Source organism: Leucoraja erinacea, chromosome 11, assembly GCF_028641065.1.
Source record: "Leucoraja erinacea ecotype New England chromosome 11, Leri_hhj_1, whole genome shotgun sequence".
Lineage (NCBI taxonomy): Eukaryota > Metazoa > Chordata > Chondrichthyes > Rajiformes > Rajidae > Leucoraja > Leucoraja erinaceus.
Window position 1 is genome coordinate 15,809,078 of NC_073387.1, and position 72,089 is coordinate 15,881,166.

General features: G+C 43.2%; 2 protein-coding genes across 3 annotated transcripts; both read right to left on the reverse strand.

The window, feature by feature from the left end:
• Positions 1-13,080: 13,080 nt before the first annotated feature.
• LOC129701495 (uncharacterized) lies at positions 13,081-32,413 on the reverse strand. Of its 2 annotated transcripts, XM_055642719.1 has the most exons (12): positions 29,083-32,412; positions 27,132-27,231; positions 25,985-26,302; positions 25,028-25,297; positions 23,752-24,090; positions 23,413-23,673; positions 22,356-22,700; positions 21,343-21,615; positions 20,301-20,639; positions 19,223-19,492; positions 17,568-17,671; positions 13,081-16,989 (listed from the first exon to the last, which is right to left on the reverse strand). In XM_055642719.1, the coding sequence occupies exons 2-12, from the start codon at positions 27,226-27,228 to the stop codon at positions 16,906-16,908; spliced, it is 2,700 nt and encodes an 899-aa protein (XP_055498694.1). In that variant the 5' UTR covers positions 27,229-27,231; positions 29,083-32,412; the 3' UTR covers positions 13,081-16,905. The 2 variants fall into 2 exon arrangements, with proteins under 2 accessions (XP_055498694.1, XP_055498695.1); XM_055642720.1 differs by lacking the exons at positions 13,081-16,989; positions 17,568-17,671; positions 19,223-19,492 and adding an exon at positions 19,529-20,070 and having other exon boundaries at positions 29,083-32,413.
• A 6,849-nt stretch (positions 32,414-39,262) lies between these two features.
• On the reverse strand, positions 39,263-40,356 carry LOC129701348 (paraneoplastic antigen Ma1 homolog). Its single transcript, XM_055642483.1, has one exon. The coding sequence runs from the start codon at positions 40,203-40,205 to the stop codon at positions 39,399-39,401; it is 807 nt and encodes a 268-aa protein (XP_055498458.1). The 5' UTR covers positions 40,206-40,356; the 3' UTR covers positions 39,263-39,398.
• Between the last annotated feature and the right edge of the window lie 31,733 nt (positions 40,357-72,089).

Consider the following 72,089-nt stretch of genomic DNA (forward strand, 5'->3'; position numbering starts at 1 on the left):
AACATCTGTGGGTGCAGGCCCAATTGCGTCCCTCTCGCTCAAGATATGGAGTCAACTCAGGAAAAACTTTGGTTTACAAGGCCCTTCCATCTTGACCACAGTGCTTAAAAACCACATCTTTAAATCTTCAAGTACATACCCCGCATTCAAAACCTGGCATAGCAACGGTATCAGTAGTATCAAAAACCTATACAAGGATGGCATCTTTTCGTCCTTTGCGGAGCTCTCGTCCAACTACAGCCTCCCAAACTCCCACCTTTTTCGTTTTTTCCAGATTAGGGATTTTGTGAAGAAGACATTCCCCCATTTCCCAAATCGCCCCCCTGAAACCCTGACCGATACCATCTTAGCTCTAGATCCCAACCGGAAGAAATGCATCTCTGTTTTGTATAGCTCGTTAGGGTCGGTTATATTGAAGCCTCATACCTCATTAAAAGCTGCGTGGGAGGGTGAGCTGAATACGAAACTAACAGACCAGCAATGGGACTCTGCCTTGGATTTGATCCATTCTTCATCCATATGTGCCCATCATGACCTAATCCAATGCAAAGTCCTTCACAAAGTCCACTACACAAATGCAAGATTATCTAGAATTTACCCCGCTGTTAGGGACACCTACAACAGATGTAATCAATCCCCTGCCAACCATAGCCATATGTTTTGGTCTTGCCCTAAGCTAGCAGCCTTTTGGAGGAGTGCTTTCGACTTGATAAGCAGAGCCTACGGCCAGACTATTCCTCCAAACCCACTGTCAGCCATTTTTGGTACCCCTCCCAACACCAACCTCTCTGTTGCGGTGAAACGGGTCCTAGCTTTTACAACCTTGTTTGCCCGGAGACTGATTTTGCTTAACTGGAGGCTCCCCTGTCCCCTGACACACGCCCGCTGGATTAAGGAGGTGCTTTACAATTTAAAGCTTGAAAAACTTAAGTTCTCTCACAAAGGCTCTACCAAGACATTCCTAGATACATGGAACCCTTTCTTTGAACTTGTTAACTCTCTCAACTTGTCCCCGGACTCGGAAGAGGACTGAACGCTTTCCACCATTGTCCTGCTCTACTGCAGCTGCTCTCCCCTTAACACCCCCCCCCCCCCCCACACTGATTTATTTAATTGCCTACTTATTTACTTATTAGTGCCCTTTTTTTTTTTTTTTTTAGTACTTTTTGTTTCGTTTATCTTACCATATTTGTGTGGTTGTGTATGTATGTGAGTGTTGTTTGTCCCCGTTTGGTTCCGACCTGATTCGGGTGGGTTGAAGGTGGGTAAGGGTAAGGGCGTTGAGAGTCGCTTACATACTGTTGCACGATTATGCCGACTGTCACTGTCTGTTATCATTGTATGTATGCAAATTGCTGTGAAATTCAAATAAAAAGATTTAAATGTGAAATGAGGAAAAAAAAGTTTTTTGGAGGATAAAAAATGTCAACAGCAATGGGAAATGAGAGAATCTATTGGTTTGTAATGATGATTATATGTCAATCTTCTTGCATCCGTAGTGATCTGATTTAGTTTGGTTTTGAGATACAGCATGGAAACAGGCCCTTCAACCCTCCGTCCACGCCGACCACTGATCACCCGTTCACGCTAGTTCTGTTATCTCACTTTCCCGTCCACTCCCTACACACTCCAGACAAATTATGGAGGTCAAGTAACCTGCAACCCCGCTCATTCGTACGATGTGGTAGGAAATCAGAGCACCTGAAGGAAATCCACGTGGCCACAGGGAGCGTGCTATCTCCACCCAGAGAGCACCCGAGGTCAGGATTGAACCCTATATTTTGTCCCTTCATGTTCAATTCAGTGTCAAGTTTCTGAGGTAAAGAGAAAAGCTGAGTGCTAACCAGCCTGGGCAAAGGCAAGTATCATTAATGCTATTCACAACTGAACTTAGAATTGTTTCTTGTAACACATGTTCAAGCAAATGACTGCGTGATGTTTGAAATGTCTATGATAATGGCACAAACAGAATCGCTTGTTTTGTAATAAAGGGAACGATCATTATTCTTGCCTGTTCATGCTGTAGCTGGTCCGATAGTTCAAACCTATATTCAATTGCATCAGATCATGGTGGAGGTTGGACTGAGGAGGTCACAAATGAGCTGCATATGATAATCAAGCTATTACAATTTTACAAAGGATGTCCAATATTAAGAGCAATCTTCTCCTGAGTTCTCAATTTCACTCAAGGTAGAACCTTCAGCAAACATTTTCACAATTATAAGTTTTTCCCTATGTCATTTGGTGTTCTCCAAGCCTAACGTCACAGAGTTGCACCAAGATCTTCACAGCCTGGAGATACAGACATGAGAGATACATTGTGTACCAGGCATACACTGGTCCTATCCCCGAACTCTATCCCCATTACATTGACGACTGCATCGGTGCTAGAAAATATATCCACAATATTCAAGCACAATTCATACACAGAATTGTTGGATGGCAGGTCACTGACTCTAGGGGATAGATTTATTTGACATAAAATGCATCAAGATTTAACGGGAGAGAATTGGAATATGAGATTGTTTTGAATGATGGAACAGGCTCAAAGTGACAAATAATGCTCCCCCATTCTCTTTTGCATGTTTCAATAGGTTTGGGGATGATTTGATGTTTTCTTTGTTCTTCACACTTCTGAAGTTTATTTACACATTGTGAAATTTAGTTGAGATAAACAACAGGAAGTGAAACAGCACAGAGCTCAGAATAGACAAATCATTGTGGTTAAATTGCAAGACCGCTCTTCATGCAGCTTTGAACATTTCTCTGAATTTCAAGCCTCACATTTTTAATATTCAAAAATAAACTTTATTTCAGAATAAAACATATATACGAAACTAGTCTGAAGGGTCCCAACTCGAAACTCTCCTTGTTCTCCAGGAGTGCTGCCTGACACACTGAGTTACTCCAGTATTTCATGTCTTTCCTTGGTAAAATAGCATCTGCAGTTCCATATTTCTATACAAAACTAACACAAACGCTCTTTGTGTCTATACATTCAATAGTGTCACACTCAGTAGTGTTTCCACCTATCTTTACACAATACACCCATGACTGTCATTTGCACCCCCCCCCCCACCCCCCGGGGTGATATCCCTTCCATTGTATGAGGGGTGACCCACCAGACTCAGTCCTCAATGTCTGCAGTGGGTCAATCAGCCTCATTCCTAGATGGACCTCTCTTTGTCACATAGTTGTTTTATTCCTCAGCACAGTAACAGTGTGTGGGACATGGGGCAATGTTCCTGTCCACATTGTCCAGCCTTTGACCCACAGTGGGCAGCACCAGAACAAAAATAATGCATTTGAAGATTTGTCTTTAGAAACAAGTAAACAGAATGCTGTCTCCGTATCACCAGCGTCCTCAAGGAGAGCCAACCTGCGATCCTTATACAGTGTGTTCTGTACATGACCATGGGGCACAATAATGTGGGTGACTCTGGAGTGGCTCACAACTGGGTCAGTTGAAGGATAATTCAGGATGGCATGAAAATGTCCACATTTAATGGAAACATTAAAAATGAGAAATGTTCAACTTTTTTTCTTTACCAGTCCTCTGGAGTAGCATCATGACCTCCTGACTCTGATGTTCAATGGCCTTAGCATTGAAGGCAAGCATACCATACCCATTCTTTTCTACCCCATCTACTTGTGCTGCCACCTTCAGTGTCCAATCAACTTGTAGTCCAAATGTGCTGAAGATATGTGTCTCAGATCGGCTCAGTCTAAAACTGCACTTTATTTCTCACAGGGAATCCACAAAATGAGGCTGAAGTTTCTGTTTTATTGGCTATACTCAATAAAACATTTGGCAACTATCAATTTACTGATCAAAGCCTAAAACTGCACATTATTTCCAAACAGAGAATGCACAAAATGAAGCCGAGGTTTATCTGCAGAAGTTTGCCAATTGGTTTGATGCTCGGTTACTTTGTTTTCCTGCTTCGACCTGTTTCAACTCAGAGTAAGTGCTTTCTCTTTACCGGTCACAATCACCATGCTTTAATTTAATATTATCCGTGTAAACCCGCACCCTTTTGTCAATCTTGCTTTCAGCCGTGTGGGTGGGGGGGGGGGGAGAAGACTGGACCAGCTCTCATCTGGATAACCGCGTCTCGTTTGCAGCCAGGATTGAACCCGTACCCCCGCAACCACCAACGCTGCCGAACCGCAAGCGCTGCATAACCGCTAATGGACCGTCCATGGTTTCCCACCCCCCCCACCCACACGGCTGAAAGTCCAAGGCCGCACCGCCAGCTCAAGGCCACCCCGGACATCTCCGGACACGGATGGGACACCGTGGATGGGACGGCCCAGCAGCAACAAGAGCACTCCGACCCCGACCACGGACGAAACACAAGTCTGCACACAATGCAGCACCACTGTTGCCGAAACTTTATAGCTAGTGACCTATGACCTGGGCATGGGCAGGCGTAATACTGAACTCCCTTATCCAACCTCCAACAATCTATTTCTCAGACAATGATTCACAGGAATGAAAAAAAACAAAGTGCTGTAGTAACTCAGCAGGTCGGACAACACCTCTGGTGAATATGGATAAGTGACATTTCAGGTAAGGAACCTTCTTCGGATTCACAGTTGTCTGATGAAGGGTTCTGACACAAATTGTAACCTATCCATGTTCCCTGGAGATGCTGCCTGACCCGCTGATTACTCCAGCACTTTATGTCTTTCAGAGGAAGGTCAAAACGTTCTGGAAATAAATGGAATTCAAAATCTTAAATTGCTGACATGGGGTGGAGGAAATGTGTTCTAAATTCCTTCATTGCTCCTCTTTCCAACAGAAAAGAGAAATCGGATTTATTTTGTGGATAATGGAGGCAGCATTAAGTTAAAAGGACCGGAAAATCCTGGAGCAACGTCATTGTTTGGGAATGGGAACCACACTCAGGGCAGGGAATCCAGACAGTGTTAACTGGCAGCAGAGCGGACAAGCATTGGGCCATCCAGTGGGGCGATGGCTGGAGAGACAGAGACAAGAACCAGGAGGTGGATGTGGATGCCACTACTTGTAAACTGACATTAAAAAATAAGCATTTAAATGGGCGGGATTCTTCACTTTGACTAAAACACAGCCGAGGAAGCAAATCCTGAAACAATATCAAATATTTGGGATCAAAGGTGAGTGGGTGAGACATGGATCTATAATGAGTTTCTCTGTTAATAATGTCACGTGTAAACCTGTGTGTTGATGTGAATACTCCAGTCAGTCAGGGCTATGTGTAATAATGGGGCTACAGTTAGTGTCTTCACTTTTCTTTGATCACAGACAATCGCAGTACAAGGTAACTCAACATGTCCACCAGGGAACTTTTATATATTCCACATAATAAATCCCCAATACAACAGTAGGAACCAAAATCAATGGGAGAAGACTAACTCAGAAATATCTTATACAATAATTATAATATGATTCGTAGCCTTATAATGACAACAATAGAAATAATTATAATATCATTAGTTGCCATATAATGACTTCAATAGAAATAATATATTGTATAATATTATCATTGATATAATAAACATTTCAAAAATAAATGCAATACAATACAACTAAGATTACAATCTTCCCTTGGTGCAAAAAGAAATGTCCTCATTTAAACAGTGACCAACAAGCCACAGCACTGGCAAATGACACAAAAAGCTGGAGTAACTCAACGGGACAGGCTGCATCTCTGGAGAGAAGGAATGAGTGACGTTTCGGGTTGACATCCTTCTTCAGACTGGTTAGGAATAAGGGAAATGAGAGATATAGACAGTGATGTGGAGAGATAAAGAACAATGAATGATAAATATACAAAAAAGTGATGATGATAAAGGAAACAGGCCATTGTAAGCTGTTTGTAGGGTGAAAATGAGAAGACAATGTGATTTGGGTGGGGGAGGGATGGAGAGCGAGGGAATGAGGGGCTACCTGAAGTGAGAGAAATCAATATTCATGCCACTGGGCTGTAAGCTGCCCAAGTGAAATATGAGATGCTGTTCCTCCAATTTGCATTTACCCTCACTCTAACAATAGAGGGGAACGAGAACGAGGAGAAAGGTCTGTGTAGGAATGGGTAGGACAATTGAAGTGTGCAGCAACCGGGAGGTCAGGTTGGTTCACGTGGGCTGAACAAAGGTGTTCCGTGAAACGATCGCCCAGTCTGCCTTTGGTCTCGCCAATGTAAAAGAGTCTACATCTTGAACAACAGATACAGTAGTTGAGGTTGGAGGAGGTGCAAGTAAACCTCTACCTCACCTGAATGACTGTCGGGGTCCCTGGACAGAGTCAAGGAAGGAGGTATAACGACTGGTGTTGCGTCTTCTGCGGTTGCAGGGTAAGTTATTTGGGGAGGGGGTGGTTTGGGTGGGAAGGGATGAGTTAACCAGGGAGTAGTGGAGGGAACGTTCTCTGCAGAAGGTGGAAAGTTGTGGAGCTGGGGAAATGTGGCTAGTGGTGGGATCCAGTTGTAGGTGGTGGAACTGTAGGAGGATTATGTGTTGTATACGATGGCTGATGGGGTGTAAGGTAAGGACTGGGGGGATTCTGTCTCTGTTGTCACTAGGAGGAGGGGGAGCAAGGGCGGAGGTGCCGGGTACCAAGAAGGCATGAGTGAAGGCCTCATGAATGATGGGAGAAGGGAACCTCCATTGCCTATAGAATGAGGCCATCTTGGATTATGTAGCATGAAATAACTCATCTTTGCGGCAGGTGCAGACTAGATGGAGGAATTGTGAGTAGGAGATAGAGTCTTTGCAGGAAGCAGGGTGGGAAGAAGTGTAGTTGAGATAGTTGTGGGAGTCAGTGGGTTTGTAATTGACGTCAGTTAATAGTCTATTTCTTCTGATGGAGGCTGTGATCTCAAGAAAGGGGAGGGAGGCTTCGGAGAAAATTTGAATACCACTGAAAATTGGCGATGATGGTCCATGAGTTCTGCATGGGTGCAGGAGGTAGCACCGACGCAGTCACCAATGTAATGGAGATAGAGTTTGGGTATATGGCCAGTGTATGCCTGGAACAGGGATTGTTCAACGTACCAAACAAAGATACAGGCATAGCTGTCAATATGGATGCCCATAGCTACGCCTGGAGCATGGAGGAAGTGGGATGAGTCAAAGGAGAAGTTGTTGAGGGTGAGGACCAGCTCCGCTAACACCATTATTGATTTCATCACTTCTGACTGTCTGCCTTCCACAACCTGCAACCCAATCGTTTCCCTGCACCGCATAGCCCGTTTTTACCTTCTCTCCAGGACCAGGCCAAGCTGGCCATCCGCAAGTCAAGAGTCAAGTCAAGAGAGTTTATTGTCATGTGTCCCAGATGGGACAATGAAATTCTTGCTTTGCTTCAGCACAATATAATAGGCATGAGTACAGAACATATCAGTGAGTCCATATACCATTATAGAAATAAATACACGCATCAACAAATAAGCAGATAAAGTGCAAATAAACAGATAATGGTCTATTAACGTTCAGAGATTTGTTCCAGTTGAGTTTAATAGCGTGATGGCTATGGGGAAATAGCTATTCCTGAACCTGGACGTTGCAGTCTTCAGGCTCAAAATGTGACCTTGCATGAATTCCACAACAAAACACTTCAGGTTTTACACAATAATGAGCTGGTCTGGCACCCCAGCGATTCCCCCGTGGGAATGGTGAATGTCTCCTGACCCTCTCACTAACCCTCATAGATTCATAATTCTGTTAGTTCATAATTCTGTTATTTCTTGTTAAAGAATAAAATGTTTATAAACACACATACATGAATGTGATATAAATATATATAATCATATAACACACACAATTATAGTTCTTCTGATCCAATGATGAACTTTATTTCAGCCTAGACAAGGGACATTAAATAAGAAACATTGTAAACCTCCCCGCAACTTCACACACACTAGGCATTATCCCACCACTCAACTCTCTCCCCCAACCCACCCTCCGGCACTCCCTCGCCTGCCCCCACATTATAATGTCTCCCCCCCCCTGTTATGCCCCTCTCCCCGCTGCCCCGGGCCGCACACCCCCTCTCCCCAGGCCGCACACCCCCTCTCCCTGCTGCGGAAACAAAGATCCGATCTTTGGCCGGAACAAGATGGCGGGGACTGGTCGCTAAAATGGGTCCTATAATCACCCATGAATCTGCCCATGAGCGTACTACACGTTTGCGTGAGAGTAACCCTTCTCGCTCTGCTCTAAAACCTTTGCTCTGAATCTCATTGATCTGTTTTTCACAGTTGAGGCAAGTCCACAGTGCCCTCTGCTGGGCAGTGACGTCACAGCTGCACCATCTCCTGACTCTCAGATACAGTCAGTCTTCAGTGGAGACCAATGGACTAATCACAGCAGAACACGAGCAACACAGATCAGATCCGTCTGAATAACACGGTCTATCTGATGACCCAACATGTTACAGTGGAGGATGGGAAGCTGTATGTGTGTGAAGTGCGGGAGAAAGGAAAAGTCGTTCATACAAGTAATGCCAATTTTAATGTTATTTTGGGTATGTGTCAATATCTCATATTAGATATTGAGTATACACTTGTACCATTGGTGCTTATTATAACATCCTGTGTTATAACAAGCACAGTCTGTGAAGAATTGTAGTTCATGGCAAAAATCTCTCTTGTACAAAATGCTTCAGTGTTCAAGGAGAAGCTTCAAGAAAGTCCCCCTGTGGAGCAGCTGCCTGTTCATCTCTGTTTGACAGATACACAATACTGAAAGAATGAATTTAATATGTTTAGTAAGAGTAACTCAGTGGGGCATTACTGGAGAAGATTAATAAGTGATGTTTTGGGTCAGAACTCTTCTTCAGGTTGAAGTGATTCCAGCTGCTCCGGACTCGGGCTTCTGATCAGCATTCTGCTGGTAGCCGGACCCAGGGAGAGGGAAGGGCTGGGAACCAATGGGTGCGAATGGGAGAGGGATGGTGGGAATTCTTTGAAGGGAAGGTTGGAATTGGATGCAAAGAGAGGAAGGAGGCAGCTGGTGGACAGAGAAATGTGACAGAGAGTGGGGTAGGGCTGATGTTTGCAGCATGCTGGTTCTGTATGAGGGTTAGTGAGAGGGTCAGGAGACGTTCACCATTCCCACGGGGGAATCACTGGGGTGCCAGACCAGCTCATTATTGTGTAAAACCTGAAGTGTTTTGTTGTGGAATTCATGCAAGGTCACATTTTGAAACATCAGATGAACAAAACAGAAATAATTTTAATAAAAATCTGGTTGGGAATTTTTACCTGATTACCCCTGTGCCTCAGTAACTGTGATGCTGAAAGGAGTTATATTCTTTTGTCTCGCTGCTATGGACATTTTCAGCACATGTCACACACTTCACTGCTCCAGCATAGATCACAGTGAAGTCCAGCTGGTTTGCGATTGTCTTCCTGGTTCCGGACCTGGACATCTAGTCGCCTAAAAGACCAGCAGAAAGTAATAGCATCAGCAACACTCTCTCAACCCATCAATGTCACCAAGGCCGCTTTCAGGAATTGACTTTCAAACTAATTTGTAGCTTTCCACCTTTATACCTGCTCAGACTTAACATAATCGTTACATCAAGCTTTTAAATGCATTGCATTTCCTGCCATTACTTAAAAGTGAGAATCAGTCTTCTTCACACCGGTTCAACATCTGTATTCAGCTTCCATAGATATTGTGGGAAAACAATGAAGATGAATGATGCAACAACAAAAATGACCATTGCTGGGATATTTGTTGTCCCTTCAGCTTGTATTTCAGAATTATAACAACTAGCAATAACGATTTTACTAAAAAATGAAATTTCATTTCTCACTCAGGTGTAGAAGTGAGGGAGAACTAAACTGTTGGAGGTTGTATCTATAAGATTATATAATCACTGATATGTTGCCCGCAATCTCTGAGCACGGTGGTGCAGTGGCAGAGTTGCTGCCTTACAGTGCCAGAGACCCAGGTTAGATCCTGACTACTGCTGCTGTCTGTACCTAATTTGTACATTCTCCACTTGACCGCTTGGGTTTTCTCTGAGATATTTGGTTTCCTTCCACACTCCAAAAATGTACAGATGTGTAGGATAATTGGCTTGGTATAAATGTGAATTGCCTCTAGAGTGTGTATATAAGTGTGCGCGGTTTGCTGGTTTGTTGGGTCTCAGTGTGCCGAGTGGCCTCTTTCTGTGCTGTATCTCTAAACTAAACTCACCTGCATTTCGTGGATCTACAGATATCAATAGGTGAATTGTTGCCATTGTCCTGACCATTATTTATCCACAAATCAACAGTTATTAATCTGAATATTAGCACATTGTGAGAACATTCTCTGTGGAGATTGGTTGCTGAATTTCCATCATTCTTACCGGGGCTACTCCTGCCAGTGCCCATCATTTTGTCAGTGGACTTTCCACCAAGATGGTTGTGAGACTGGGGTTTATCTTTTGATGTGAAGTGTAGAGAGGGAGGATATCATAGTGCCAGACATTACTGTACAGTTATTGTAAACTTTCTATATCAACTAAGGGATTGTCACCACAATAAAAACAAATGTGATCACTTTTCCTTTATTTTGAATGTAGGGTGGCAGAGGTCTCATAGATCTTGGCAATTACAAAAGGACACACATATATACCAACAGACAGAGGTTAGGGTCCCTTGATAGAACAGCTGGTGATGCGTAAATTATCTCTCAAGGAAGGGTGGGATCATGTTATCCTTGAAGGGGATAATCCATGAGTGAGGCAAATCATGGATGCAGGAGCCATGTTTAAATCACCACAGGGAACTGAAGTGGGTCAGTGGCTGATGAAAAGCAGAGGCACTGTGTTGAAGAAGAAATGGCAAAGTGATGGAAACAGAGAGCTGAGCTACAGTAAAGAGCTTGGAGCTCTGGAGGCTGTGGGGATCCACTCGGAGAGGAATTTAATGAGAAATGAAATTCAGAGAAAGGACTTGATTGCCTTGAGGGAATGAGGGAACCAACATGGAGTTAGCTGCATCATCTGGCTGAGGGAGAGTGTGGGAGGGAAAGGAAGAGCCGAGGAAGGGGAGAATGCAGGGAACTGGATCATCAGTCTGAGACAACTTGAAATTAGGAAATTCAATACTTGTGCCTTTGGGTTGCTGGCTACTCTAGTATAGCCAGGCGTTTAGAAGAATACCACCTTATATTCCACCACGGAAAGTTTACAACCATTGGTATGTACATGGAATATTCTAATTTGAGGAAACATACACCTTCTGTGTTGCACTCTCCCCCTCTTTCTGAACCACCTCTAATACTCACATTTTTGTTTCCTCTCCCATCTCCCCTCTCCAGCACCCTTTCTCCTCTCCCTCTGTCTCCCGGCTCCATCTCCTCTCCACCCACACACTTCACCACTGGATCCCCTCCCCCATCCGGTTCCATCTGCCCTTTATCTCTCCCTTAATGGTTCCCATCAGCACCATCATGACATCAGATTCCAGCACTTGTTGGCCCCGTCTTCTGTCAAGTACAGAAATGGTAATAGATTCTTAAACCTTGTTGTTGGGAATTATGTCTGATCTGATCTTGACCAAGGAACAAACTCATTCATTAAATGTTCTAAAGTGATTTCCCTCACACCGTTGTCACCGTGAATCATGGATTTGTTCTACAAGGTCTGTATCATTCAATTGAAGAAGAAACCTAACAATTCTCTAATATTACACTTTAATCATTTTGCTGTAACATGGAGCGTGCATTTCAGCACCACAAACAGCGGCTGGCTGCCGGTAAACACCGGCACTGTAGACTGAGCTCTGGCCACAGTCACATCAGCCACGACTTTGTTCAAATACCCAGAATTGGATCAACTCATCTGGACCTCATCAGCTTCCTATTTATAAGTTAGTTCCAGCCAGAGAGGAGAGAGAAGGAGGAAGCAGGGCAGGAAGAAAGGGAGGGAAAGTGGAAAACCCTCTATTAACTGCGCAACTTTTCACAGGCTAGAAAGAAGACTGAGACCGCCAGCACCTCCTGGTGAGGCCAGAGTGAGCTGCTGGGACAAATCCAAGATAGCCGGTGTCCTCCCTGATGTCGAATGACTTTGGCCCCGTGTGGACCTGGACCTTCTTGTGACTTGTGTGGTGGGCAGTGACTAGCGGGGTGCCGCAAGGCTCGGTGCTGGGACCCCAGTTATTTACAATATATATTAACGATTTAGATGAGGGAATTAAATGTGACATCTCCAAGTTTCAAAAGTTCAAGAGACATTTATTGTCACATGCACCAATTGGTACCGTGAAATTTGGGTCACCATACAGCCATACGAATAAAAAAGAACACAACACACGATAGATTTTAACATAAACATCCCCACACAGCGGACTCAAAGTTTCCCACTGTGAGGGAAGGCACCAAAGTTCAATCATCTTCCTCTTTGTTCACCCACGGTCGGGGCCTTCCGAGCTTTCCGCAATCACCGTTACAGGTGGCCCGATATACAGGCCCTCTCACCGGGATGATGGAACTCCGACTTCGGAATGGAAGAACATTCTCAGCGGATTGGACTTCCGAATCGGCCACTTCCTACCAGAGACCGTGGCTCCCGAAGTCCACAGGCCGAGCTGGGCGGAGATTCACACTGACGGGCCTCGGCAAAGGGATCCCAGGACTCAGCGGCTGGGAGCGCCACAAACCACAGCTCCGCGATGTTGATGCTGCAGGCCCAACACTCCGGAGCTTCAAACGGCGATACCAGGTAAGGCATCGCCCGCTTCACGATGAATCCAGTGCTGCACCACTGCTGAAGCTCTGGCTGGTCTCCGGCAGGATAGGCTGCGCCAATCCAGTTGGTAGGTTGCGAGGGGGGGAGGGGGGCGAAGATGCAACTCGGAGAATAGTCGCACCCTTGCCTGGAAGTGACTGAGAAACGCTTTCCCCCTTACCCTCCCCACCTCCCCCACATAAAAATACTAAGAAACCTCCAAAACATACTTTTCAAACATTAAAAATAACAAAAATATGGAAAAACATCCAGACTGTAGGCAGAGGCTGCCATCATACGGTGCCCGAAGTTTGCGGATGACACAAAGCTGGGTGGCAGTGTGAGCTGCGATGAGGATTGTATGAGGCTGCAGGGTGACTTGGATAGTTGGGTGAGTGGGCAGATGCATGGTAGTTGCAGTGTAATATGGATAAATGTGAGGTTATCTACTTTCGTGCCAAGAACAGGAAGGCAGATTATTGTCTGAATGGGAGCAGATTAGGAAAAGTAGAAGTGCAACGAGATCTGGGTGTGCTTGTACATCAGTCACTGAAAGTAAGCATGCAGGTACAGGAGGTAGTGAAGAAAGCTAATGGCATGTTGGCCTTCATTGCGAGAGGATTTGAGTTTAGGAGCAAGGAGGTCCTACTGCAGGTACAGGGCCCTGGTGAGACCGCATCTGGAATATTGTGTGCACTTTGTTCTCCTAATTTGAGGAAGGACATTATTGCTATTGAGGGAGTGTAACGTAGGTTCACCAGGTTAAATCCCGGGATGGCGGGACAGACATATGATGAAAGAATGGGCCCACTGGGCTTGCATTCACTTGAATTTAGAAGGATGAGAGGGCATATTATAGAAACATTTAATTTCTTAAAGGATTGGACAGGCTAAATGCAGGTAATATGTTCCCGATGTTGGGGGAGTCCAGAACCAGGGGTCACAGTTTAAGAATAAGGGGTAGGCCATTTAGGGCTGAGATAAGGAAAAAATCTTCACCCAGAGAGTTGTGAATCTGTTGGGGAAGCCAATTCACTGAATGTTTTCAAGAGTTAGATTTACCTCTTAGGGCTAAAGGAATCAAAGTATATGGGGGAAAAGCAGGAACTGGGGTACTGATTTCAGATGATCAGTCATGATCATATTGAATAGTGGTCCTGGCTCGAAGGGCCGAATGGCCTACTCCTGTACCTATTTTTCTATGTTTCTATGTCACCATTGTCTGTCATTATAACTAAATGGGAAGGAATGAAACTGGGCTCAGTGATCACGTGAGTTTATGGTTACCTGGCATGACTACATTGGCCACTCACACAGTGGAGGATTGGGAGGAAACACCTGTGCGATTTGTCTGATTGTAGATCAAGGAGAACATCACAGCAGTGCAAAATGAAATCACTATAAGATTATCCAGTGAAGGTTTATGGGTGGAGCTCATAAATGAAAAGGGTTCAATCACAGTGATGGGATTCTACTGTAGGTCCTCAAATAGTCAAAGGGAATTAAAGGAACAATTATCCAGGGTGTTTGAAGAGTTTTTAACTTTCCTAATGAAGACGGGGACCCCTATAGTGCTGAGGGCTGACAGAGAATGATTAATGTCAAGTGTCTTCAGGAAGATTTCCCCAGGAAATAGGGGGCCCCACGAGAGAGAGGGCAATATTGATCGACTTTGGGGAAATAGGGCAGAACATATGATTGAGTTCTCAATGTCGAAACACTTTGGAAGAAGTGAAAATTCTTCGATTTGGTTAAAAATGTTGATGGTTTTACAAAAGTTGATCGGAGAAGGTTGTCTGCAGACAAAGTGACTCCTGGCAAGTGGGACGCTTATAAAAGTGAGTTAGTGATAGTTCAAGGTCTGCAGGTTGCTGTTAGAGTGAAGAGCAAGGCAGGAATGAGTATGAAACCCTGGATGACAAGACATATTGGGCCTCTGGTCAGAAATAAAGAGGCAAGGTCAGGTCAGGTGCAAGCAGCTGGGATCAAGTGAATTGTTAGAAGAATATAGGTTTACAAGAAGTAAGTCAGGAGGGCAACAAGAGATGTTGAGGAAAGCTTTGGTAGAGAAGATTGATGAGAAGCCAAATTGATTATCAGTATATAAAAGGATATGACAACAGGTTATCCCCAAGTGCCGATCTGATTCCTGTTGCCAGCAAACAGGCCAGGGGGAGTTGAAGACCAGCACCACGGACTGCATCTGCCTGCCTGGACAGCGCTCCGGGCTATCCCAGCTCAGCCCTGGAGAAAGTGGTAGGGGGGGTGAAGAGACACGAGAGAGAGGCGTGAGAGAGAGAGAGAGAGAGAGAAAAAAGAAAGAGAGAGAGAGAGAGAGTGAGGGAGTGAAAGAGGAGGGACAGTGGGGTGAGAGGGGAGAAAGTGGGTGCTTCCCTGATAACTGTGCTTCGCTCTGCAGACTTGAAATCAGCCTGGACAAATCTGTGGACCCTGCTCCTTGAAAATTCCTGGAACAAAAATCATCATACCTTTATTTAATCATTATAATTGTGCCCAGTTCCATTAACTCTCCCTGCAATTGTCTTTCTTCCAAAGAAATAACATGCACTTCCCCAGTGTAGCATTATCCATATATATGTAGGACAGTGGCCTGAATTGCTTTGGGAAATATTGACATGCAGAAGGATTGTTTACACAATGCATTGAATTGGATTAGTTCAATAGCAAGACATTTGGGAGTAAGATATGTAATTTTTTTACTTAAACATTTTGTATCAATTGCAATAATGAATATTAAATCTATAGACTGACACAGGTACTCCAGGGAGAGAGTTGAAATGATGTTTGCCAAAGTTCACGTGGGAGGGAGAGCGTGAAAACTGTGCTAGATCAATTCAATTCAATTCAATTCAATTCAACTTTAATGTCATTGCACAAATACAAGTATGGGTACAACGAAATGCAGTTTAGCGTCAGTCCATAGTAATAGTGCAATATAGAAATAAAAATACAGAATAATTAAACAATGTGGACGGAGAGACTGGATAAATCTATCGGCGGGACTCCGAGTTCAGCAATGTGATGGTATTATTGTAGAAGCTGTTCCTCATCCTATTAGTACGAGACCTGAGGCTCCTGTACCGCCTCCCTGATGGGAGGAGGGCAAACAGTCCATGGTTGGGGTGGGAGGGGTCTTTAATGATCTTCCCGGCCCGTCTCAGGCACCGTCAAAGGGAGTTCTGCAGTTTCTATTGGTTATCACAGCAGGAATTTACCCTAAATTTGTTATGTTTCCAGCACAATTTTACTGCAGTCAGAGGGGCTGCAGTCAGTCTGTTACTGCAGTCAGGATGGGGTCTGCGCACAAGACAGACCTACGACAGTTAGGAGAGGCGATAATGTCACAGCACTCAGAAAGCATGAGTGGGTCATTCACCAGTAGATGTCAGCAGTTGGATCATTGAGGCAGGGACTGCAGTCAGGAAAGCGAGTTGGTTATTTGCTGAAGAAATGCTTCATTGGATCATTGATGGATTGAGCTCAGTATGGTGGTGAGTGAATGCAGGGTTTAGCTGGTAGCAAGGACACGTCTGACAGTAATTATATTGCTGACTTTCCAATGCAGACTGTTTGCACTCTGCTGAAAACAGTTCCCTGGGTTAGTGTGTGGAGACTGCCTTCTACCAGGGTTCCACTCTCACTGTGTGAACAGAATCAGGGGTGACCCCATGATCACCGAGCCCTGTTTCATACCTTCCCATTCGAACGGCTCTGCTTAATTCAACACTTAATCCAGCTGAGGTCACTCACTAGCAACGCACAGTCTCAAAATCCACATCCCATCAAGCTCCACACACAGTTGGGTCACCATCATTCCCTGCAGCTATAAAAATGTGTCAAAGTGTGGAACCTCACTGGACACAAGTGTAGGTCAGGAATTCACCCCAAAGTCAGCATGAGTTGCCCTCATACACATTTCACACTGACCTGAGGAGATGGTCTTTGTGAATTGAAATAACCAGCACCGAGACTGTTGACATGTTCACTGTGGGATAGAAACGACACCAGCAACATATCAAACAAGCACAAAGTAAATGCCCAATAAACCCACATATCTATTTAGAAAGTCTCCGTTCGGCTCAATATTTTTGTAGAAACACAGATTTCCTTGGGCATGAGCCTGATGGGCTGAATGGTCTCTTCTGCGCTGGGTCATTCATTCTGATCTCTCAAGATTTCAAGGTCTGCAATGCGACAGCTTCGTTTGAATTGTTTGTGACATTTCCTGTAACTTCCCGTGGATTTCTGCAGCTCTGTATCAAACAAGAACAACAAATATTCTTTAAAATAAAGAGTTTATCCTGCAATGATAAACAATAGACTGGAAGTGATAGGTAAGAGGCAGTTTGGAGACAAAGTTGGAAATATTTACATGGCTATTTCATGGTAAAAAGAATACTCATTAGGAGTACTAGGAGTTCTGGTAGCCCCATTAAAGGAAGGATATGAAGGCTTTGGAGAAGATGCAGAAGAGGTTTACCAGAATGCTGCCTGGATTTGATTGGAAAGTAAAATCAACAGTTACGAAGGGTTGTGGTAGAAACAGCTCTGAGAGTGTCATTTAAGAGGTTTTTAGATAGGCATATTAATATGCAGGGAATGGAGAGATTTGGATCACGAGTGGGCAAAATAAATTAGTTTAAATTAGCATCATGATCAGCTTAGACATTATGGGCCAAAAGGGCTTATTTCTGTGCTGCACTGTTCTATGCAAAACACTAAAATACAGATTGTCACCACTCTAATATGTTCTGTGAACATTCATTTTCTCAACGTCAGAGACAACCTGTCATTGGTTTCTGATATATTGAAAAGCTCATGAAATTCTCACCCTGTTCATTCTCCATGAGTAGGAAATTAGTCCAAGTGCAACGGCCAGTTTAATCAACAAATATCGCAGAACTGTGATGATCCTAATGTCTTGAAGTGCTCTCACTGTGAAGGACAAAGTTGATATTTTCATTTTTTTTCTCAACCGTGTTTCATAATTAAATACTACTGTCTGTGATGTGACATCAAAAACATTCTGAATTAGATACTGGGACACAGTGAGAAATAATATGTCAAGAGTGAGAAATATTTGTGCCACGTCTAAGTCCAGGGTACCTTTTATTTCGCGTCCATAACATCTGAGTACTAATGTTTGATATTTTCTGCCTCATTACTTTTGGAACATTGTGAATATTTTTTGGGAGAATGAGATGTGTCTGAACATACACAAAATAGGTTGATCCATTATCTAAACTGATGTCAACCAGGTGTCCACCAAGGCATCTACGCAAGAGGGACTGGATAGAGATTCACGGCTGAGACTCTGCAGGATCTGAATTCTCACTCAGGCCGTATTGCCTGAGGACCTCATACAATCAGAGAGTCATAGAGTGATGCAGCGTGGAAACAAACCTTTTGGCCCAACTTACAAGTCCCAGTTAGCCTAATCCCACCTCCCCAAGCTTGGTCCATGTCCCTACAAACCTGTCCTATCCATTACCCAGTGAGGTGTGAGAGGCACGACTCATTCACTTGGGTTTATTTAAATAAATGTTCATTTTACAAAGGTGCAATCTTGCTTTAATTTTACCCTCATGTATGGGTTTGAAAGATCTGTGTTTCCATAACATGTATATACAAAATGCTTTATATTTTATTTTGATTTATTCACTGATATAATATTATGCCATCAATTGACAGGCTCCAGTGAAATTACACTTTGATCTGTAGCATTGGGTATAGATGGAAATATGGGAGATTTAAAATCAGAAATTGTTTTATTTAGGATTATACAGGGAAAAATATAATTATTACTCCAGTAGTAGTTGAAGGTTGTTATTGGTCCTTGTGAAATCTGAGGTTAGAATTTTGTCAAGGTACAACTATAGTACCGGATCTGAGATTAGTCAGATGTGAAGCCTATTGGAGAAATGATCACTGAAATCATCAAACCTGGAATTGTCCACATTGGAAAAGATTAGATTCACGTAGAGATTGTACCCAAGAGAACAATAAACATAAATCTAATCACCTTACAACTTAAATTATTGTGTATACTTACCCTTTAAAAATAGTTAATTCTGTGATTATTCTAAATTGTTCAATTGACATACAACATATGCATGTAGTTATGGTTAAGAACTGATTTATCTTTAACATTTTAAAGATAATTAATGTGCACGTAATATACATGTGTGATATTTTTTACACATTGTTGTAGCAGCCACTGCTGTCAGTTGACTGTAGCAATTTTCATTGAAGTCTGTTGTTCAGCACCTCTCTCTTTATTCCTTGCTTGAGTGAACAGCAATAGAAGAAAGACCATAGACACTATACGAATGATTAGGGGGTGACCTCTAGTAAAAATATCAATCTGTGGCAAGGATTTTCCATGGAGGATCAATGCTGAGTTATTGAAAGTGAGGCAATTATGCGAAAGAGAGAGCAGCAACTGAGCGAAACATGTTGTGATGTGACACAAGCTGAGGAACTTACCGTTCACCTTAAGATAGATTGAATTTCTCAGCTTGAGGCTGTTTCGCTGAAACAATCCACATGTCCATTTCCTTCTCACTGTCTCAGCTTTTGGAATAATCAGCTGCAAAGACCACACTTTCTCTCTTGACTTGTTCAAAAATATCTCTCCCATACTTTTGCCATCACTGTTGATCCAAGAGAGTCTCATTGATTCAGCAACACCAGACACAGAGCAGGTCAGTGTTACATTGTTTTCCTCTGTTAATGCATCAGATGGTTCGACTGTGGCTATGAAACAAGACCATCATTAAAATTTTGAACAGCAGCCAGGGTTTTTACTCTATTGATTTCTTTATCAATCGCCTCATAACCCTATGACTGGCCAAACGGACAATTTGTATTGTTTAGAAACAGTTTTATTGTATGCTGCAGTGAACAGCAATAGAAAAATAACCACAGACACGACACAAATGATGAAGGGGTGATCTCCAGTAAAAAGTTCAATCTGTGGGAAGGGTTTTCCATGGAAGGTCAATACTGAGTCATTGAAGCTGAATGGCAACACCTAATAATATGATTGTTTACATTTATATTGTGGAACTTGATTTTCCATGATCAAAGAAACCAACTAAAAAACACTGCACAATAAGCAACTGCTGCCCGCAGCACTGCCTCAGTCCACTGTGCTGGAGCCAAACCCTTCCACACACTGACACATTCCAATGGCAGGATGCCATCGAGGATCTCCTGTGAATGACACATGATACAGAGGATCCGGAATATACCCTCATTTGACCTGCATTGAGGTTTATTTATTTCTTCGATGGACCCATTTCCAGTGGGTGAATCAATTCCACATCATCGACCTTAAATATGAAAAGGAAAATGCTGTAATGCCATGTGCTGCCTGATATACTGTTTCATGATTCATTTTGTGTTGAGTAAAACACAAATAAATATCTGTAATTCTGGAATAAAACCTACTCTTTAAAAGAAGGGAATATTTGGAGAAATTTGCACAGAAATTGCAGCTCGCATTCAATGTCGGAGTTCTACTACAATGAATGAAAAATACTAGCAGCATTCAGTCTCCTACCTGTAACAGTGATTAGGTCAATGGTCACATATATATTTGATCCCGTGGAACATGTGTAAACTCCAGCATCTTCAAATTGTATGGGGACAATCCTCACATGGAAATTCTTGCCATTCACATTTCCCTCTGCGGTTTCCAGTCGATTCCCAAAGTAGCTCCTGTCAACATGGATCGGCTCAGACCTGTGAGAAGAAGTTATTTCCTTCTCTTGATTCTGGAAATGTTGTGATCTCCAAGTCCATTTAGTTTCACTGAGATCAGGAGAAGCTTCACAAATCAGGTCGAGTTCACTGTGATCTGTAACTGAGCGATAAACTGTGTACGTCTTGTTATGTAAACCTGCAAGAGAGGGACAGGGAACAAAGAATTGGATTTCCACAGATGCCGAGATACAATGTTGTGAGTTTCCACAGAGCCAAACCCCCAGCTCTGGGATGTCAGCTGGGATGGCCGCACTGGGACAGGGAAGTCGGCTAGGAGCTGGAATACGTCACCTGCTGGTCCAGGTGCCCTTTGTTCAAATGCCGAGCTGTAAAGTCCATCTTCCCCACACACACACCCAGCAAAGTGATGCTGGTGGACTGGAGATAAATTCTGCCACAATAGCTCAACACTCAATTATCACTCATGTAGCAGCTCCATTTCACTGGGACTGTCAAGTGTTATTGGGCAGTTAATTATTTAGAGTATTTTATTGACCAGTGGAACTCAACATGCCTCAGCCAATCTTGCACCTGTAGTTTAGTTAGTTCATATTTCTCAGCTCCATTCCAGATAGAATACCACTTGCTTCTCTCCATTGATTGATGTTATCCCCTTTGACTCATGCAGGTGAACTGAAATGAATCCCTTGGTTCTCCTGTGTGGCTCCATCAATCTTAGTGCCACCATTTTATATTTACAACATGTCCCAGGGTAAAGGCTATGTCCACATAGTGCAGTGTGGAAGCCCATGGGTGGAGTCAGTGCTCACTGTACAATATGTGGAACAGTTTGATATCAGGAACTATTAATACCTGCTGCAAGGCAGCTTTGGACTCACCCTGATCCACTTCAACATTGGTGTCTCCAGTGAGAACAATGGAGCCATTTTCCAGCACTTCCCATGTGTACAGATTGGGACTTCCTGCTCCAACGTGTTGGACCATCAGATATACGGTGTTAATCAGATGGATCTGATCAGTGTTGTTCCTCGTGTTCTGCTGAGATGGGCCTCTTGGTTTCCAGTGAAGACTGACGGTATCTGGAAGTCTGGAGATGGTACAGCTGAGGGTGATGTCACTGCCCATTACTGGCCTCGGTGAGTCTGCCTCAACTGTGGAATCAGACACATGACATGTGGATCAGTTCCCCACCAATTTTATGAATAACTGTGGGCAGAATTGTCTCTTTCCTGCAAACAGTTGGCCATACTCAGTGATGTCATCAACACTTCCTGGTAGTGACCATCTGTCCCTCTCGGCCCCCTCGCCTCCCACATCAACACTTACAGGTAGGGATTTATTTAGTACAGGAGAAACATAGAACTGCAAATGCTGGTTAATATATAAAAGGACAAAAAGTGCAGGAGTAATTCAGCGGGTCATGCAGCAACTCTAGAGAACATAGAAAGGCGATGTTTCAGGTCGAGACCCTTCTTCAGACTGATTATTTTTCTTCGATGTCTTTTACTGAGGGGTGATCATATTGGGGTGAATCATGAGAGGCATATCGTTAGTAAATGCACATGGCCTTTTTCCCAGTGTTGGGGAATCAAAAACTAGATAGTACATGTTTAAGTTGAGAGGGGACAGATGTGATATATCCCATAATGTGAGGTGCAATTTTTTGACAAAGAGGGTGGTACTTGAACAAACTTTATGGAAAGATCGAGCAGAGGAAATGGTTGATGCAGGTGCAACAACAATTAAAAGACATTTAAACATGCACATGGAAAAAAGGTTGAAGGGATAAGGGCCAAATGATGGCAAATTGGATGGTTAGATGTTCAGTTGGTCCATTTGGATGAATTGGGCTAAAGGACCTGTTTCAGTTGTGTGTGACACTATAACTTACCTTTGATCCCAAATAGTTCCCACTGTCTCAGGATTTTCCCACCGGGCTCTGCTCGAGTCCAGGTGAATAGTCCTGCAAGTTCAAAGATGGGCTTCCTGATCCTCAGATCAAGGGTACCCCAGTCCACACGCATGCTCTGGGAAATGCCTGGTATTTGATTGTACTCATCACTCCATTGTACGGCCCACTGCTGATCTTCTCTGTGAAAAGTGGCCAATCGCTTTGTGGTTTGTTGCCCTGAGTGTGGCCTCCATTCCCAGTCAATGGGGCCATTTCCAGGACTGTCTGGTCCTTTCATTACAAAGTTGCCTTCCTGGTGGAAAAAGTAAATAGAATCTCCACATCCTGTAGGAAAAGAGAAGAATCTTTAATAAGTTTTACATTATAATTCATCATCCTGGAAGAGCATAGAAATAGGTCCTCTTTATCAACCCACCAACGCTGACCAGTGGGTATCCTTCCACGCAGACACTAGAAACTGCAGATTATGGAATGTTGATCAAACGCAAAGTGCTGGAGAAAATCAATGGGTTAGGCAGCATCTGTGGAGGGAATGGATTGATGATGTTTTGTATCTGGACACTTTTTCAGACTGATGGTCTAGTTGAGAAAAAACTGGGGAAAGGGAAGTAGGCATGAGACAAAGCATGGCAAGTGATAGGTGGATACAGGTGGGGAATGGTGATTAGATGGATGGAGATAATGACAAAAGCAAGCGGTGAAATGGAGACCGTAGTTTGTCAGATCCGTAAAAGAGGGAGGGATATGGGTGGAAGTGGAGCAAGAACATATAAGCAGAATTGTGCAATTGGAAGGGGTGGGAAATGAGTGGAAAGAGGAAGGGAAGGGAATAGTGTAGCTGGGTGGTGGGATAAATGCATGCACAATGAAGTGGGGGGGGGAGAAAATGGGGTTTGGGATGTTTTATTTGAAATTTGAGAATGAATTGGTCATAATAGACTACTCACAAACCAGAAGAACATATTCCACTTTCAAATTTCAGGACATCAAAACTCAATCATGACTAAGTATGAAGAGCAAACCCTGAGTCACTTACCACGGGGCTCCTGATAGTACGGGACAAAAAGCCGGGGCAGGTCTTGATGAAACAAACCACATCTCCAGTTCCCTCTGCCTCTCTCATCTTTCTGAATAACCAGATTCTGTGATTTCTCTTCCACAGTCAGTGACATTTCTCCAACACTTTTGCCATCGCCATTGATCCAAACCAGTCTCATTGACTCAGTAACGTGAGACACAGAGCAGGTCAGTGTAACGGTGTCTCCCTCAGTCACTGCATCAGACGTTTCTGCTGTGACTGTGGAAACAAGCAGGTTGTTTAGATTTTAAACATTGAGTTCATCAGTAAAAACACTGGTAGCATAATATCTCCTACCTTTCACGGTGATTAGATCAATTGTCAGATATGGATATGTTCCTATTGAACATGTGTAAGGTCCGGCATCTTGAAACAAAATCGGGACAATCCTCAAACTGAAATCCTTGCCATTGAAGTGTTTCACTGAGGTCATCAGTCGATTCCGGAAGTAGGTCCGGTTGACATTGATGGGCTGAGAGCCTACGGCAGTTGCTATTACTTTTTGTTGTTGTTGAAGGCGACGAGATGTCCAGGTCCACCGAGCAGTGGAATAGATATAACTAGGAGAACAAACCAGGTGAAGTTCACTGTGATCTGTGTTGGAGCGGTAAAGCGTGCATCTCTCCTTATATAAAACTGTATCAGTGAGACAAAAGATAACTCCTTTCAGTATTCCAGTTACCGTGCCATAGATAGATTCTTATCCGCGTTTCAAATGTAACATATTTCTTGAATGCCGCACCAAAACACATCAGATCTTCATAAAATAAAATGTTGTGTTCAGCAGTAAGTTGTAGTTAAGTTTGAATATTCCACTACATTTCAACATTAGGTTCGCCCCCACTCCCGACTGTCCGGGAATCTCCCGGGATGGAATGAAACCTCCCGGAGAATCCTGAGAGCGTCCCGGGATGTGAATCTCTTTGTCTGTCTGCAGGAGGTAGTGCAGGTTCAGGCTGCGGACAGAAGCAGCCCAGAGGATGCCTGATCCGGACAGGTTGGCAGTTCAAGTGGGTCAGGTCTTCCCGTCCTACCCTGTTCCTGGGTCCTGCTCTCAGCTCAATGCTGATCTGAAGCCAGAGTATGCAGCAGCTGGAATCACTTCAAACAGCAGCAGGACTCGGAGAGAAGGGTCAGTGAGGTGAGAGGGGACGGATTTTATTCAATGCTGATGTGTGTACCGGGACCCCAAGTGTGAGTGTGAGCAGCAAGTGCTGGTGGTTGTCATGGTGACTACACTTTCTATCTGACACTTTGACGTGAGTCCTGTATCAGTATCTCAGTCTCAGATACTGGAGCATTGATGGCAAGTTAAACTGACAAAATACTTTACTAAACAATTGTTACAGAAATACATCATCACTCCTGTGTTGTGTGTCTGTCACACAGAGACAAGCAGGCAGCTGCTCCACAGAGAGACTTTCTGGAAACTTCTCCCTGATCATTCAGCATTTTATACAGGAGAGCAGTTGGTCACTGTCCACAGTTCTTCACAGGGCGCACGCATAATATTACAAGATGCACCGTGATACAAGTGTCTACTTGATATGTAATGGGAGGTGTTTACACTTACACGTGTTTACAGTAAAATCTCCATTACTGGTGAGAACGATGTTTCCGTTTTCCTTCACTTCACACACATACAACTTCCCATCCTCCACTGTAACATGTCGGATCATCAGATAGACCGTGTTATTCAGGCGGATCTGATCAGTGTTGCTCCTGTTCTGCTGGGATGAGTCCATTGGTCTCCAGTGAAGACTGACTGTATCTGAGAGTCTGGAGATGGTGCAGCTGAGTGTGACGTCACCACCCAGCAGAGGGCGCTGTGGACTTGCCTCAACTGTGAAAAACAGATGAATGAGATTCAGAGTGAGTAGTGGTGTGGACAGTCCAATGACTGGGCTCAAGGCTGACAGCCTGGCTGAAAGTCAGGACAACTTCTCCCCCAGTGCGTTCAGCCCCCTGACACGCATGGCTGGTCACAGTGACGCAGCTGTTCACCGTGGGGCAGCTGGTGGAACCGGCAACATTCAGGCTTTGTTGCATTTACACATGCTCTGTTTCAAATATTCACAAACTGTTGAAAATGCATCTATTTCCACCCCTCTTATGTTTATCTGATTGTTCTCAAGAGGTGAACACCTTGATGGCAGAGCCCAAGTCCCACAGATGATGGACTTTCATCGGCCTGGTCACAGGGTAACATTAAGCAGCAGTGTCACCCCGGAGCCACTGCACGGAGACATTGGTTTCATACCACCTTGCCGCGATCACCTTAGCGTCTGCCGGCGAGAAGACCATGGCATTCGCTGCGGGGTGGATTCATTGATTTGCTGTTCCCAGTGAAGTCAAACTAATTTCACCACTGCTGATCATTTTAGAATCAATGAACAAAATCATTTCCCCAGTTGTTTTACTGGGAGATTCTCTTTTCACCGGGTGGATGATGTCTCACGTCCCACCATCTCTCATCATTATAGGTGACAATATAAATTAAACATTATTGATCCTTATCGCACCCACTCACCTTTGATCCCAAATATTTCATATTGTTTCAGGATTTGTTTTCTCGGTTCTGTTTGAGCCAAAGTGAAAAATCCTGCCAGTTTAAATGTGGGATTATAAATTGTCAGATCAAGTGTACCGTGATTTACATACATCTCCGGGTACAAGTCCACTTTACTCCAATAGTTCCCTTTTCTTCTAAAAGTCGCCAAATTCTCGACTTCCTTCCCTGAGTGTGGTTTCCATTCCCAGACAACAACAGAGTCTTTCTCGGGATTGTCCGGTCCGTTTAACACAATGTCGGCTCCGTTATCCAAGAAATACATTCGATGTCTGTATTCTGTTGCAAATACGAACAATGAAGAATTAACATTTAAAACACATTTCCCCCACTCCATATCTGTAATTATTAATTTTGAACAATTCAATTCCAGACAGTTGTGATCTTTCTTGGAAACCCAGCGAGGAAGACTCAGTTTGTGAAGAGATGTCTGTCTGTAGAACTCTGAAGTCTGAAGAAGGGTTTCGGCCGGAAACGCTGCCTGTTTCCTTCGCTCCATAGATGCTGTTGCACCCGCTGAGTTTCTCCAGCATTTTTGTGTACCATCTGTCTGGAATAACCTGGCCTGATCCAGGGATATTTCATCACATGAGAGGAGTGAGTGGGAGGGGATCGGAGGTGGGGATAGGGATTTGTGGTGGGGCAGTGGAGGAGCTCCCCCCGGTTTTGAAGGAACTTTGCGGGAGCGTGGTGAAGTGTGTTGCGCGTGGTTCTCGGGCTGCGACTGGATCGATAAGTTGAGGGCAGTTCCACCAGCCTGCACTGTGGTGGGAAGGTGTTGGGGCAGGATGATGTGAACAACTGTGTCAAAGGCTGCAGAGGCTGAGCGGTATGAGTAGGGAGAGTTTAACTCCGTAACAAGCTCACAGGAGGCCATTTCTGACTTTGATAAGGACCGTGTCGGTGCAGGAGGAGAGAGAGTTGAGGGAGGAGGGAAGGGGGGGGGGCTGAGAAATGGAGCTCCAGTAAGGAATGGCGTGGATTTGTGAGGCATCAGCATATTCAGGGACGTGGAGAATAAAGCGACATTGACAATGGGGTGCCGGTTTACACGAACAATGATAACGTAATGCAACGTTATTGTGACCGGTGAAGAGAAAGCACTTACTCTGAGTTGAAACAGGTCGAAGCAGGAAAACAAAGAAACCGAACATCAAACCAATTGGCAAACTGCCGCAGAGAAACCTCGGCCTCATTTTGTGCATTCTCTGTTTGGAAATAACGTGCAGTTTTAGACTTTGATCAGTAAATTGCTAGTTGCCAAATGTTTTATTGAGTACAGCCAGTTTGAAACTCCTGACCCAGGAGCACTTTAGAATTGGTCGCACACAATTACACGGGGAAAATACATTCGCTTGGTGGACGCTGCCGCTGGAATATTGTCACTTCTGTAATCTGGGATTTCTCGTCCATATTAAACCGCTATCGATTGGCATTGTCCGAAATCACTCATCTGAACTCCGCCTTTTTAATTTTTGACACAATTACTTCCCACTACTCGGTAAAATAGTTTCAACTAAATTGGACCTCGCTATTGAGTCAATGAACAGAGAAGGCAACAGAATGGCAAGGGACACAAAATTGCTGGAGAAACTCAGCGGGTGCAGCAGCATCTATGAGATGCTGCTGCACCCGCTGAGTTTCTCCAGCAATTTTGTGTACCTTCGATCTTCCAGCATCTGCAGTTCCTTCTTGAACAGAATGTCAAGGGACATTGAATATTCTCAGACGGTCCCAAGACGTTGTCGGAGGTACGGGAAAAAATATTCAATTTAGATTGACTAGGAAACCAGTAGGAAAATGGCATATGCTGGTCATTTAGCTGTGAGAAACACCCTCCATTCAGTTACTGGGGAACTAAAGGAGACAAAGCGAAATTAATAAAGTTTGTATGCCCTAGTAAAATCTAAAGTAGAACAAACTGATTGAACGAGTGATAGATCACAGTTTACAGGATATCCAACATTGTTCAGTTTCTGGATACCACTCTTTTACATGAAGTGAGACTGCAGTGAGGTCGCCTACTTTGTGAGAAGAGACTGATGGTGAACGAGTACAGAGACTGCGGTAAAGCTCCAAGCACGGCGACACACTGAGATTCACAGTCTCACTCGATGATTTACACAGTTTCTTTGGAAGGGCAAACACCCTTCAGCTATTTATCACCAGACTACTCCCAAGTAAACCAAATCATACTTAAGAATGTTTGTTCGTCGTGTGATCTTGAACGGAACAGGGGTACTAATAATTTGCAGAGGAAAAGCTGCAGTAAGTTGCTAGTTCGCAATTGTTGTATTGAGTACAGCCACTTTGAAAACTCTGGGCCCGGACCATTTGAGAATTAACCGCACACAATTACACGGGGAAGGACCATTCCTCTGTGGAATCTGCCACTGGAATATTGTCACTGCTGTAATCTGGGATTTCCACAACCACATTCAATCGGTTCGCTTTGACTGAAACGACTCATCTGTACGCAGACATTTTAATTTTTGACCCACTTCCTTCTTCTCGGTAGAGTGGTTTTAACTCATTTGTACCTCACTAGTCAGTCATTTAATTGAGCGGGCAACAGAACAACGAGGACGTTGAACATCCTCAAACAGTCCCAGAGCCCGAAGATTTCCGGATAAATGGGAAAAATAAAATCCACATTGGCATGGATACATTATATTGACCCGGTAACAAATAAGAAAGCACAAATGGGTAAAATGGCAGGTGCTGGTAATTTTGCTTCATTACGTTTCTAGGGGGAAACAATGGAGACAAAAATGCATTGATAAAGAATGGGTGATGTTTCGGATCTAAGAGGTCAGCGTATGAAACGTCACCCATTCTTTCTCTCCAGAGATGCTGCCTGTCCCGCTGAGTTACTCCAGCATTTTGTGTCTCTATTCATTATTAAATAAGTTTCTATGTCCTTGTAAAATCTAAAGCAGAACAGACTGTAACAGTCTAATAAATGGTTGTAGGAGTAGAATATCACACATTAGAAATGACGTTAGATCCCATTTAAACCACTCCTTTACCTGAAGTGAAACTGTAGTAAAGTAGCCTACCTTGTGGGAAGAGACTGGTGAACGAGGCCAGAGACTGGGCAGCAAAGCTCCAAGCACGGCGACACACTGAATTCCCCAGTCTCACTTTGCGCAATAACTAACGCTGTGTCTTATGAAAGTACAGGACCTTCCTCTTCCTCTCCTTCTCAGGGTTCAGACATCACTTCTGTTGAAAGTGTTTGCGTCACTGTAAAATCCACCTTGTTTTAAACCTAATTTCGGCAAAGTAAAATGGGAATTTACTGAGCTCAAACATGAGCCATGAGGCATGGAACCTCATTTTTCTAAAGGTTATTGGAGGTTAACAAATGTCAACGGCAATGGGAAATGAGATAATCTGTTGTTTTGTAATGATGATTATATGTCAATCTTCTTGCATCTGTAGCGATGTTCTGATTGAGTTTGGTTTTGAGATACAACATGGAAACAGGCCCTTCAACCCTCCGTCCACCGACCATTGATCTCCCGTTCAGGCTAGTTCTGTTATCTCACTTTCCGGTCCACTCCCTACGCACTCCAGGCAATTTATGGAGGTCAAGTAACCTGCAACCCGCTCATTTGTGGGATGTGGTACTAGGAAACCAGAGCACCTGAAGGAAATCCACGTGGCCACAGGGATCGTGCTATCTCCACCCAGAGAGCACCAGAGGTCAGGATTGAACCCTAGTCTCAGGCAGCTCTAACATCTGTGCCACTGTGATTTGGATGGTTTGGCAATTTCAAACTATGAGTTTTGGGTTGGGGAGAACACAAACGAGCAGATATGATAATTGCTGTATTATTCAGTTATTCCAATGTTGAGTGTAATTATCACCTGAGTTTCACACAAGGTAAACCCGCCAGTCACCATTCTCATGATCATTCAATTTCTTCTGCAACTTTCAGTGTTCTCCAAACCAAACCGTACAGTTTGCACCAAGACCGTCATAACCTCTAAGAATAAATCGTGTCCCTTCCAGTTCAATTCAGTTTAATTCAGTGTCAAGTTTCTGACGTAAAGAGAAAAGCTTTTGCTGAATGCTAACCAGCCTGGGCAAAGGCAAGTGTCATTAATGCCATTCACAACTGAAGTTAGAATTGTTTCTTGTAGGATCCGCTGGGGGCGACATGTTAGAGTAGTTACACGTTTCCACGCCGTAAAGATGCCAGGCAGAGGAAAGAAAGTGGAGCAATAGACGGAAGACCCGATGACCAGCATCGGCATGGCCACGCTAGCAGCCATGTTAACAGAGCACAAGGTATCGCTACTGGCAGAATTCAACGCAGCGTTCACCAAACTGGAAACGAAGCTGGACAATATCCAGACCACAATTTTAGATCACCAACACCGTCTTTCATCATTAGAGTCTTTTGCAGATACCACCAGCCAAGACATACGAGCTATAGCGATAATGCTAACTACGGTGACCAAAGAGAACGCCAAGCTAAAGTCTAAGCTTATCGGCCTGGAAGGCAGGAGCCGCTGAAATAACATAAGGATAGTCGACCGACGCCGAAAAAGCTTTCGACAGGGTCGAATGGAGGTACTTATATGAGGCGATGGACAGGTTTGGCCTCGGTAACAGTTTTATTCTTTGGGTCAGTCTATTATACTCGTCCCCGGTGGCCTCAGTACAAACAAACGGCACACTGTCGCCCCACTTCCCCCTTCAGAGAGGTATCAGACAGGGTTTCCCGTTATCACCACTCCTGTTTGCTGTCGCGATAGACCCTTGGCAGTCTGGTTACGCTCAGAGAAAGGCTTTAAAGGTATTACACGGTTCGACGCAACTCATAAAGTCTCATTGTATGCGGATGACCTGCTGCTGTACATGTCAAACCCAGTCGGCTCTCTCCCTGTGATAACGAATATTTTAGAACGGTTTGGTGCGTATTCTGGTTATAAACTTAACTACCAAAAGAGTGAGCTATTACTGATTAGCTCATTGGCTAAGCAGCTCCCTCGCTCTTTAACCTCATTCAAATGGGCAGAGGACGGGTTTCGCTACCTCGGCGTCTTTATCACAACACCTTTATCTGATATGCTCCGCACAAACTTTCTAACTCTGGTTGAGAAAGCTGAAAGAGATTTTGACCGCTGGTTAGTTTTACCGCTATCCCTCGTGGGCCAGATAAATCTGGTCAAGATGGTCGTCCTACCCAAATTCCTGTATCTTTTCCAGCACGTCCCTATACTTATCACTAAATCTTTTTTTGATAAATTAGAAAGGACAATATCTAAATTTTTATGGGGTAGCAAACCGGCTAGAATCCGAAAGGCGATACTGCAGCCTCCTAAGAGTGACGGCGGTTTGGCACTTCCTGACTTTAGGCGATACTATTGGGCAGCTAACTTGCAAAAACTCCTGTATTGGATGAATGATGATTGCGACCACCTACCGACCTGGGTACACATGGAAAAGGCGAGTTCACATCTCCCGTTGCGGTCTGTCCTATGCTCCCAACTCCCCCTTCCTATAACATCTGTGGGTGCAGAAGAAATGCATCTCTGTTTTGTATAACTTGTTAGGGTCGGTTATATTGAAACCTCATATCTCATTAAAAGCTGCGTGGGAGGGTGAGCTGAATACGAAACTAACAGACCAGCAATGGGACTGCCTTGGATTTGATCCATTCTTCCTCCATATGTGCCCGTCATGGCCTAATCCAATGCAAAGTCCTTCACAAAGTCCACTACACAAATGCAAGATTATCTAGAATTTACCCCGCTGTTAGGGACACCTGCAACAGATGTAATCAATCTCCTGCCAACCATAGCCATATGTTTTGGTCTTGCCCTAAGCTAGCAGCCTTTTGGAGGAGTGCTTTCGACTTGATAAGCAGAGCCTATGGCCAGACTATTCCTCCTAAATCAGAATTGTTTCTTATAATACATGTTCAAGCGAATGACTGTGTGATGTTTGAAATGTCTATGATAATGTCACAGACAGAATCGCATGTTTTGTAATAAAGTGATTGGTCAACATTCTTGCCTTTTCATGCTGTAGCTGGTCCGTAGTGCAATCCTATATTCAATTGCATCAGATCATGGTGGAGGTTGGACTTAGGAGGTCACAAATGGGCTGCATATGATAATCAAGCTATTACAATTTTACAAAGTAAGTCTAATATTGAGAGCAATTTTCTCCTGAGTTCTCAATTTCACTCAAGGTGGAAACGTCAGCAAACATTTTCACAATCATAAGTTTTTCCCTATGTCATTTAGTGTTCTCCAAGCCTAACCTCACAGAGTTACACCAAGATCTTCACAGCATGGAGATATAGACACGAGAGATACATTGTGTTCCAGGTGTACACTGGCCCTATCCCCAAACTCTATCCCCATTACATTGATGACTGCGTCAGTGCTAGAAAATATATCCACAATATGCAAGCACAATCCATACCCAGAATTGTTTGGCTAAGTTAGCGGAGTGGCACAAGTTGACCCAGTTAGTCACCATCATAACTTGGACATACATTGCTGGTCCTTCGTTATTTGGTGGGCCTACTCCTATCATTTACATTATTTACTAAACACCTCAGTGGTGAAATAAGGATGTTCACATCCTCATGGGTTAAAAATGGAAGCCTGAGCACTGAGGCCCACATCCAAAAACATTGATTTATAAGCAAAAATTCTGGAGGGAATAACAAAGTGGAGCTCATCATCAGCTCAGGAGTTAGTGTTGTCCTCATCGTGACAAGACACCTAATCAGGCTCCTTCCTTAATCCGGGTTAACTGCTCATTTCCCCCATATTGTGTGAATTCTGCAGAAAAATAAAATTCATTTTTATTGCGGCTTCACCCTCTGCTTTGATATTTTTCCCCAGCACCTGAATATTTCTCTTTGTAATTCATCTCATCTCCCCCTCCAGCCCACACTGTCCGTCACTCTCACATTCTAAACGCTGGGATCATCCCCTGTCTTATCTGGTGCAAATGTCTCCGTTGGGGCACTTGCTGAGTTTGAAGTGTAAACAGGGCCTAACACAGATCATTCCTCTTTTACGCTGATGTTATCTTCAGAAATAACTTCTCTGTTTACCCTTTACATTTAAATGTAATTCCGTATAATTCTATTTATGTAATTGTTAAAAATACTTTGAGAACAGAACATGGGGCACGTGTGCTGAGGATATCATTTATTATAAGGATAGTAACTAACTATTGCATTGTTGATGTCTTGACCAAAAAGCGTAATTTTTAAAAATATTTTTGCTATTTCCCACTGATTAAAAAATAAAATAGTGGTGTTTCTCTCGACTAAATTACATCTCTTTATACTTTTCCACATATTAAATTTCCTGTTTGATACCTGCTGGATGAAAATATTTCAATTTCCAACCTGGTTTGGTGTTTCCGGGTTCCAAAACCGTGTTTGGATATTTAAAAATAATTTACGCGAGAAGACAATGTCTTTTTGAATTTATGTAAGCGAAATCATGGCAAACAAACCTACTGGAGATTATTGTGATGTACCATTTTGTGTAACGCTTCTTTGCCCTCTACATGAGCTGCGCCCCAGGTTGGTAAACTTTAATTCCCTTATAGGTGTTAGTTAACCCTTAATTTAAGTATTTATGCACTCTTTTAATTTGGACAATAGGATACCTTTAATACAATTTTAAATAGTATACCACACTGTAGAAACAGTTAAAATAAATCAACTGTCAACTATGTTCCAATGAATTACCTTCACATTTATTCTATTAATTAAAATAAATGATATGTTGGTCAGGGAAATACAAAATAAAATATCAATATAGTATTTTACTGGTGTTTCTCACACAGATATTTAAACAACACCACTCAAGAATCAATATTTTATAGTACCTTTAAGTATTAATTACTATGTGGGCCCACACACTCACTCACACAAGCCGGCAACATTAAAAACAAAAAAAGAATAACCCCACGTTGCAGGCCTGGTCGAAGCGGAGAGCGTCGCGGCCAAATACAGTTGAAGCCGCCAAGTGCACAGTGCAGAAGCTCACAAGATGGCGGGGAGTTGGCTGACCAGAGAGGACCCCATGTGGCAGAAATCTTCCTTCTCCCTCGTTGTCTCCAGGGCTCAGCTAACCGCTGCTCTCACTCTCCCCGTAATCACAAAGTCCAAACAACGACAGTCTTTAATCCACACCTGCGAGCTGAAGGGGCAGCAGTTAGCCTAGGCTTCTTCTGTCTTCTTCTGGACTTCTTCTCTCTCTCTCTTGGACTTCGATTACCCACAATCCCCAGCTCCCACCCCCAAACCAATCACCACACAGGAAAAATGATCTAACTCATTAACAACAAATCAAATGCAGAACACATATTCACAGCAAAACTTATATAAATCTCTTAATAAGAAAAACTAATATGAAGTTACACAGGGCTACACCCTCCCCCTGCTAAACGTCTGATGTCCCTATCAGGCTAACCTACTGTGCACTAAACACATCTGCTTACTTGGGCTCTTTAGATGGATTCTGAACTTAACGTTAATCTTGGTTCACTAGTGTCTGTGGTCTCTGTGTCACAGCATATTTGAATAATCAGGCCTCTATAAACTATCGTCACAGGTCTGTCAGTCGGCTGTCCAAGTTTGTCATAACTGAGGCGTAGGACAGGCTTCACAAGCCATTTGGCACAGGATGTCTGGGAGGACTCAGCAACCACAGCTGAGGTGCTAGGGGTAGGGACGTCTCCCTCCCCCAGCTCTGTGTCCACCACAGAGTCTTGGTGTGGCTATAAGGGTTCTTCCAGATCTTCTGTTGCTACTGGCAGTTCATCCACTTGATCCTCCTCTTCAGGTGAGTCATGATCATTGGTACTGACGCTGATAGCTGTATCTATCATGACCGGACCATGTCTGTGTTCAGCCTCCAGGCCTTGGGTTTGCAGACGTAGACAGAGCTTTAGCTGGGGTAAGTAGTAATTACTCTCCTCTTCAGACTCTGAAGTCTGGTCCTCTTGACTCACATGTTTTGGGTTTTGGGCTTGACACTTTACTTTCTGTGCTCTGGTTACTGGTTTCTTTGGTTGTGTTTTCCTCCCTGCAGGAGTAGGCAGACTTACCAAGTAACCAATGGGAAGCAGGTGATCTCTGTGCATTGTTTTCACTATGCCTGTTCCTCTCTCTGGTTTCACACGATACACCGGAAGATTGGGCAACTGTGCTATCACCACATAGGGCAAGGGGTTCCATCTGTCCTGTAGCTTGTGTTTTCCAGTGATGCCAAGATTGCGAACCAGGACACGGTCTCCTTCTTGCAGTGTCTGATTTCTCACTCTTGCATCATAGAGTCTTTTGTTCCGTTCATGGTTTTTGGAAGCTGCTTCAGCTGCTAGCTGGTAAGCATCCCGCAACTCTTTCTTCATTTTGGCCACATATTGGTGATGCTTAAAACCATCCTCTTCCTCCCAACCAATGCCAAAACAAAGATCCACTGGTAGCCGCGCCTCTCTCCAGTACATTAAAAAGTAGGGTGAGTACCCTGTTGCATAATTTTGGGTGCTGTTATAAGCATGCACTAGCTGGCTTATGTGTTGGCTCCATTTGGGCTTTAGAGCTGGATCAAGGGTGCCAAGCATGGACAGGAGAGTACGATTGAATCTCTCAGGTTGGGGGTCTCCCTGAGGGTGGTACGGAGAGGTTCTCGACTTGCGAATGCCCAGCATAGTCAGGAGCTCTTTGATAATTTTGCTCTCAAAGTCGCGACCCTGATCTGAGTGGATGCATGCTGGCAGTCCGTAGTGAACAAAGAACTTTTCAAAGAGGACTAGCCACGGTGAGGGCGTTTTGATCTTTCGTCGGGAATGCCTGAGCATACCTTGTGTAATGATCTGTGATGACCAGCACATTGGCAATGCCTTTGGAGTCGGGCTCAATAGAAAGGAAATCTATGCAGACCAAGTCCAACGGTCCATTACTCGTGATCTGTTGCATAGGGGCAGCTCGGTGTGGAAGGGACTTCTGGGCCACACATCTCCCACAGTTCTGGATGTAGGTTGCAATCTCAGAGGCCATTTTGGGCCAGTAAAATCAGTTTCTGACAAGCTCTGTGGTTCTTTCAATGCCGAGATGACCAATGTCGTTGTGCATGGACTTCAGAACCATTGATTTGTACTGAGCAGGTAAGATAAGCTGACTCACCTCTCTTCCAGAGGGTCTTTTAATGACTCTGCACAGGAGGTCACACTTTATCCGAAGCTTGGAACTTTCTCGCTGCAGCAAGGCGACATCAGCATTTGGATGTTTAGGAGCTGGGTCACATTTGCCTAGCTTCACTTGAGACATTACCACACTGATGACAGAGTCTAATCTCTGGGCCTCTATCAGTTCTTTACTGCTCAACTGCTCAAGCTCATTTCCCTCCACTTGAGTGAGGTAGGAATAAACAGCAGGAATAGCATCGGGGGAAGCACCTAGTTGGTCGACACATCTAGTGGTCCTTCGCCGAGACCACATGCAGCGATTCTTCGGCAGAGTCTTTCGGCAGAGTTCTTTCATCCCAGAAGTAGGAACATCCACCCATCCATCCTCTGTCTCCTGATGATTTCTGGAAAGCAAGTCCGCATCAATGTTTTCACGACCAGGCTTATACTGAACGTTGAAGTCATAGGTGGAGAGGGCAGCTAACCACCTGTGGCTTGTGGCGTTAAGCCTGGCAGTGGTTAACACATACGTGAGCGGATTATTATCCGTTCTCACAGTGAATTTGGTGCCATACAAATAATCATGGAACTTATCGACTACCACCCACTTCAAAGCTAGAAATTCTAGCTGGTGGATGGGATAGTACTGCTCTGACTGGCTGAGCTTGCGACTGGCGAAAGCAACTGGATGGAGCCCTTCAGGATGCTCTTGATTCAATTCAGCTCCCAGGCCATTCAGGCTTGCGTCTACATGCAATATGTAGGATCTTGTCAGGTCCGCGAAAGCCAACACAGGAGCATGCGTGAGCTTGTGGATGATGGTGTAAAAGGCGTCACCACAAGCTGAGGCCCAACGATCACTGAACGGCTCTGAGATTTTAAAGTAGTCTTTCTTGTCCTTGAAGGTGGCTTTGTTTTTGCGTTGAGCTGGAGGGTACCCTTTAGTTAGGTCTGTGAGAGGGCGGACAGTGGCAGAATAGTTCTCAATGAACCGCCGATAGTACCCACAAAATCCTAGAAACGACCTCAGGGACTTTAGGTCAATGGGTTTCTTCCAATTGGTGACGGCACAAACTTTCTCCCTGTCAGTTGCGACGCTGGCGGCAGAGACAATGTGCCCCAGAAATTTCACTTTTGGTAGACAGAATTGGCATTTGTCAATGGAGATCTTGAGTCCACATTCCTCCAGCCGATCCAAAACTTTGAGAAGACATTCTTCGTGTTCCTCTAGTGTTTTTCCAAACACTATGATATCATCAAGACACACAAGAACTTGGATCAGGTTCATGTCTCCTACAGCCTTCTCCATCAATCTTTGAAAGGTTGCAGGAGCACCTGTGATGCCTTGTGGCACCCGCTCAAACTGGAAAAAACCAAGAGGGCAAATAAAGGCTGTCTTTTCTTTGTCTGCCTCAGACATTTCCACTTGGTAATATCCGCTTCTCAAATCCAGCAGAGAACCATTTACTGCCAGTCAGACAATCAAGTGTATCATCTATGCGCGGCATGGTGTACTGGTCTGGGATGGTTCTGGAGTTCAGCAGACGATAGTCAATGCACATTCTCACTTTGCCATTCCTCTTCCTCACTATGACAATGGGAGAGGCATACGGACTTCGGGATTCTTTGATTATTCCGGCTGCCAGCAGTTCTTGGAGATGGCGCCGAACATCCTCAAAGTCTGCAGGTGCGATTCTGCGGGATCTCTCTCTGAATGGTCTAGAGTCTCTGAGTCTGATGTGGTGTGTCACACCTCTTGCAAGACACACATCCCATTCCTCCAATGAGAATACATCAGCTCTCTCTGACAACATGTTGGCTAACCTAGCTCTCCATGCTTCGGGAATGGGTGAATCCCCAAAATTGAAGAGCTCAGGATCAATTGACGTTGTTTTCGGAGACTTCTTTGGCTCAATGACAGAGTCAACCAGGTACACTTGGGCTAGCACTGTACCCGCAGGAAGAGCAGTTTCTTTTTGAGATTCATTTCTCAGCATGAGTGTGAAGCCATTGGTATCCATAGCTGAGGGTGGCAGGACTACTGGCGGAACCAGCAGACCAGCAGGAAGGTTGGTACTTTCGTCAGCCTCCACCATTAGGATGCTTTTATCCATAGGTTGCTGCTTCTCCACTTCACAGACAGCATAGTGTGCTCCTCCAGGTGGGATTCTTAGACTCCCAGGGCCCTGCAATTTCACTTGGCCGACCACATCCATTTGTCGATTACAAGGTGATTGGGATTGTTCAGAATGAACAGTGTTTATTCTCAGAGAGGGAACCTCGTTGTTGCCTTTGAGTTCCTCACATTGGTACAGCAGGGAGCGCAGTTTTGTTGTATTACTGCTAATGACAACAGGAACTGGGTCAGGACTTGGCGGATCAGGGCATATTAGAGCCACCATGGGAACTATTTCTTCAACTCCCTTGGAATTACAAGGCAGTCCCAGCTCAACTGCCACATAGCCTGTATATGGATAGCTAGTGTCACTCAGTCCCCATATGGCAAGGTCTTTGAGTGGGTGAATGGGCACCTTGGGAAGGAATCTGGTGTGCCAACTCTCAAAGATGATAGCCGCTGTCTAAAATGGCTCTACAGGGTTGACCATCAATTTTCACACCAGCCATCATGGATGGGGCAACCAGTCCTTGTGGCAGGTTACGAGGCTGCTGTGTGTAGACTGGACCAACCTGCTTGGACTCAGCAAACCTTATGTGTGATGCTTTATCTTCCTTACTTTTGCGCAGAGCACCGAGTAACTTTTGGATTACTTTTGGGCTGTTTTCTGGGGCTGTGCAGTGTGTGGCAATATGACCATTTTCTCCGCATCTGTAACAGAAGAAGCTCTCTGAGTCTTTGGCATTATGTGGTTTAGCTGCTGGGTTGGGTCTGGCCTTCCCATCCCTCTTTTTAGGGTCTGCAGTCAGAGGACTGTGAGATACAGACATCACAGTTAGCTGATGTTGTAGCTGCAGCACCTGTTGCCTCAACATTTGAGCTTTGTTTTCTTTTTCTGTGTCTATAGTTTTCTTGGTGGGTTTGAATTTTGGCTCAATGTGTGTGTCTTGCTGCTTTTCCCTTAGCTCACCAAGCTCTGCACAAAGCTCTTGAATCTCTGCCTTCAACTTTTGGTCTTCTGTAGCTTTGGTATTGGCTTGGTCTCTGACTTGTACTTGTCTTACTGTTGTAGTTAATTTTCATCGAGCTGTCTCATATTCCTCCTCTTCACGAATCTCATTTAGGAGCTTTAAGAAGGTAGGAGGTCTCTCTCTTCTTTCTCTCAATCTCAGCTGTAACAGCATCATATCAGAGTCAGTAGCACCTCTAATGAGTTGGTGAATTCGAGCATGATCGGCTCTGTGGCTGAGAAGACCTCTTTTCTGCACTACTTTGATCAACGAGCGTTCCAACCTCCTTAAAAAGTCAGAGTGCTTTTCACCAGACTGTTGGTGAAGGCTCCTGAAGGCAAAATATAAGCCTTGTCCTGACACAGGCGTGCCAAAGGCACTTTCCAAGGCCTTTAAATAACAGTCAGGGCTAGCATCTGGGTCGTTTAGCCGTACAGCCTGAATTATTTCCAGGGCCGGCCCATTTAAGCTCTCGACTATTCTCTTTCGTTTCTCATGTTCAGAGCAGTCACATTCTTCAATCATTAGATTGGCTTGTTCGAGCCAATGGTCAAGGCTCTCCTCTCCTGGCGGTGTGGGAAGGTTTCCAGAGAACATCCGCAGATGTCGAAATGCATTGTTCTCACTGGTAGGTCTCATCGTTTTTCCCAACAGGTCTCCCACTGCTCGGATGATGGACTCTGGGGAGCTTCCTTGTGGAGTCTCTGTAGTCAGCATGGCGTGAACATCATTTACTGATTTTCCTTCATCAGTCATTAGTTTGTTTAGCTTAGCTAAAAAATCTTCAGCTGGGCTCACAGGTTCATTGAAGAGGAAATGTTTCCATTCTGAGCCTCCCTTCACTGGCTGCAGTTGGGGGGGAATGCAATCTGGCATTCACAGAGTACCAGGTTGCTGCCAGTCTGAATGTCACTTTGGACGTCCCGTACCTTTGGGCGTCCTGTACCTTTACTCTCCCAAGTGCCTTTACTGTCTGAACAGTCTCTTCAATGTCTGCTTGCGCAGTATTAGTCGGCACGTCAAACAGGACAAAAGCAAGGTTTGGGTCTAAGCATGCTACACTACACCAGCGATGAAGCTTAGCTGCTAACTGTGAGTCTGCTTGAGTAGCCATTATACTACAACTGCTATAGGCACTTTAATACAAAAGTCGGGAAACAAAAACACTTCTTAAAGGCAAAAACTAACAGTAAATGAAATGGGAATTAATCCCAGTGGTGCCTCCATTTTGTGTAACGCTTCTTTGCCCTCTACGAGCTGCGCCCCAGGTTCATAAACTTTAATTCCCTTATAGGTGTTAGTTAACCCTTAATTTAAGTATTTATGCACGCTTTTAATTTGGACAATAGGGTACCTTTAATTTCAATATTAAATGGTATACCTTACTTTAGAAACAGTTAAAATAAATCAACTGACAACTATGTTCCAATGAATTACCTTCACGTTTATTTCTATTAATTAAAATAAATGATATGTTGGTCAGGGAAATACAAAATAAAATATCAATATAGTATTTTACTGGTGTTTCTCACACAGATATTTAAACAACACCACTCAAGAAATCAATCTTTTATAGTACCTTTAAGTATTAATTACTATGTGGGCCCACACATTCACTCACACAAGGCGGCAACATTAAAAACAAAACAAGAATAACCCCACGTTGCAGGCCTGGTCGAAGCTGGAGAGCGCCGCGGCCTAATACAGTTGAAGCCGCAAAGTGCAAAGTGCAGAAGCTCACAAGATGGCGGGGAGTTGGCTGACCAGAGAGGACCCCATGTGGCAGAAATCTTCCTTGTCCCTCGTTGTCTCCAGGGCTCAGCTAACCCGCTGCTCTCACTCTCCCCGTAATCACAAAGTCCAAACAGCGACAGTCTTTAATCCACACCTGCGAGCTGAAGGGGTAGCAGTTAGCCTAGGCTTCTTCTGTCTTCTTCTGGACTTCTTCTCTCTCTCTCTTGGATTTCGATTACCCACAATCCCCAGTTCCCGCCCCCAAACCAATCACCACACAGGAAAAATGATCTAACTCATTAACAACAAATCAAATGTAGAACACATATTCACAGCAACACTTATATAAATCTCTTAATAAGAAAAACGAATATGAAGTTACACAGGGCTACATAGAATAGATAAGGGAGAAGATGTGGAGGCCCAAGAGTTTGCAGATGCTGGAAACACGAGCAAAGAGCAAACTGCTGGAGGGAATTTGTGGATCAGGAATCATCTGTGGAAGTAAATGGACAAATGACCATTCGCAACTGAAGAAGGGTCACGATACACAGGGACATCTGCACGTTTTCCTCGACAGACCTGCCCTGATCCAGGGATATTTAATCACACGAGAGGAGTGAGTGGGAGGGGGCTGGAGGTGGGGATAGGGGTTTGAGGTGGGGCAGTGGATGAGCTCCACCCGGTTTTGAAGGAACTTTGCAGGAGATTGAAGTGAAGACATTGCGCGTGGTTATCGGGCTGTGACTGGATCGATGTCGAGGGCAGTTCCACCAGCCTGCACTGTGGTGGGAAGGTGTTGGGGAGGATGGTGTGGACAACTGTGTCAAAGGCTGCAGAGGCTGAGCGGGATGGGGAGGGAGAGTTTAACTCTGTAACAAGCTCACAGGAGGCAATTTCTGACATGATAAGGACCGTGTCAGTGCAGGAGAAAGAGAGGGAGCTGATGGGAGGGGCTCAGAAATGGAGCTCCAGCAAGGAATGGCGTGGATTTGTGAGGCAGCAGCATATTCAGGGACATGGAGAATAAAGCGAGATTGACAATGGGGTGCGGGTTTACACGGACAATGATAACGTAATGCAACGTTATTGTGACCGGTGAAGAGAAAGCACTTACTCTGTGTGGAAACGGGTCGAAGCAGGAAAACAAAGAAACCGAACATCAAACCAATTGGCAAACTGCCGCAGAGAAACCTCGGCCTCATTTTGTGCATTCTCTGTTTGGAAATAACGTGCAGTTTTAGACAAAGATCAGTAAATTGGTAGTTGGCAAATGTTGTATTGAGTACAGCCAATTTGAAACTCCTGACCCTGGGTCACTTTAGAATTGGCCGCACACAATTACACGGGGAAATATCATTAGCTCGGTGGACTATGTAGCTAGAATATTGTCACTTCTGTAATCTGGGATTTCACGACTATATTCAACCCTATCGGTTTGCCTTTTCCGAAATCACTCATCTGAACTCCACCTTTAAATTTTTGATCCAATTACTTACGACGACTTGATAAATGGTATCAACTAAATTAGACCTCGCTATTGAATCACTGAACAGAGGCAACAGAATGGAGGGGAAATTAAATATTCTCAGAAGGTCCCAGGAAGTTGTCGGCAAAGCGGGAAAAAATATTCAATTTAGATTGACTAGGAAACCAGTTGGAAAATGGCATATGCAGGACATTTAGCTGTGAGAAACACCCTCCATTCAGTTACTGGGGAAATAAAGGTGACAAAACGAAATTAATAAAGTTTGTATGCCCGTGTAAAATCTAAAGTGGAACAATCTGATTTAACAAGTGATAAATCAGTTTACAGGACATCCAACATTGTTCAGTTTCTGGATACTTTTTAAACCACGGTTTGCCTTGACTGAAACAACTCTTCTGTACACCGACATTTTAATTCTTGACCCACTTCCTTCCTGCTTCTCAGTAGAGTGGTTTTAACTCATTTGTACCTCACTAGTCAGTCAATCAATTGAGCAGGTAATAGAACGACGAGGACGTTGAACATCCTCAAACAGTCCCGGAGGATTGCCGGAGAAATGGGAAAAATAAAATCCACATTGGCATGGATACATTAGATTGACCAGGCAACACATTGGAAAGCCCAAAGGGGTAAAATGGTAGATGCTGCTAATTTAGCTTCATTAAGTTTCTAGTGGAAACAATGGAGACACAAATACATTGATAACGTTTCGTGTTGGAAGGAACTTCAGATGCTGCTTTATACCGGATATGGCACAAAAGTAACTCGGCGGGACAGGCAGCATCTCTTGGAAGAAGGAATGGGTGACGTTTCGGGTCGATGAAGTCTGGGTCTGAAGAAGGGTCTCGACCCAAAACCTCATCCATTCTTTCTCTCCAGAGTTGCTGACAGTCCCGCTGAGTTACTCCAGCATTTTGTATCTCTCTTCATTATTAATTAAGTTTCTATGTCCTTGTAAAATCTAAAGCAGAACACACTGTAACAGTCTAATAAATGGCTACAAATTCCTCGGGGTACACATCTCGGAGGATCTGTCCTGGTCCCACAACACCTCCAAGCTGATCAAAAAGGCGCAGCAGCGCCTTTACTTCCTGAGGAGGCTCAAGAAAGCTCACCTGTCCCCCCAGATCTTGACCAAATTTTACCGTTGTACCATCGAAAGCATCCTGACCACCTGCTTCACGGTATGGTACTGCAGTTGCACTGTAGCGGACAGGAAGGCACTACAACGGGTGGTGAAAACCGCGCAGTACATCATCGGTGCCCCGCTCCCTGTCATGGATGCCCTACACTGAAAACGGTATCTGAGACGAGCCGTGAAGATCATTAAAGACCCCTCCCACCCCAACCATGGACTGTTTGCCCTCCTCCCATCAGGGAGGCGGTACAGGAGCCTCAGGTCTCATACTAGTAGGATGAGGAACAGCTTCTACAATAATACCATCACATTGCTGAACTCGGAGTCCCGCCGATAGATTTCTCCAGTCCCTCCGTCCACATTGTTTGATTATTCTGTATTTTATTTCTATATTGCACTACTACTATGGACTGACGCTAAATTGCATTTCGTTCTGCCCATACTTGTATTTGTGCAATTACTTTAAAGTTGAATTGAATTGAATTGAATTGAATTGAATAGGGGTGACATATCACACGTTGGAAATTATTTAACACTGAGTTCAGTTTCTATATCCCATTCAAACCATTCCTTTACCTGAAGTGAACCTGTAGTAAGGTCACCTACCTTGTGGGAAAAGACTGGTGAACGAGTCCAGAGACTGGGCAGCAAAGCTCCAAGCACGGCGACACACTGAATTACCCAGTCTCGCATTGCACAATAACTAACGCTGTGTCTTATGAAACTAAAGGACCTTCCTCTTCCTCTCTTGCTCAGGGTTCAGACATCACTTCTGTTGAAAGCATTTGCGTCAGTGTAAAAACCATCTTATAAAACCTTATTTTGGCAAAGTAAAATTGAATTTACTGAGCTCAAACATGGATTGGATGCGTTGAGGCATGGAACCTCATTTTTCTAAAGGTTATTGGAAGATAAGAAATGTCAAAGGCAATGGGAAATGAGAGAATCTATTGTTTTGTAATGATCAGTATGTGTCTCTTTTTTTTGCATCTTTAGTGAGGTTCTGATTTAGTTTGGTTTTGAGATAGAGCATGGAAACAGGCCCTTCAACCCTCCGTCCACGCCGACCACTGATCCCCTGTAGCACGCAAGTTCTGTTATCTCACTTACCCGTCCACTCCCTACACACTCCAGGTACTTTATGGAGGTCAAGTAATTTACAACCCCGCTCATTCGTGGGATGTGGTAGGAAACCAGAGCACCAGAATGAAATCCACATGGCCACAGGGAACGTGCTATCTCCACCCACAGAGCACCTGAGGTCAGGATTGAACCCTGGTCTCCGGCACTGTGTGAGGCAGCAGCTTTGACATCTGTGCCACTATGTTTTGGGTGGTTTGGCAATTTACAACAATGTGAGTTTTGGATTGAGGAGAACACAAACAAGCAGATGTGATTATAAAATGCTGTATTATTCTGTTATTCCAAATATTGAGTGTAATTATCACATGAGTTTCACACAAGGTAAACCACCAGCCACCATCCTCATGGTCATGCAATTTCTTCTGCAATTTTCAGTGTTCTCCAAATAAAACCAAATCAAAATTTGCACCAAGACATTCACAACCTCTGAGAATAAATCGTGTCCATTCCAGTTCGATTCAGTTTAGTTCAGTGTCACGTTTCTGAGGTAAAGAGAAAAGCTTTTGCTGAGTGCTAACCAGCCTGGGGAAAGACAAGTATCATTAATGCTATTCACAACTGAAGTTAGAATTGTTTCTTGTAACACATGTTCAAGCGAATGACTGTGTGATGCTTGAAATATCTATGATAATGGCACAAACAGAATCGCTTGTTTTGTAATTAAGCGAACGGTCAACATTCTTGCCTGTTCGTGCTGTAGCTGGTCCGATAGTTCAAACCTATATTCAATTACATCAGATCATGGTGGAGGTTGGACTTAGGAGGTCACAAATGAGCTGCATGTGATAATCAAGCTATTACAATTTTGCAAAGTAAGTCCAATATTGAGAGCAATTTTCTCCTGAGTTCTCAATTTCACTCAAGGTAGAACCTTCATCAAACATTTTCACAATCATAAGTTTTTCCCTATGTCATTTGGTGTTCTCCAAGCCTAACATCACAGAGTTGCATCAAGATCTTCACAGCCTAGAGATATAGACACGAGAGATACATTGTCTTCCAGGTGTACACTGGCCCTATCCCCAAACTCTATCCCCATTACATTGATGACAGCATCGGTGCTGGAAAATATATCCACAATATGCAAGCACAATCCATACCCAGAATTGCTTGGTCAAGTTAGCGGAGTGGCATAAATTGATCCAGTTAGTCACCATCATAACTTGGAAACACATTGCTGGTCCGTCGTTATTTGTGGAGCCTACTCCTATAATTTACATTATTTACTAAACACCTCAGTGTTAAAATAAGGATGTTCACATCCTCATGAGTTAAAAATGGAAGCCTGAGCACTGAGGCCCACATCCAAAAACATTGATTTATAAGCAAAAATTCTGGAGGGAATCACAAAGTGCAGCTCATCATCAGCTCAGGGGTTAGTGTTTTTTTTTTTTATAATTTTATTTATTAGAAGTGAGTACAATGCATTGGTACAAAAACGATGTTAACATATTACATTCTCTGTACAACTTCCCTTTTTTTAAAAGAGGGAAGTGAGAAAGGAGAGAAGAAAAAGAGGTTGTGAAAAGTGAGGAATAGATTAGTGAGCGTGGGTGAAAAACCAATAAAGAAAAAGTGAAAGAGAAGGAATAAGTGAAGAAGGAAAGCAGGAGGGAGATTATTCCATTGCCACAGTGAGATGGGGTTTTTTTAAATATTCTAAATCATCTTTCACCCATACCTGAAACTATTGGTTTTCATGATACTAGGTCACTAGGTCCAAGCAATCAATAAATGGGGACCAACTCCTTAAGAATAGGTCTTGTTTGTCTATTAGGAGGAGTCTCATTTCTTCCAAATGTGCTGTGTCCAGCATATTACTGATCCACATTTTAAATGTTGGTATATTAGCATTTTTCCAAAATTTAAGTATGTTTTTTTGCTGTTATTAACCCATAATTGAAAAATGAGTTTTGGTGTGTATTTAATTTGTTCCCATCTCCACTTACTCCAAATATATTCATTTCAGTGTTAGGTTCCATTTTTGTCTTAAATAGCTTTGAGAATATATCAAATATATCACACCAAAATTTATAACGTTTTGAACAAGAGACAAATTAGTGCGTAATATTGGCATTTTGAGGAAGACATTTATCACAAATGGGCGAAATATTTGATAAAATGTATTCAACCTAGTTTTGGAGTAATATAATCTATATAATATTTTAAATTAAATTAAGTTATGCCTAGCATTGATCGAACATTTATGTATATGTATCAAATATTTTTCCCATGTTTCTTTTGAGATTTTTATCATTAATTATTTTTCCCAGTCTTCTCTAATTGCCTCTGTTGATGGTAATTCTATATTTAAAATACTGTTATACAATATGATATTAATTTTGCTCGACTCCGCTTGATATTCATTACTTCTTCCAGTGGATCTAAAATTATACTTTAGAATCTTGGTATATATTTCTTCATAAAGTCACATACCTGTTTGTATTTAAAATATTGATTGTTATTCAATTTAAATTTTGATTTTAGTTGTTGAAGTGATAATAAATTTCCCAATTCATACAAATCACCTACCTTTTTAATTCCCACTTTTTCCCATTATATCCATACATGATGGTTTAAATACTGGATTATTCACTATTGGTGTTAACACTGATAAATTTCTTAATTTTAAAGTTAATTTTATTTGTTTCCATATTCGTATTGTATTTTGTATAATTGGATTCTTCTTATATAACATATTATTCAGCTTTATTGGGGAAAAAATGATCGCTCCTAGATCGTAGGGGGCGCAATCCTCTTTCTCCATTCTTATCCATTCCAACTGTTGAGCAGAACTGTCCAACCAATAAATTATATTTTTAATATGTACTGCCCAATAATAGTATAGAAAATTAGGTAATGCAAACCCCCCCCACCTCTTTGGGTTTGCACAAGTGATTTATTTAAATTCTATGTGCTTTATAATCCCAAAGCAGCAGGAATCAATGATGTACTGACGGAAATGATACAGCACCTTGGACATAAAGCAAAGACCTGGTTCCTAGCAATGCTGAACTCATGCATGGCACATACAACAACCCCACCTGTATGGAGAAAGGCCAAGACTGTTGCAATTCCCAAACCTGGAAAGGACCCATCTTCCCCAAATTGCTACAGACCTATTTCCCTCCTCTGTATCACATACAAGCTCTACGAGAGGCTACTACTCGAATGCCTTATGCCACTTATAGACTCCAAGCTTACTAAAGATCAAGCTGGCCTCCGCCCTGACCGCTCCTGTGCCGGGCAGCTACTGAACCTTACCCAACACATTGAGGACGGTTTTGAGTGCAGACTCATCACCGGAGCAGCTTTCATAGATCTCACCGCTGCCTACGACACTGTCCAGCACCGCACCATGATCAGGAAACTTTTTGACATGACTGGTGACCTCGACCTGTGCCAAGTCGTCAAAAGCCTTCTCAACAACAGGCGCTTCTTCGTTCAACTAAACGACAAGAAGAGCAAATGGAAAACCCAAAAGAATGGCCTACCAAAAGGCAGCGTACTGGCCCCCCTCCTCTTCAACATCTACACCAACGACCAACCACTTCCCCCACAATGCCGCCGCTTCATCTATGCTGATGACCTCTGCATCACCACCCAACAGGAGAACTTCCACAAGATCGAGTCTGTCCTGGAAAGCACCCTCCAAGAGATGGCAACCTACTACAATAACAACCACCTGAAACCCAACACATCAAAAACCCAACTATGCAGCTTCCATCTTAAAAATCGAGATGCAGGAAAACAACTGAGCGTCTCATGGGATGGCCACAAACTCTCCAACCACTTCCACCCCGTGTACCTCGGAGTCACACTCGACAGGACACTCTCTTTCAAAACCCACCTTCAGAACACCAAAGCCAAGGTCAACATTCGCAACAACATCCTGCGCAAACTGGTAAACTCAAAGTGGGGCGCTGATCCACCAACCATCCATGCAACTGCCCTAGTCCTGTGCTTCTCCACAGCTGAATACGTGTGCCAAAGCTGGAGCCACTCCCAGCACACCAAACTGGTTGAAACAGCCCTCAACGACACCTGCCGCATTATCACGGGATGCATAAAGACAACGCCAGTCCCGTGCCTCTACGCCCTAGCTGGTATTGCGCCCCCCCATATCAGATGATCCATCGTCGCCCAAGACGAGCGGAGAGCACAGGAGATCGATACCAGGCACCCCCTGCACGGACGCACAGCACCTCCACCCCATCTGAAATCTAGAGCCAGTTTCTTGCAGACAGTCCCACCTCTCCAGACAACCAAAGAAACAGCAAGGACCAACATCTGGAAAGATGAATGGAACCAGCTCAACACACGAGCACACGACTGGATGGGGAGAGGAATCACTCCGACTGAATGCCTCGCCAGTGGGCACGACCTCCCATGGCCAACCTGGAAGACCCTCAACAGATTACGAGTGGAGCAGGGGAGGTGCAAAGCACTTATGAAAGCATGAAACTACCAGGCAGAAGACACGTGCAGCTGTGGAGCAGTACAGACAATGTCCCACCTACTGGAGTGTGACGACGCCCCCCAGTGCAGCCCCCAGGACCTGGCTGAACCGACCCGACCAGCTGTGACCTGCGCCAGATACTGGCAGAATGACATCTGAGATTGCAATGGACTCGAAGAAGAAGAAGAATCCCAAATAAAATTAAAAATATTCAAGTTTTTTTTAAGTGTTTTGGTATATATATCGGTATAGATTGGAATAAATATATTATTTGTGGTAGCGCTATCATTTTTATAGCGTTTATTCTGCCGATTAGTGACAGTGGGAGCGTTCTCCAAAATGTAATCAGTGAATCAAATTTATTTAATAATGGTATAAAATTAGCATTAAATAATGATTTATATCTTCTAGTAACTTGAATAACCAAATACTTAAATTTTTCCGTTGCGATTTTAAATGGAAATTTTAATAGGTGATTCGCTTTCTGGGGTTTTAATGACATAATTTCACTTCTATTCCAATTTATACTATAACCGGAGAAAGAGCCAAATTCCTCTATTAGATTTAATAAATTCGGGATGCTCGTTTGGGAGTTTGTAATATATAAAAGTATATCATCTGCATATAGTGATATTTTATTAATAGTATCCTTAGTATTATATCCCTGAATATCCGGATGCCTTCTTAACCTTTCAGCAAGCGGCTCTATCATAAGTGCAAATAGCAGGGGAGATAAAACACAGCCCTGCCTAATGCCGCTCGATAATTGAAATTTTGAAGATAATATATTATTAGTTAGTATTCTTGCCATTGGTTTATCATATAGTAATTTAACCCATCTGATAAAATTCTCTCCCATATTAAATTTTTGGAGTACTTTGTATAAATACTGCCATTCTACCTGATCAAATGCTTTCTCTGCATCCAGAGTTATAACTGACAAGCCTTCCTTTTCCGTTTTGTATGAATACATTATGTTAAAAAGGCATCTCAAATTGTTAGATGATTGTCTTTTAGGTATAAACACCGTTTGTTCCGGATTTATCAATTTATTAATATATTTACTCAATCTTCTTGCTAAAGTTCTTGCTAAAATTTTCTGATCTGTATTTAGGAGTGATATGGCTCTATATGAGCCCGGTTCTTCTAAGTCCTTATCTTTTTTAGGTATTAATGTAATTGTGGATTCGGCTAATGTTTCTGGTAATTTATTTTCGGTAAAGGCATATTTGTATAACTTAAATAACCGTGGTACCATTAACTCCTGGAAACCTTTATAGAATTCATTATTAAAACCATCTGGTCCTGGCGTTTTCCCATTTTTCAGCTCTTTTATTGTTTCACTTATTTCTTCCCTTGTGATCTGTGCTCCTAATTCCTCTTGTTCCAAAATATCCAATTTTGGCAGATTACACTTATCTAAAAAATCTACAATTATATTGTCTTCTATTTTAGTTTTAGACGTATACAAGTTTTGATAAAATTGGACAAACCTTTTATTAATATCCTGGGGTAACGTTAGTAGTTCCCCATTCTCTGATTTGATTTTAGTAATCGTCTTTTCCTTCTCCTGTTTCTTCAATTGTCTAGCCAGAAGCTTATGTGGTTTATCACCAAATTCAAACTGTGCCTGTTTTGTGATCTGAAATAATCTTATTACTCTTGCCGATAATATTCGATTAAGTTTAAATTTCAATAATGTGATCTTATTATGTTTATCTATAGTTGGGTCTTTTGCGTTATCTAATTCTAATATTTTAATTTCCTTTTCTAAAGTCTCTTGTTCTATGGAGTTCTTTTTATTTTGGCAACTTTGATATGAGATTATAACTCCACGTATAAATGCCTTAAAAGTTTCCCATAATAAAGATGGTGAAATGCATGGTGTCTCATTAGTATCAAAAAATAATTTCATTTGTTGTTTTAAATACTCATAACCTTGTGGATTATTAATTAACTGTGTATTAAAATGCCAAAACGATTTTATACCTGGCGTTCCCTCTAGTTTTAAAGTAAAGGTCAATGGCGAGTGATCAGAAATAATACTATTATGATATTTAGGGTTAATCGTATAAGGAATTAATTTTGTGTCCACTAAAAAATAATCAATTCTCGAATAAGTTTTATGCTGAGTAAAATGAGTATTCCCTTCCCGTAGGGTTGACTATTCTCCATACGTCAGTTATATTAGTGTTTTTTATATATATGTTTAAAAATTAACTAGTTTTAGATTTAACCTTACTCTTCCTTACTTTTGTTGATTTATCTAAATATGTATCTGTAACACAATTAAAATCCCCCCCAATATTACATTTTTGTAATTATACTCATCTATTATATCCGTAATTTTCTTAAAAAATTTGGGGTTATCAAAATTTGGTGCATAAATATTTATCAGTCAGTGGTGTAGAATAAATTGCTCCTGCCACTATAGTGTTCCTTCCTTCCTTATTAGATATAGCATTCTTTGACATAAATGGTATACCTTTCCGAATAATAATAGCCGTACCTCTAGCTTTAGAAGTAAATGACGAATAATAAGTTTGGCCTATCCAATTTGCTTTTAGTATCATCTATGTTTGTAATTTCACACGCGTTTCTTGTAAAAACGCAATATCCACCTTTAAAGATTTTAATTGAGCCATAATCTTACCGCTTTTAATTGGATTGTTCGCACCCCTAATGTTCCAACTACAAAATGTGATTCCTCCATTCCTTTTTCCCCTAATGTCTTGCATTCTTAATTAGTTTTGCTAGTTTTAATTCATGTGGTGTGGTTAAATACCTTGAGGTTTTGGGTGTGGGGTAACCGTCCCCATTACCGTTATTTTACATCTCCTCCGTCAATTGAACCTCCATAGGAAGAAAAAAGAAGTGCGTTGAAAAATACATAGAAAAAACAGAATAATATTATTAAGTAAACCATATAACTGTGAATTATAATTTTAAAAAAAAGAGTGATTTTAAGATATCAAAAATGGGATACCTTAAATTCTCGTAGCCACCTAAGGTGGCCCAAACATTATTGACTTCCACCGTTGGAATTGTACATTGAGCTCAGCCCCCAAATTAAGCTGTCCTAGACAATATTATGCCATTTCCCCTTAATATAGCCAAAAATCTTAACCTACATAGAGAAAGAAAAAAAATGTAACCAGTCAAGCCAAAAAAAAAACAACAACCAAAATTTCATCATAAAAAATTATCATCATCATTACTTTTCCACCCTCTCTTAAATACCCAAACTTTAAACCTTCTATAATTCTTATTCCTTACTTACAATCTTGAAATCATAAGACATAAGGACAGGCCTTGTCCTTATAGGGTGATTTCACGAAAGGTCACTGGAGCATAGATCCGCACCCACGTGACCGAAAATCTCAAGTGGAGTACATGCTATACATCCGGTACATGTTAGTGAATGGGAAAACACGCACTTTCCCACCCGTTAAAAACATCAAAAACGGCCAGTTTTTGAGCTGCAATTTACTGTGCCAGTCGGGGTGACCGTGAGGCACAGCTACCTAGATTTACAGTCCAAAAAAAAGATAGAAACTAAGGTAAATTAAAGAGGGAGCTGAAGGTGCCAATCCAGCGGAAGTGAACAGCGGACATTTGCCGTGGAGATTTAAAGGTCCAAAATATCGGGAATTATCGCGTTTGCTCGCTGAATTTCATCAAAAGTAAGGCATTATTGACTTTTTTATCTTTATTCATTTGTTATATGAGAAGTTTTAAAAGTGAAAAATCCCTCAGTAAAATTGCAAAATCGCCCATGGTTCTCAGGTGGGTTTTAACATGCAAAATGAAAACGCTTCTGAAGCTACATTTACCATTTAAATAATGGTAAACTATCAATGCATTTTGAAATAAATTTTACTCAGATGCAAGCTAAGGAATGGGATAATTGTCAGCTGTCAGTTGGACAAAATTAGGACATTTTATTATTTGCCAAAATATATTTCTCAATGTTTCTTGTTTAAAGCCTGCACATTCACCCAAACTACTTATTTATTTATTTCTTTATCATCTAATAACAGACAAGCCTGATTTTGTCCAACTGCCGCCCTGATATAGAACCCTCCTCTGGTGGAGTCGGGCAGGGGGCAGTTTTCTTTGAGAGTCGCTTTCTTGTAGCCATTCTCGCAACTCTCCTTTCTCCTATTCAAAATACTTACCTGAACCGGTCGCGTTTTATACTGCAGCTGGAGAGCCTGACTACAGCTGCCACCGCTGTTGCACTGCTGGCGTAATGCCGCGCCTGCGCACTGAGCGGGTTCTTCACGTAGTCACTCACGTGACTCCGAATTAAAATTCACCCCTGATTCTCTTTTGCTTGTTTCAATACGTTTGGGGATGGTTTGATGTTTTCTTTGTTCTTCACACTTGTTTATTGTGCAATTTAGTTGAAATAAAAAACAGGAAGCGAAACAGCCCAGAGGTCAGAATAGACGAATCATTGTGGTTAAATTGCAAGGCAGCTCTTCATGCAGCCTAACCATTGCTCTGAATTTTGCATCAGGTCCTGAATGTGATATGGGGAAAGACAGAATCCGTGCACCCTTCAAACCTCACATTTTTTATATTCAAAAATAAACTTTATTTCAGAATAAAACATATATACAAAACTAGTCTGAAGGGCCCCAACTCGAAACTCTCCTTGTTCTCCAGGAGTGCTGCCTGACACACTGAGTTACTCCAGTATTTTATGTCTTTCCTTTGTAAAATAGCATCTGCAGTTCCATATTTCTATACAAAACTAACACAAACGCTCTTTGTGTCTATACATTAAATAGTGTCACACTCAGTAGTGTTTCCAACTATCTTTACACAATACACCCTTGACTGTCAGTTGCCCCCCCTCCCCCCCTGGGGTGATATCCCTTCCATTGTATGAGGGGTGACCCACCAGACTCAGTCCTCCAAGTCTGCAGTGGGTCAGGCAGCCACATTCCTAGATGGACCTCTCTTTGTCATATAGTTGTTTTATTCCTCAGCACAGTAACAGTGTGTGGGACATGGGGCAATGTTCCTGTCCACATTGTCCAGCCTTTGACCCACAGTGGGCAGCACCAGAACAAAAATAATGCATTTGAAGATTTGTCTTTAGAAACAAGTAAACAGAATGCTGTCTCCGTATCACCAGCCTCCTCAAGGAGAGACAACCTGTGATTCTTATACAGTGTGTTCTGTACATGACCATGGGGGACAATAATGTGGGTGACTCTGGAGTGGCTCGCAATTGGGTCAGTTGAAGGATAATTCAGGATGGCATGAAAATGTCCACATTTAATGGAAACATTAAAAATGAGAAATGTTCAACTTTTTTTCTTTACCAGTCATAGAGCTACATCATGACTTCCTGACTCTGATGTTCAATGGCCTTAGCATTGAAGGCAAGCATACTCCACCCTATCTACTTGTGCTGCCACCTTCAGTGTCCAATCAACTTGTAGTCCAAATGTGCTGAAGATATGTGTCTCAGATCGGCTCAGTCTAAAATCTGCACTTTATTTCTCACAGGGAATCCACAAAATGAGGCCGAAGTTTCTCTGCAGCGGTTTTCCAGATGGTTTGATGTTCGGTGTCTTTGTTTTCCTGCTTCGACCTGTTCCCACACAGAGTAAGTGCTTTCTTTTCACCGGTTACAATCACCTTGCTTTATTTATCATTGTCCGTGTAAACCCGCACCCTTTTGTCAATCTTGCTTTCCTCTCCACGGCCCTGGACTTTCAGCTGTATGGGTGGGTGGTGGGAGGGGGAAGGGGGGAAGACTGGACAAACTCTCACCCGGATAACCGCATCTCGTTTGCTGTCATAATTGAACCCGTGTCCCCGCAACCACCAACGCTGCCGAACCTCAAGCGCTGCATAACCGCTTCTGAACCGTCCACGGTTCCCCCCCCCTCCCACCACCCACCCACACGGCTGAAAGTCCAGGGACGCACCGCCAGCTCAAGGGCACCCCTGAAACCTCCGGACCTGGATGGGACACCGTGGATGGGACGGCCCAGCAGCAACAAGAGCACTCCGACCCCGACCACGGACGAAACACAAGTCTGCACACAATGCAGCACCACTGTTGCCGAGACTTTATAGCTAGTGACCTATGACCTGGGCATGGGCAGACGGAATACCAAACTCCCTTATCCAACCTCCGACAATCTATTTCTCAGACTATGCTTCACAGGGAATGAAAAAAACAACGTGCTGTAGTAACTCAGCAGGTCGGACAGCACCTCTGGTGAATAAGGATAAGTGACATTTCAGGTAAGGAACCTTCTTCGGATTCACAGTTGTCCGATGAAGGGTTCTGACACAAATTGTAACCTATCCATGTTCCGCAGAGATGCTGCCTGACCCGCTGATTACTCCAGTACTTTATGTCTTTTCTGAGGAAGGTCAAAACTTTCTGGAAATAAATGGAATTCAAATTTTTAAATTGCTGACATGGGTGTGGGAAATGTGTTCTAAATTCCTTCATTGCTCCTCTTTCCAACAGAAAAGAGAAATCGGATTTATTTTGTGGATAATGGAGGCAGCATTAAGTTAAAAGGACCAGAAAATCCTGGAGCAACGTCATTGTTTGGGAATGGGAACCACACTCAGGGCAGGGAATCCAGACAGTGTTAACTGGCAGCAGAGCGGACAAGCATTGGGCCATCCAGTGGGGCGATGGCTGGAGAGACAGAGACAAGAACCAGGAGGTGGATGTGGATGCTAGTACTTGTAAACTGACATTAAAAAATAAGCATTTAAATGGGCGGGATTCTTCACTTTGACTAAAACACAGCCGAGGAAGCAAATCCTGAAACAATATCAAATATTTGGGATCAAAGGTGAGTGGGTGAGACATGGATCTATAATGAGTTTCTCTGTTAATAATGTCACGTGTAAACCTGTGTGTTGATGTGAATACTCCAGTCACTCAGGGCTATGTGTAATAATGGGGCTAAAGTTAGTGTCTTCACTTTTCTTTGATCACAGACAATCGCAGTACAAGGTAACTCAACATGTCCACCAGGGGATTTTTATATGTTCCACATAATAAATCCCCAATACAACAGTAGGAACCAAAATCAATGGGAGAAGACTAACTCAGAAATATCTTATACAATAATTATAATATGATTCGTAGCCTTATAATGACAACAATATAAATAATTATAATATCATTAGTTGCCATATAATGACTTCAATAGAAATAATATATTGTATAATATTATCATTGATATAATAAACCTTTCAAAAATAAATGCAATACAATACAACTAAGATTACAATCTTCCCTTGGTGCAAAAAGAAATGTCCTCATTTAAACAGTGACCAACAAGCCACAGCACTGGCAATTGACACACAAAGCTGGAGTAACTCAACGGGACAGGCTGCATCTCTGGAGAGAAGGAATGGGTGACGTTTCGGGTTGACATCCTTCTTCAGACTGGTTAGGAATAAGGGAAATGAGAGATATAGACAGTGATGTGGAGAGATAAAGAACAATGAATGATAAATATACAAAAAAGTGATGATGATAAAGGAAACAGGCCATTGTAAGCTGTTTGTAGGGTGAAAATGAGAAGACAATGTGATTTGGGTGGGGGAGGGATGGAGAGCGAGGGAATGCGGGGCTACCTGAAGTGAGAGAAATCAATATTCATGCCACTGGGCTGTAAGCTGCCCAAGTGAAATATGAGATGCTGTTCCTCCAATTTGCATTTACCCTCACTCTAACAATAGAGGGGAACGAGAACGAGGAGAAAGGTCTGTGTAGGAATGGGTAGGACAATTGAAGTGGGCAGCAACGGGAGGTCATGTTGGTTCACGTGGGCTGAACAAAGGTGTTCCGTGAAACGATCGCCCAGTCTGCCTTTGGTCTCACCAATGTAAAAGAGTCTACATCTTGAACAACAAATAGAGGTACAAGGAAGGAGGTATAACGACTGGTGTTGCATCTTCTGCGGTTGCAGGGTAAGTTATTTGGGGAGGGGGTGGTTTGGGTGGGAAGGGATGAGTTAACCCGGGAGTAGTGGAGGGAACGTTCTCTGCGGAAGGCGGAAAGTTGTGGAGCTGAGGAAATGTGGCTAGTGGTGGGATCCAGTTGTAGGTGGTGGAACTGTAGGAGGATTATGTGTTGTATACGATGGCTGATGGGGTGTAAGGTAAGGACTAGGGGGACTCTGTCTCTGTTGTCACTAGGAGGAGGGGGAGCAAGGGCGGAGGTGTCGGGTACCAAGAAGGCATGAGTGAAGGCCTCATGAATGATGGGAGAAGGGAACCTCCATTGCCTATAGAATGAGGACATCTTGGATTATGTAGCATGAAATAACTCATCTTTGGGGCAGGTGCAGACTATATGGAGGAATTGTGAGTATTAGATAGAATCTTTGCAGGAAGCAGGGTGGGAAAAAGTGTAGTTGAGATAGTTGTGGGAGTCAGTGGGTTTGTAATTGACGTCAGTTAATAGTCTACTTCTTCTGATGGAGACTGTGATATCAAGAAAGGGGAGGGAGGCTTCGGAGAAAATTTGAATGCCTGCTGAAAATTGGCGATGATGGTCCATGAGTTCTGCATGGGTGCAGGAGGTAGCACCGGCGCAGTCTCCAATGTAATGGAGATAGAGTTTGGGTATATGGCCAGTGTATGCCTGGAACAGGGATTGTTCAACATACCGAACAAAGATACAGGCATAGCTGTCAATATGGATGCCCATAGCTACGCCTGGAGCATGGAGGAAGTGGGTTGAGTCAAAGGAGAAGTTGTTGAGGGTGAGGACCAGCTCCGCTAACACCATTATTGATTTCATCACTTCTGACTGTCTGCCTTCCACAACCTGCAACCCAATCATTTCCCTGCACCGCATAGCCGTTTTTACCTTCTCTCCAAGACCAGGCCAAGCTGGCCATCCGCAAGTCAAGAGCCAAGTCAAGAGAGTTTATTGTCATGTGTCCCAGATGGGACAATGAAATTCTCGCTTTGCATCAGCACAATATAATAGGCATGAGTACAGAACATATCAGTGAGTCCATATACCATTATATAAATATATACACGCATCAACAAATAAGCAGGTAAAGTGCAAATAAACAGATAATGGTCTATTAACGTTCAGAGATTTGTTCCAGTTGAGTTTAATATGATGGCTATGGGGAAATAGCTATTCCTGAACCTGGACGTTGCAGTCTTCAGGCTCCTGTACCTTCTACCTGAAGGTAGCGGGGAGATGAGTATGAGGCCAGGATGGTGTGGGTCCTTGATGATGCTGCCGGCCTTTTTGAGGCAGCGACTGCAATAGATCCCCTCGATGGAAGGGCGGTCTGAGTCGATGATGGACTGGGCAGTGTTTAGTACTTTTTATAGTCTTTTCCGCTTCTGGTGCTCAAGTTGCCGAGCCAAGCCACGATGCCAGGCCTGAGCCAGCTGCCTGCCCCTTTTCCGGGGTTACGTCCGTGCCCGAGTGGTTTGGAAAGGAACCATGCAGTCTCCATGGGCACTCTGGGGGATTTCCGGGACCGCTGGGCACTGCGGGGGGTGATTGCATCCTTGACAAGGACTGTAAGATAGTTGTATAATAGTTTATTGTTTGTCATGTGTTATGGTGGTGGGTTGTATTGTGTTTTATTGTCTTGTAAATATTATATTAATATTTGAATAAATAATTTTGATTAAAAAAAAATAAAAATGTGTCGAACAGCAACAACGTAACAGATCCAGATGAGTTGACCGATACAGGTCCAGATGAGTTGATTAACATAAACACCAAGATGCAAATACATTCTTTGTTCACATGAAGCTCATTGAGTAAAACTTAATGATGGATAAAACCATAAATACAATAAATGCAACACAGCAGAACGGTGCAGAGTTTACAGAGCTGTCTGAATGAATGCAAAATAAAACTGCAATAACAGCAAGAACACGTGACCGCACCACCAGGAAGGTGATGATTGGTTCAAGAGTCAGAAACCACTGGGAAAGTTGTTCTTCTATCTGTATGTCTAGGTTTTCAGCTGAGGTGAGATTGAGCCCAGTCATTCAACTGTCCACACCTCAACTCACTCTGAATCAAAGATCTTAGAGCAGAGCAAGATAGGCCACTCCTGCGAAATACAATGGGCTGATGTGTAGTACGCTACGGAGGGGATCATGGGCATTTTTCACCGCCTATTTTAGTAACCGGAGCCTACCTGACCCGACCTGACTCGCAGTGTAATCAATGTTGCGGGGCAACAGTTTGTGTGTGTGATATAGGGTTAGATTCATAATTCTGTCAGTTCATACTTCTTGTCAAGAATAAAATTTGACTCTGGTAATTGTCTTTTTTAATGTTTTTTAAATCATTTATTTTTAAATGGCTCACAAGCAGTGTTTGAGTTGATTTTGCAGTAACCGGTACCGACCTGACTTGCAGGGTAATTGACATTGCGGGGGAAGTTTTTGTGTGTGATACAGGGTTAGATTCATAATTCTGTTAGTTCATAATTCTGTTATTTCTTGTTAAAGAATAAAATGTTTATAAACACACATACATGAATGTGATATAAATATATATAATCATATAACACACACAATTATAGTTCTTCTGATCCAATGATGAACTTTATTTCAGACCAGACAAGGGACATTAAATAAGAAACATTGTAAACCTCCCCGCAACTTCACACACACTAGGCCTTATCCCACCCCTCAACTCTCTCCCCCCCCCCCCCCCCCGGCACTCCCTCACCTGCCCCCACATTATAATGTCTCCCCCCCTCTTATGCCCCTCTCCCCGCTGCCCCGGGCCGCTCACTCCCTCTCCCCGGGCCGCACACCCCCTCTCCCTGCTGCGGAAACAAAGATCCGATCTTTGGCCGGAACAAGATGGCGGGGACTGGTCGCTAAAATGGGTCCTATAATCACCCATGAATCTGCCCATGAGCGCACTACACGTTTGCGTGAGAGTAACCCACCTCGCTCTGGTCTAAAACCTTTGCTCTGAATCTCATTGATCTGTTTTTCACAGTTGAGGCAAGTCCACAGCGCCCTCTGCTGGGCAGTGACGTCACAGCTGCACCATCTCCTGACTCTCAGATACAGTCAGTCTTCAGTGGAGACCAATGGACTAATCACAGCAGAACACGAGCAACACAGATCAGATCCGTCTGAATAACGCGGTCTATCTGATGACCCAACATGTTACAGTGGAGGATGGGAAGCTGTATGTGTGTGAAGTGCGGGAAAAAGGAAAAATCGTTCATACAAGTAACGCCAATTTTAATGTTATTTTGGGTAAGTGTCAATATCTCATATTAGATATTGAGTATACACTTGTACCATTGGTGCTTATTATAACATCCTGTGTGCACCCTGTGAAGAATTGTAGTTCATGGCAAAAATCTCTCTTGTACAAAATGCTTCAGTGTTCAAGGAGAAGCTTCAAGAAAGTCCCCCTGTGGAGCAGCTGCCTGTTCATCTCTGTTTGACAGATACACAATACTGAAATAATTAATTTAATATGTTTAGTAAGAGTAACTCAGTGGGGCATTACTGGAGAAGATTAATAAGTGAAGTTTTGGGTCAGAACTCTTCTTCAGGTTGAAGTGATTCCAGCTGCTCCGGACTCGGGCTTCTGATCAGCATTCAGCTGGGAGCAGGACCCAGGGAGAGGGAAGGGCTGGGAACCAATGGGTGTGAATGGGAGAGGGATGGTGGGAATAATGGGAATGAAGGGAAGGTTGGAATTGGATGCAAAGAGAGGAAGGAGGCAGCTGGTGGGCAGAGAAATGTGACAGAGGGTGGGGTAGGGCTGATGTTTGCAGCATGCTGGTTCTGTATGAGGTTTAGTGAGAGGGTCAGGAGACGTTCACCATTCCCATGGGGGATTCACTGGGGTGCCAGACCAGCTCATTATTGTGTAAAACCTGAAGTGTTTTGTTGTGGAATTCATGCAAGGTCACATTTTGAAACATCAGATGAACAAAACAGAAAGAATTTTAATAAAAATCTGGTTGGGAATTTTTACCTGATTACCCCTTGTGCCTCAGTAACTGTGATGCTGAAAGGAGTTATATTCTTTTGTCTCTCTGCTATGGACATATTCAGCACATGTCACACACTTCACTGCTCCAGCACAGATCACAGTGAAGTCCAGCTGGTTTGCGATTGTCTTCCTGGTTCCGGACCTGGACATCTAGTCGCCTAAAAGACCAGCAGGAAGTAATAGCATCAGCAACACTCTCTCAACCCATCAATGTCACCAAGGCCACTTTCAGGAATTGACTTTCAAACTAATTTGTAGCTTTCCACCTTTATACCTGCTCAGACTTAACATAATCGTTACATCAAGCTTTTAAATGCATTGCATTTCCTGCCATTACTTAAAAGTGAGAATCAGTTTTCTTCACACTGGTTCAACATCTGTATTCAGCTTCCATAGATATTGTGGAAAAACAATGAAGATGAATGATGCAACAACAAAAATGACCATTGCTGGGATATTTGCTGTCCCTTCAGCTTGTATTTCAGAATTATAACAACTAACAATAATGATTTTACTCAAAAATAAAATTTCATTTCTCACTCAGGTGTAGAAATGAGGGAGAACTAAACTGTTGGAGGTTGTATCTATAAGATTATATAATCACTGATATGTTGCCCGCTAACTCTGAAGGGCACGGTGGTGCAGTGGCAGAGTTGCTGCCTTACAGTGCCAGAGACCCAGGTTAGATCCTGACTACTGCTGCTGTCTGTACCTAATTTGTACATTCTCCACTTGACCGCTTGGGTTTTCTCTGAGATATTTGGTTTCCTTCCACACTCCAAAAATGTACAGATGTGTAGGATAATTGGCTTGGTATAAATGTGAATTGCCTCTAGAGTGTGTATATAAGTGTGCACGGTTCGCTGGTTTGTTGGGTCTCAGTGTGCCGAGTGGCCTCTTTCTGTGCTGTATCTCTTAACTAAACTCACCTGCATTTCGTGGATCTACAGATATCAATATGTGAATTGTTGCCATTGTCCTGACCATTATTTATCCACAAATCAACAGTTATTAATCTGAATATTAGCACATTGTGAGAACATTCTCTGTGGAGATTGGTTGCTGAATTTCCATCATTCTTACCACGGCTACTCCTGCCAGTGCCCATCATTTTGTCAGTGGACTTTCCACCAAGATGGTTGTGAGACTGGGGTTTATCTTTTGATGTGAAGTGTAGAGAGGGAGGATATCATAGTGCCAGACATTACTGTACAGTTATTGTAAACTTTCTATATCAACTAAGGGATTGTCACCACAATAAAAACAAATGTGATCACTTTTCCTTTATTTTGAATGTAGGGTGGCAGAGGTCTCATAGATCTTGGTAATTACAAAAGGACACACATATATACCAACAGACAGAGGTTAGGGACCCTTGTAAGAACAGCTGTTGATGGGTAAATTATCTCTCAAGGAAGGGTGAGATCATGTTATCATTGAAGGGGATAATCTATGAGTGAGGCAAATCATGGATGCAGGAACCATGTTTAAATCACCACAGGGAACTGAAGTGGTTCAGTGTCTGATGAAAAGCAGAGGCACTGTGTTGAAGAAGAAATGGCAAAGTGATGGAAACAGAGAGCTGAGCTACAGTAAAGAGCTTGGAGCTCTGGAGGCTGTGGGGATCCACTCGGAGAGGAATTTAATGAGAAATGAAATTCAGAGAAAGGACTTGAGTGCCTTGAGGGTATGAGGGAACCAACATGGAGTTAGCTGCATCATCTGGCTGGGGGAGAGTGTGGGAGGGAAAGGAAGAGCCGAGGAAGGGGAGAATGCAGGGAACTGGATCATCAGTCTGAGACAACTTGAAATTAGGAAATTCAATACTCGTGCCTTTGGGTTGCTGGCTACTGTAGTATAGCCAGGCGTTTAGAAGAATACCACCTTATATTCCACCACGGAAAGTTTACAACCAATGGTATGTACATGAAATATTCTAATTTGAGGAAACATACACCTTCTGTGTTGCACTCTCCCCCTCTTTCTGAACCACCTCTAATACTCACATTTATGTTTCCTCTCCCATCTCCCCTCTCCAGTCCCCCTTTCTCCTCTCCCTCTGTCTCCCGGCTCCATCTCCTCTCCACCCACACACTTCACCACTGGATCCCCTCCCCCATCCGGTTCCATCTGCCCTTTATCTCTCCCTTAATGGTTCCCATCAGCACTATCATCACTTATCCGATTCCAGCACTTGTTGGCCCCGTCTTCTGTCTGTATCGTTCAATCTAAGAAGAAACCTATCAATTCCCTAATATTACACTTTCATATTTTGCTGTAACATGGATCGTGCATTTCAGCACCTCAAACAGCGCCTGGCTGCTGGAAAACACAGGCGCCCTGGAATGAGCTGTGGCGAGAGATAGAGAGAGAGAGAAAGCAAGTTAGAGAGAGAGAGAGAGCAAGTTAGGGAGATAGAGGGTGCGACAGTGATTGAGAGAGAAGGCGAGTGAGATAGAGAGGGCGATATAGTGAAAGAGGGCGAGAGAGATGGAAAGGGTGGGCGAGGGAGATAGTGAGAGGGAGAGAGAGAAGGAGAGAGAGGGTGGGAGAGATGGAGAGACGATAATTAGCAATGTTACAACATTTTGAGATTTTAAAAATCAAGTCTGCAATTTATTCCATCAGATAAAGCATAACAAGTTTAATTTGACACCAAATTCACTTTCATATCTCAAGTATTAAAAAGGTTATGGCCATTTTCATACTCGGAAATTAGCATCTTGTTCCCTATTGATTTTCTATGGACATTACAAAAAAGCTGTGATCTTGGATAGTCAAAAGCCCGTAACTTTCTTAAGAATTAAGAGAACTGAATGAAATTTTCACTTATCATAGATTGAAGCATTCTGAAAAAATATAAAACAATCTTACTTGGATGACCTGAAATTAAAGCATATAATTAGCTAATTACCTAATTGTAGCTAATTACAAAATTGACCGATGTGACAGAAATGGTAATAAACAACCAGACTGCCTTGAAAATTCAAAAATGTGATATTCTCAAGATCAGAACTTTAATATTATTGTTTAATATGCTGTAAGTCAGTTATGGATAGGTAAATAAATTACAATTTCTAGCAAAAGACCAAGTCTTTATGGAGAAGATCAGCTGCTAGCTGGTACATTGGCATATCATAATCAGTAGCATCATCATACTCCTCAGACTGCAACCAATAAGCAACTCTGTACACGTTGTTTTTCCTCAATTTTTCAATTTTGGCATTGTAAACTACAAGTTTTTGATCTTCAAACCACGCATGGCATGCCTTTCCGCCAACTACTTTCCCACTAATAATGTCGTGTAGATCATCACATTTGGAATAGTCCAAATTCGGATAATCTCTGCGAATGCTGTCGAAATCAGTCTCTTTCAATTCTTTCCCTAGTTTTTTGCTCTCTTTCGTGTCTCGAGCATGCTCCTTGCCTTTCTGTCGCTTGATGATTTCTGCTCTCAATTCCTTCTGTTTTTTCTTCCGTCTGTTCCTCTGCACTCTCCCCCATGTCACTGCCTTACAGAGCACCCCCTCCCTACGATGCTCCTCGAGATTATCAAGGAAGTTGACTGTTCTATTCTTGCAGGCCCGCATCCTACATGACAAATAACACATGGTGGCAATGGGAGATTTCTGTTTCGATGAACTAAACATCCCCATTATCTCCTCCGCATCAATGTTGTGTGATCTTGCTGATGCAGTCTCCTCCTTCAGTTTCTCAGTAACATCAAGTTCAAAGTATTTACTATACTGCCTCTCCAACACAGTGATGACAGCTTGAAGACAGCTCCTCATCTTTGAACTGAACTGTGGATGTACTGGTAGCTCCTGAAGTTTTGTCAATGTGGCATCAAGATGTACCTCCTCACCGAAGAAATCTTCCCTTGCCAATATCAATTCCTCTGGATCTTCTGTGGCTTCCTTTAGAGCAGCAATCACCCCTTTAACCACTTTGATGCCATCAACATGGTTGATCTGATTCTGGCTTGAAGTGTAGAAGCGCTTCATCCAAGGCCCAGTCAGATATTTGCCAAGTAAGCCCAATATCTGAAGTTCTACTTTTGCTTCAGCCTGGGTGAAGTCATAGAGGATGGCGCTTTTCAACCCCCCACAGGATATTCCGCTATTCAGCAGGGCAACAAAGTCATCATAATGTTCTATTAGCTTGCCACTAATGTGAAACAGTATTTGCAATCTGTTGCCGCGCTACCGTGGGAGGACACCTCGGGGGATGTTCCTGTCATCTAAAAATGCGACAAATCCTTTTGGGTCCCCTTTTCCATTTTTATAATGAAGCTTGCTCATCTGCAGAATGGCATTTACTGCTAGACAGTCTTTCCCAAACAAGAATTGTCCTCCAGATTGTTTCTGCATTTTTAGGGCTGAGCAAACTGATGTAGCAATGGAGTCAAGAGGATGCAAGTGGCAGTAGAGCTCGTTCAAATATTTACCCCACTCACTACTCACAATTCTAATAGCAGCATGATTTGTTGCACACTAATGTCACTCATTGTGTTTGAAATGTTGGCGATCATATTTTGTCTGGTTTCTTGATAATTTGCTTGCAGATTGAAATAAGTGTAGGTTTTACATAAATTGTCAATTGTTTCACAAATATGTTGTGCATAGTCCTCAGCAGTCCCACCAGCTAATTCCTCGACTGCTGCAGAGAGACATTTGTTTGTGGTGGTGAAATGAATGCTGTTAATGTGGATCTCTTCCTGGGCGGTTGCGTCAAAACCCACAGTCAAACCCTTTGTTGCAAGGAGCATCTCTGCTGTTTGCAACTCTGCAATAGCCCCCAATTCTCGGGCCATAACTTCAACTGCACTACGTTGTGGAACATGATCCAGATGAAGTCCACTCCGCTTGTAAAACTGGCTTATCAGGATTGGAATGTTTGCTGTGGGAGTTTTGTTTACAATAGAGTCAAACACATGCATCCTTATTGTTGAGGAGTAAGTTTTCTGGCCCATCTTTGCCTTGACAATACTGGCAGCCTGCAGAGTTTTGATTGTTTCTTTGACAACAAGAATGTCAAATTCGAGGCGTCTTACATCCTCTTTCCTGTCCTTTAAATATTCTTGACATTTTCTGAACTGTTGAATTGAAACAATTTTCCTCTTTTTCGTACTGCCACGAAACATCAGCAATTGTCTGTGTGCTTTTTTAAGTTTCAAAAACTCTGCCTTGGTGTTAGAGAGCTCTCGTGCCAAAGTGTTATCATGTAATTTGGTTTTGAGTCCCTGAATCTTTCTGTCCTTTAAATCTATTTGCTTTTGCTTTCTCTTTAAGGCTTGGTTAACTATACGTTTGGGAGTTTTCAACCGTGCCCTAAGTTCACTGATCTTTGTGTGATACTTTGTTGAAAGAGCAGCCCTGGATTCGGACACAAACTGTAGTCTTTTCTTAAATTTCTGGTTCCTTGGTGAAAGACTTAGAAATTCTCTGCTACATCTTGTAGAAACACCAGATGTCGATGGCATTGGTACAGGTGAGGCAGTAGCTGTCGTTGGCGTTGCTAGATTTAGTGGAGAATGCAGACTATCACTGTCATCGCCCATGTCCTCGGTCTCTTGAAATATGGGCAGTTGGCTTTCAGCTGATGTCAAGAATTCAGGATCTTGAGCACCAGGCAGTGGAATGTCATCTAAAGAAATGTGTCGACTGCCTTTTTGAAGTTTAAAAGTTTCATTACAAATTTCCATAAATGCTCCAAATTCCTTGGGATTGGTGAGTTTTTTAAACTTTTTTTATTTATTTTTTTTTATTTTGTTTTTTTGTTTTAAGTTTTTTAAACTTAAGCAAAGTCTGTTTAACGAGAGCCTGCACTCTTAACTTAACAGCAGCACATGAATAGGGTGATTTCACCAAATGACAAATGAGCGTAGATCCCTCCCTCACATGACCGAAAAATTTAACTGGAGGACATATGTCACTTCGGTACATGTTAGTGAATGGGGAAACACGCACTTTCACACCCGTTAAAAACATGGAAAACGGCCGATATTTTTGCTGAAATTTTCTATGCTAGTCGGGATGACCGTGAAGCACGGCGACCTAAATTTTCAGGCAAAAAAAAAGATAGAAAGTAAGGTAATTAAAGAGGGAACTGAAGGTGGAAAAACAGCGGAAGTGAACAGCAGACATTTGCCGTGGAGATTTACAGGTCCAAAATATCGGGAATTATCGCATTTGCTCGCTGAATTTCATCAAAAGTAAGGCATTACTTTTGATGAAATTCAGCGAGCAAAAGCAGTGCAGCCTAGGTTCACAAGATTGATCCCTGGGATGGTGGGACTGTCATATGAGGATTGATTGAAAAGACTAGTTTGTGTTCACTAGAGTTTAGAAGAATTAGGGGGAATCTCATTGAAACATATAAAGATATAAAATGACTGGACAAGCTAGATGCAGGAAAAATGTTCCCAATGTTGTGCGAGTCCAGAACCAGGGGCCACAGTCTTAGAATAAAGGGGAGGCCATTTAAGACTGAGGTGAGAAAAAACGTCTTCACCCAGAAAGTTGTGAATTTATGGAATTCCCTGCCACAGCGGGCAGTGGTGGCCAAATCACCGGATGGATTTTTAAGAGAATTAGATAGAGCTCTAGGGGCTAGTGGAATCAAGGGATATGGGGAGAAGGCAGGCGCGGGTTATTGATTGGGGCCGATCAGCCATGATCACAATGAATGGCGGTGCTGGCTCGAAGGGCCAAATGGCTTCCTCCTGTCTCTATGTTTCTAATCTCCCGGGATGGAATGAAACCTCCCACAGACTCCCAAGAGCGGTCCGGAAGGTGAATCTCTCTGTCAGTCTGCAGGAGGTGGTGCAGGTCGAGGCTGGTGACAGAAGCAGCCCAGAGGATGCCTGCGCAGGGCCAGATCTGGACACGTTGGCAGCTCAAGCGCGTCAGGTGTTCCTGTCCCTTCATTCCCATTATTCCCACCATCCCTCTCCCATTCACACCCATTGATTCCCTGCCCTTCCCTCTTCCCCGGGTCCTGCTTCTAGCTACTGCTGATCCGAAGCCTGAGTCTGCAGCAGCTGGAATCACTTCAAACAGCAGCGTGACTCAGAGAGAAGGGTCAGTGAGGGGAGGGGGGACGGATTGTTGTTCAGTGCTGATGTGTGCACCGGGACCCCCAGTGTGAGTGTGAGCAGCAAGTGCTGGTGGTTGTCATGGTGACTACACTTTCTATCCGACACTTTGACGTGAGTCCTGTATCAATATCTCAGTCTCAGATACTGGAGCATTGATGGCAAGCTAAAGTGAGAAAATACTTTACTGAACAATAGTTACAGAACATCATTACCCCTCCTGTGCTGTGTGTGTGTCACACAAAGACAAGCAGGCAGCTGCTCCACAGAGAGACTTTCTGGAAACTTCTCTCTGACCATTCAGCATTTTATGCATGAGAGCAGTTGGTCACTGTCCACAGTTCTTCACAGGCTGCACATTAGACATTGCAAGAAGCACCAATGATACAAATGTCTCTTAATATCTAATGGGAGGTGTGCACAATTACTCCATTCTACAGTAAAACCTGTGTTACTTGTGTGAACAATGTTTCCGTATTCCTGCACTTCACACACATACTTCCCATCCTCCACTGTAACATGTCGAACCATCAGATAGACCATGTTATTCAGGCGGAACTGATCAGTGTTGCTCGTGTTCTGCTGGGATGAGTTCATTGGTCTCCAATGAAGACTGACTGTATCTGAGAGTCTGGAGATGGTGCAGCTGAGTGTGACGTTATTCCCCAGCAGAGGGCGCTGTGGACTTGCATCAACTGTGAAAAACAGATATAACCATATAACTATATAACCATATAACAATTACAGCGTGGAAACAGGCCATCTCGGCCCTACAAGTCCGTGCCGAACAACTTGTTTCCCTTAGTCCCACCTGCCTGCACTCATACCATAACCCTCCATTCCCTTCTCATCCATATGCCTATCCAATTTATTTTTAAATGATACCAACGAACCTGCCTCCACCACTTCCACTGGAAGCTCATTCCACACCGCTACCACTCTCTGAGTAAAGAAGTTCCCCCTCATGTTACCCCTAAACTTCTGTCCCTTAATTCTGAAGTCATGTCCTCTTGTTTGAATCTTCCCTATTCTCAAAGGGAAAAGATGGTCCACAATGAGATTCAGAGTGAGTAGTGGTGTGTACAAGTCAAGTCAAGTCAAGAAAGTTTATTGTCATATGTCCCAGATAGGAGAATTAAATTCTTGCTTGCTGCAGCACAACAGAGTATTGTAGGCATAAATACAGAACACGTCAGTGTGTCCATATACTATAGAATATATATACACATACACACACATAAATAAACAGATAAAGTGCAATAGGCTGTTATAGTTCAGAGTTTGTTTGAAGTTGTGTTTAATAGTCTGATGGCTGTGGGCAAGTAGTTGTTCCTGAACCTGGATGTTGCAGAACCTGGATGTTGCAGCGGAGAGATGAGTATGTGGCCAGGATGGTGTGGGTCCTTGATGATGCTGGCAGCCTTTTTGAGTCAGCGACTACGATAGATCCCCTCGATGGTAGGGAGGTCAGACACGATGATGGACTGGGCAGTGCTCACAACTTTTTGCAGCCTTTTCCTGCTCCTGGAAGTTCAAGTTGCCGAACCAAGCAACGATGCAACCCGTCAGCATGCTCTCTACTGTTGAAAATGTCCGTAGAATTTACAGCCAGTTGGTCCGCACAGGTTTTTAAAACATGCCCGGGTATACCATCATGTCCAGGCGCTTTCCGAGGGTTCACCCCTCTGAAGGATATTCTGACGTTGGCCTCTGTGAGTGTGACCAAAATACCAGCACGGCAAATGGGGGCTCGGGAAGGCTCATCAGTGTTCTCCCTATCAAAGCATGCGTAAAATGCATTGAGCTCGTCAGGGAGTGATGATTCGCTGACATTTGAGTTGCTTCCTGATTTTGCCTTGTAAGAGGTGATTGCATTCAAGCCCTGTCACAGTTGACCTGTCACGCCCTGTCATCTGTCTCATCCTCCAGCTTGGAGCAGAAGTCCCTTTTGGCCTTTTTGATGGCCATACCAAGGTCGTATCTGGACTTCTTGTAGACCTCTGCATCTCCAGGCCTGAATGCCTGGGATCTAGACTTCAGAAGAGTGCGGATCTCATGGTTCATCTAATAACCGAGCTTAAAGCTGACAGCCTGGCTGAAAGTTAGAACAACTTCTCCCCCACTGCTCTCAGACTCCTGACACGTGTGGTTGGTCACATTGACGCAGTGAAATGCCGGCTGTTCACCGTGGGGCAGCTGTTGGAACCGGCAACATTCAGGCGTTGTTGTATTTACACATGCTCTGTTTCAAATATTCACAAACCCCGGAGTCATCCGGTGCCACTGCACGGAGACATTGGTTTCATTCCACCTTGCCACGATCACCTTACCGTGTGCTGACGAGAAGACCATGGTATAAGTAAGTCAGTAAGTAAGTAAATAAGTAAGTTTATTGCTCAAGTATTCACATACAAGGAATTTGCCTTGGTGCTCCACCCACAAGTAACAACATGACAAAGTGACAGTTACGAATGACTCAGAAAACACTAAACATTAATAATAATAAAACATTAATGTTAAAACACCATTAAAGGGGAACCGGTGGATGTGGTATACTTGGACTTCCAAAAGGCTTTTGACAAGGTGCCACATAAGAGACTATTGCTAAAAATAAAAAATTATGGGATTGGGGGTAATATATTAGCATGGGTAGAGGATTGGCTAACAAATAGGAAGCAGAGAGTGGGGATAAATGGTACTCGGGATGGCAACCGGTAACTAGCGGGGTTCCGCAAGGGTCGGTGCTGGGACCCCAGTTGTTCACAATTTATATAAATGATTTGGAGGAGGGAACCAAGTGTAATATATCAAAATTTTCGGACGATACAAAAATGGGAGGAAAAGTAGGGGATGAGGAGGATAGGAAGATTCTGCAAAAGGATATAGATAAGCTAGGTGAGTGGGCAACAACTTGGCAGATGAAATTTAATACTAATAAATGTGAAGTCATTCACTTTGGGAAAAAAAATGATAGGGCAAGTTATTTTCTAAATGAGGAGGAGCTGCGTTGTAATGCAACGCAAAGGGATCTAGGGGTATTAGTACATGAATCACTGAAAGTTAGTATGCAGGTGCAGCAAGCAATCAGGAAGGCCAATGGAGTTTTGGCCTTTATTGCTAGGGGGATTGAGTATAAAAACACGGAGGTCTTGCTGCAGCTGTACACAGTATTAGTGAGACCACATTTGGAATACTGTGTACAGTTCTGGGGTCCATACTTAAGAAAGGATGTACTAGCCCTGGAGGCAGTGCAGCGAAGGTTTACAAGATTAATTCCTGCAATGAGGGGATTGACATATGAGGAAAGGTTAAGTAGGCTGGAACTCTACTCTTTGGAGTTTAGAAGAATGAGAGGCGATCTCATTGAAACATATAAGATCGTGAGGGGCCTTGATCGGGTGGATGCACCGAGGATGTTCCCAATGATTGGGGAAACTAGAACTAGGGGACATAGTTGCAGAATAAGGGGGGGGCTCTTTTAAAACTGAGATGAGGAAGAACTTCTTCACCCAGAGGGTGGTTAATTTATGGAATTCACTGCCCCAGGGAGCAGTGGAAGCAGAAACTTTAAATATATTTAAGACTAAAATAGATGGTTTTTTAGCTGCCAAGGAGATAAGGGGCTACGGGGAGAGGGCAGGGATATGGACCTAGGTATGGTTAGTATAGTAAGACCTGAGTG

Coding starts and splice junctions, on each gene's coding strand:
- LOC129701495 (XM_055642719.1), bottom strand. CDS start 27,228: ATGCACAAAATGAGGCCGAGGTTTCTCTGCGGCAGTTTGCCAATTGGT. Junction 24,091..25,027: donor AGATTTTACTGTAAACACGT/GTAAGTGTAAAC, acceptor TCACTGATACAG/TTTTATATAAGGAGAGATGC. Junction 23,674..23,751: donor TGATCTAATCACCGTGAAAG/GTAGGAGATATT, acceptor TTGTTTCCACAG/TCACAGCAGAAACGTCTGAT.
- LOC129701348 (XM_055642483.1), bottom strand. CDS start 40,205: ATGCCAGATTGCATTCCCCCCCAACTGCAGCCAGTGAAGGGAGGCTCA.